This window comes from Anser cygnoides, chromosome 2 (assembly GCF_040182565.1).
Source record: "Anser cygnoides isolate HZ-2024a breed goose chromosome 2, Taihu_goose_T2T_genome, whole genome shotgun sequence".
Lineage (NCBI taxonomy): Eukaryota > Metazoa > Chordata > Aves > Anseriformes > Anatidae > Anser > Anser cygnoides.
In genome coordinates this window covers 14,062,770-14,134,858 of record NC_089874.1, presented here as the reverse complement: position 1 = coordinate 14,134,858, position 72,089 = coordinate 14,062,770, and the positions used below count along the sequence as shown (strand labels likewise).

At 36.7% G+C, this 72,089-nt stretch overlaps 1 long non-coding RNA gene across 1 annotated transcript; it reads left to right on the top strand.

Annotated features, from left to right (window-relative positions):
- The first annotated feature begins 16,006 nt into the window (after positions 1-16,006).
- Positions 16,007-57,537, top strand: LOC136790008 (uncharacterized). Its single transcript, XR_010829075.1, has 3 exons — positions 16,007-16,307; positions 56,646-56,747; positions 56,849-57,537. It is a non-coding gene; the product is annotated as an uncharacterized lncRNA (long non-coding RNA).
- The last annotated feature ends 14,552 nt before the right edge of the window (positions 57,538-72,089 follow it).

Here is a 72,089-nt window from a genome sequence, read left to right as displayed (position 1 = left end):
TCTTTATTACCTTGTGAAAGTCATTGTAACAGAATGTTACTGAGGCTAAGGGCTTAGCAGGATTCCAAGAAGATGTAGACTTATGGGAACATCTGCCGTAAAGTCAGCAAGGAAGGTTCATTTTTTAAGGAATTTGAGCTTCTCACTCTTCATGGTTTAAATGAAGCCATGGGGAGAAACTTTTCACTTTGTGATAACAATTATTTAATTGAAAGATCCACAATTTCTCTCAAAGGAATCTATGTTGCTCATTATGGTCTGACATGGGATGGTGCTCTCATGTTTCTATGGAACAAATCTGACATGGGGGTAACTGTTCACTGAGTGATCAGGCCAGTGTATCTTAAGAAGTTAACACCTCTCAGATGGGAGTTACTGACTTGTAGGCCATGTTCAGTAATTGAACTTTGTGTGCTCCTAGATCATCAAAAAGTGTTGTTTAAGAGAACCAATTTTCATGTTAGGTTTCAGCATACCTAAGGACAGAGCTAGTCTTCCCTGCAGTTTGCTTCACTCAGATGAATATTAGCAACTTTCCCACCCCAATCAAGAAATACAAAATTATTTGACCATCTCCACTTTCTTTCAAAACCATATTTTCTCCCAGTGGTTTACCAGTTTAAAAGTATTGACTCCTAACTGAATAATTCTATGTAAAAAAAAAAAAAAAAAAAAAAAACCACAGAAAAACGAGCATAGACTTGTTAATAATATATATATGCTCACAGATATGTATGTATGTATATTAAAGTCTGTGTTCATATATGTATGTGCATATATATATTTACATATATGCAGATATACACAAAAAATATATTTTCAAAAGTTAATTTCTCTCTAATTTCTTATGTGCTGTTAATAAATACTATGAATTTATATTGTATTTCAACATCGTCAATATGAAGTCACCATATAGTCCATTGACTTTATAAAGTAACACCTCTCATCATAGGGCTAGAACTGTCAAGTGTGGTTTTATAGAGCTAAGGTGTGCAACCCGAGTTCAGTAATCTTTTTTAAAAACGAGACTGTCCCAGAGGAAGCAATTCTTTCTCTTGCCGAATCAGCAGTGTCAAGAAAGAAATGTTTTCAGGTGACAGTTAAGTTGCCTGTCAGGTAGTTTATATTGAATGCCTGTCTTTTAATTTTTTATATCTCTAAGGTGAGTCTGGGAGGGAAAAACTAGGCTTTTGGTGTAATAATAATATATTAACCCCCCCTTTCCCATTTTGTAAATCTACACAAAAGTAATTACAGAATTTGTGCAGTCAATGATATTCAGAAAAAAAACCCAACATACTTATCAAGTCATAAATACACAGAAGGAGACTCCTGGTTTTGAGTTCACTTGTGGTTCAAGCACTTATTTCCTAGGTGGATGAAATTCAATGAGACCATTAAAAAAAATACAAACATTGCTATTAAACCAAACAAGCCTCGAGAAACAAAACACTTTAACATTTAATGTCTCTTACAATAGCGAAAACACATGACCAGAGTGCATATGTCTCCCTTCCAACAATGCAAGGAGGTCTCAAAGGATATTTAACATTCCCAGGAATATAAAATGAGAAAAGATGCCAAGTTTTCTGCCTGCTCTAAGAGGATATAACTTGACATGAGATAATGACAATGTGGTTAGATGGGAAGGAAAGTGCAAAGCAACAGGAAAATCTGCAAATTTAGGTAAATACATTAAACTTTCTTTGGGACTGAGAGGAGATCAGACAGAGCAAGGCCGCTGTTGAAGAGGGCAGGCTGGTGGCTCTTTGTGGAGAAGGAGCCTTATCCACCCGGCAGGGCTGTGTGACCTGTAGGCAACCCTGGTAGGGACACTGAGTGAAGGGAGGCCAAGGAGCTGAGGTGCCTGAGGAGCAGAGATGCCTAAGGAGCTGCAGTCTGGGGATGAGGAGGATTACCTGTAAGGAGGCTGGTGCCCTGCTGCCACTGCCCGCCTGGCTGACAAATGACCAGTGAGGGCTGGAAGGAGTCCTCTTGAGCCCAGCGTGTTGCCTTTCAACTCCACATAATCAAACATGGCCAGGATGATGCCTGGCACATGCTGTGAGGGGCCACAGTGGCTCAAGGACACTTCCCTCCTCCCCTACCCAGGCTCACAGTGTCCTGGTATGTTCTGGGCCAGGTGGCCTCGCTACCCCTTGCCCTGTGTGCCACGTTGCTGCTATGGCCATGGAAGTGCCTGGGCACTGCCAGGCTGGGGGCCAGGTGGGTGTGGGGATGCTTCCCCCCATTCTTCTCCAGCTGGGCTCCCTGCCACCCTGCTCATCCCTGGCATGGAGCTGCAGCCTCTGTCTCCTTACCTTCTGCTGCCTAAGGCAGGGCCTGGTACGTCAGGTCTGGTCTGCGCTGTTGTTTTTTTTTTTTGGTTTTGTCTTTGTTAATAGGTATGCACTATTTTATTATTATTATTTTTAATCAAGATTTGTATTTTGTCAATTTCAAGTATGCAGTATAGTGAATAATGGAGTGGCCATGCTACTTGCTAGTTTGAACACAGCTGGTTACTTTCTGCACGAGCACCCTAGAGCCTGAACTTTAACTGCCAAGAGCTACTTCAAATGCTTTCCAAAAGCCAAAAGCATCTGAGCATGACAGTACAGCTAAATTTATTTATTTATTTATTTATTTATTGTAAAACTCTGAACATCATCTCATTGTCGAATTTAGTAATTTGTAAATATAGAATGACCGCGTTTTGAGGATGTTGGTGGACCAAAACCAAAGAGAACTGTGATGGTTGCCCTCATCCCCAGTAGACTGGGTCCTTGTGGAGTCATGCTGGGTAATTCTGAAGTGAAACAAAAAATGAGCAGCACAACAGGTTAGAACTAGTGAAGTTCCTGGCCTTGCTTCCCATGAAATTTATGAGATAATAACTAGACAAAACAGGAGAAAGATTAGGACCTGGGAAAGGGGAAAAAAAGAAAAAGAAAAAGAAAAAAAAAGGCATTGGCACAAACCTCTGTGCTTTATCAAAACATGGGTCAACAAGGACTGAGGACATTCTCAGGCAATTTGTTCTCTGGCAAGGTTCAGGGTTTCTCAGGTGTAGGAATAAGAAAATTATGTTAGAGCTGAGTATAGACTAATCTGCATACAAATCTACAAGTGGTCAGGCACTTTGAGTCATAGAAAAATATTTTTTACTTTTTTTTTTTACTAACAATAACCCTTTTTACAGGTTTGTGATGTAGTACACAAAGTTTTACATCCTTTCGTCTTTGCTTACTTCTTTTAGTAATTTTGCGTGCTTTTTATTCAGACAAAGGCCACATTAGTGGAATGCATGACAATAGTCTGAGCTAAGTTTATCATGACAAAAGATGCATCAGTCTGAAATATTATCCAGCACTGCCTTGGAGGCAGTGAATAATTAGTTTAACCTGGCAGTGAACAGTGTAAACTTAACCACAGTGATAGTTAGTGTTATCATCTTATGTTTTTATAATGCAGTAAGGACACCAGGTTATCATGATTACAGCAGCAGGAGAGTTTGTAAAATGAGCTCATGTATAAATAGTTGCTCAAAAAACACTGTGAACATTTATGAGGCTCATTATTTATCATTAATTATTTAACTGCAGGTCCCCATGTGGGCAGTGAAATCCTGCTGATTTACTACTTATCAGGAATAAATTACCATTTGCAACTTGGGGTTTTCATGATTTTCCTTTTGTCATCATAAATAAACTTAACTAATAAGACTGTTTCCTTCTTCCTATTAAACTGACTGCTGGCATGAGACTTTTTGGCTAGTGACCTAATATGAGACAAAATATAGGATAAGTGAAAAGCTGTGTATTTTTATGAAGTCTCGGACTGTTTGCAATAGATCTGAGAACTCAGCAAGGGATCAGTATTTGCTTACATTTACAGGGTATTTGTACAGGACCAGATTTTTGAAACAGCTCAGCAGCCACAATTAAAGCCAGATTCTTTTTTTCTTTTTCTGAGAAGCAGTTTCAAATTTGCCAGCTAACTGAAGTTATTTTTGTACCTAAATGAGGACCAATAACTAAATCCCCATTTCGGCACCATTCTGATCCTCAAAATCCTGGCTCAGCTGCTGTCTAACCCTTTAGGTGTCTCAGTTGCTGCCAGCAAAGTCACTAAAGATGCCTGTATTTCCACTAGGGAGCACAAACAGAAGTAAACCATAATGTCCTGAGACAGCTTTCAGCCCTTATTCATGCTTCAGCCTCAGCAGGAACTGAAATCCAGATAGTCTTCAGTTCATCTGCTGGCAGGTTTCCTGACAAGGCATAACCTGATGGACTGTAGTACTCCACAGAGGTATGCCCCAGGCAGCTGGCCCCTAGAGATACGCAGATGATTTGCCCATTTACACGTGTGCATGCATGTGTGTGCATAGATATTTGGTTTATCCCAAAGCCCAGACGCTGATATACTGTGCAGCTAAGAATGCAGGTTTGCTTTGCTTAATTTGGCAAGGATGCTTCAGTACTCAGCTAAGGGCTGAATGCAGTCAGGACTAGCATGGTGGGGCCATTGTACCCTGTAAGCACACCTGTGTTGCAGCAGAAGTGCTGTTATGGCTGTTAACATATCTATACACCTGGATGCAAACCTCTGCTAAACGAGGAGGGTGTTCAAGCAACCAAAATCTCACCTTCTTGTATGTCCCTCTTAAGAATACCTCAGATGGGCTTCTCTAATGTGATATGATCACCTGTGGGAGGCTTTTCAATATAGGCAGTAGGCATATTTTCCTAAAAAGCACAAGAATATGTTTTATCTGATCCAAACAATATATTTAATATTGTGATTTTATCTACACTTATTTCCTTTTATATATGTGTGTTATACACATGATATACACAGTATACATACATTTTCACACATATATATACGTTACATATTTTTAACTTAATTATACATGCACAGGTGCACACTCATGTATATGCAATTATAATCAAAATGAGTTGTTATTTGACTCTATGTCATTCTGGTCCCTCAAATATGTACATCAAGCTTTTTTCCAGCCATGGGTGGAATACATTTTATATTCTATTCCAAACATTCATACAGGACTTCACAATTTATCTGTCAACTACTTTCTATCCTGATGTAATATTTGAAAAATTTAGGTCACGAACTAATCTCAAGAAATTTATCATGTCAACTAGAACTTAAGAAATTAAAGAGTAAAATATATTTTGAAGCTTTTACTCACATATACATTTAGAGAGGCATTTTTAAAAATTGATTAATTTTGTAAAAATCAAATTGAATCAAATTAAATCAAATATTCTCCAACTGACTCAGTACCACATCACAACACTAAGGAATGAAATACCAATTCTGCAAAAAAATATGTACCTACTTAGTGAGGATAATTTATAGGATATTTGCAAGTTATGTTGTTCAGAGCTTTTTTTTCTTCTTTTTTTTTTTTTCTTTTTTTTGGGGATTTATTTATGTTTAATCTAATTTAATTTTATATTTGTAGGAGGAAGTGGAAAGATTTAGGTAATTGCACTGAAAATGTCATGCTTAAGACTAATTATGTATATAAAATTGGATGCTGGTTTGGGGCTTCATAAAATATGTGTCCACATGTGTTAGTAGGCTCATCTTGAAAAATATAGTGAACGTTGGCAGTACTGTCTCAAAGGAAAAACATGTAGCCATGTTGTACTGGAAGACAAGACTTCTATAACAGCCTTTAATATAAGCATTTGTGTTAAAGTCTGTTGTTGAATCTATTTTCTTGCTGTTGATCAGAAAGTTTTGGGATTCCCTTTCTTCTGCTGAATTCAAAATGCATACACAGCTAAGAGCGAGCATAACCTATTATATACAGTATTCTACCCACTTGTAAATGCAGTCTTTTTAGCCTTTTCCATACTCACATGCATGCTGATGTGGGTACCTCTTTCTTATTACTTGTGAAAACACACACAGGCCATCCCTGTAGAGTTTCTCCTCCCACCACAGTCAAATTGATGTGAAATGTCTTGCAAGTGGGTTATTTAAATCCTGATATTCACTTCTTGCTTGTCAGGAATGCTGGGTATAAATCTCTTGGCACCTATCTTTCTACACTGCCCACTAACATTTTCTACTACTTCTGTCTTCAAGACTTCCTGGAGAGCTTAAACTGAAAGTACTAATTATTAATTTAGGGCTAGATTCTGGCTTCTACAGCCAGAGGCATGCTGGAGGGAATGCAAAGGGACTCAGATTTGTTATATATGTGTTCTTTACCACTGAGATTCTTGCACATACACTCCTTGGCTCACATTAGGAAACACTCATGGTTCTTTTTAACCAAACCTGTTGGTATCAGCTATGAGTTCAGACTAGAAATGAAAAGACAGACTGTTGAAGTTTGAAATGATTTTTTTTTTTTCAAATGCAAAAGTACATTTGTTTAGTTTGAACAGTGGATTGCATTCATCACATTTTTTCCCCATCACAGAGGGGATTTAGCTCTAGGAAACATACTTTTCCTCATTTTCAAGCCCAATAAGGCTCAGTGTTGTTATTTAAGTATAATAGATTAACTGAGGCATAAAGATGCAGTGACTTGCCTAAGGTCATGGAATAGATCAGTGGCAGAGCTGTGAATCAAGCACAAGGTCACTTAAATCCCTGCAAAATGACTTGCTCTTTAAAATTTTCTTCTTCCATCTTGTTAAGTATAAATAGTTTAGGCTTCCTGTGGCAGTCAGAAAGCCCTTAACTCTTGCTCATAATGTATTCCAAGATAAAGTATATTCACTGACCTGACTCTAACATGAAAACTTTCAGGCCAAACAGAAAGAGATTGCTTTGTTCAAAGCACTCCTTGAATTTACTGCAGTTTCACCATGGATTGACTTTTACATATTTTTTCCAAACCTTCTAATTTGTTAGGTACCAGTTCTTATTTCCACTGTCCTCAAGTTTCTTCCTCCAGTGGTGTACCTTCCTACTTTTCTGTGGTATTGATTACTCCTTCCATTGGCATTTTTTTCCTGTAAATGCCTCTTATCTTTTTCTCCAGCCACACTCTTCATGCATATAATGTTAAATCAGAGGCTCTGGTTTTGCACAGATCATTATGAATGGTGAGAAAATATCACAAAACAAACAAGCAAACAAACAACAACTAAAATAACTGTATAAAGAAGTCTTCTGGCTTTTACTATCTCCTCCTTTATATTTTTCTCAAGAGCACTCACAGAGATGGTGGCCTGCTCAAGACATGTCTGAGGGAATGAAGATGAAAAGATGAATGCTGTAGATTTTATAACAGCTAAAATGAAATATATATATACACTTCTTTGCGTTTTTCTGTATTCTTTTTCTCCCTGCCATATGAACAAACCGGGGACCTGATATCCGCATAGCACTCACTGATATATTTTAAGATAAGTATTAAAGAAAAAATTGGTTTATTTCAATGATGCATGAAGAAAGTGATCTTACTCAAAAGTTGATGCCATAAATTGGAACAGTATGTAAATGTGTAATCTTTTAACATAAAATGTATCCTCATGTGGTACAGAAGAAATTCCCAAAAGTCTAGTCTAAAGGATATTCATAGCTATAAATAAATGTAAGGTGGGCACCAGCAATGCCCACTCATCTCTCAGCCCCTGTCCCTGTGCGAGGCCACGCTGGGAGGTTAGGGATACAGAGCAAGGGTTTCTGTGTTACTTGAATGGAAGTGTATGTCTGGGGTGGAGGGATTAGCAGATAGAAGGAAGGAATTAGAAGAAAGGTTTGATTATATCTTCTGTTTGAGGAAGCACAGCTAATTTTCAATTTTGGTTTAGAATCTAAGGATGATTTTATTTGTGATGTGGTTTCTGACTGCTCCAGCAGAAACTTTGTGTGAAATACTTAGGTTTTGTTTTACTTTTGTCAACACAATATGGCATTTTATTTTCATGTATTATCAGGCATGTATTCATCTCTCCAGGACTAGTCTATTGTAATGTTTATATCTTAGACCACTTGGTAAATGAGAGCACTTCAGAATGTTGCTACCTGGAACTGATAATTATAGAAACAAAACAGTTTGTGTTTAGTGGTGTTGACTTGAAGCTACAAAGTCCTTAGTGTTTTGAAGCCTAGTTCTGAGACTACGTATCTCCTACTGAGAGAAAGCCACAGCTAAGGACAGCAAACCTGCTCAAGCTACCATCCCTCTGTTATTATTATAAGTGGATATTTTCACAGACATTTTTTTATTGGGAGTTATTGACTGTGGAAACTAGTGAATCACAGAATACATTTCCTTATGCGCTGGTGAAAAAAAGGATACCTATGAAAAAGAGCTGATTACTCTGTTTCTCCATGTGTAATTTGTGTATATACATAGAGAGTGCTGGCAAAGAACAGAAAGCATTTTTTCAGGTGCTTAATAACTCACAGAAATAACAAATTGGGGAAATTACTCACGTTAGTAAGTTTTTGCATGCTTGGCACCACATACTCAGCTATGCTTAAACCAAAAAAAAAAAAATTAAAATTTATATTACTCCTCTTGATGACATTACCAAGTTGGCCTTTATTCTCCGTCTTTCAGCCTGAGCCTCACAAAATTATTGACAATGAAACACTAGTACAACTATAATCTTTTTTTTTTTCCTTTTTTTTTTTTTCTGTTTATTTGTTTTGTACAAAAAGCTGCTAGAGACTGGAAGGTGTATTGAAATGTCTTTGCTTGCTGAATACAGTTTCCTGAAAATGCCCTATATAGTGGACAAAGGGAATGCAACTGGGCCACTCCACAGGTACTCCAAGACCCTTGTCTGAATCACAGATTAGATGTCAACATTGGGAAGGTTCTCTAGGTGTGGATACAGCCAACAGCAACCTTTACAAACCCCACATTCAAAAGTGTGTGGTTGTGCAAAATGTGCCTCATTATTTGGCATTTTGAAATAAGTTTTATTTTTCCTAAGATATATCAACAGAGCCAGTGATTCAGAACTCAAATAATCCGTATTTTAATATTCATGGGACTCCTGGCTGCCAACATTTTTTGAATTCTAGTGTTTAATATTCATTTTTCTTAATTCCCAATAGAGGGGGAGGTGAAAAAAAATGTTAAATCATTTTTGTCTATACTTCAGCTCACTTAGAACCACAGTTAAAACTAGTAGTCTATGAAGAGGGCTTCTTTGATACAGATGTTCAATTCCACCTGCATTTTAAGAAGAACTAATTCATCGACCAGATTATCATTGTATTGTAAAAGATACACAGTGTTTTCAGGGCCCATATTGAATCAAAAATATAGTTTGGGGAAACTAGTTATTTGAAAATCCAGGCTGAAATAGGAAAAAAAAATGATGAAAATAGTTCAGAGTATCAGCTTCCTCATTGCTTCTCACCAAACCACCAAATATTTAAACTGATTAGATCCCCCTCAAGTGAAGTGAAATCTTTTAAATCTTTTTTTTTTTTTCCCACAAAGCATATGAATGTTTGCCTTGATCTCAGACAAGTGTTCATTTTTGATTTAGCAATTTAACCACCAGTGTGAAAATAATCATTCACTCTCATGGCTTTAAAACCCCTTACTTTTGCAGACCGCTTTCTGAGGTTCTGTAGAATAGCCTTTTGCCTCATGTGGGATACCTCACAGCATAATAAACAAATAAAAAATTAATGTACAGAATTCACACTTCAGTTCCATTCCTAACAATAAAGTTCTCCAGATGTGAAATGGAGACAAGCCACTATTTGAACCAGAACTTCAATTTCTCATGCTGAGGGACTGACAAGTCTCTATGTCTGAAATCCCAGATGGTTTCTCCTGAGCTATGACTTGCACTAAGCTTAAACAAGAGGAAAGCAGAAAAAAAAAAAAAGTTTAAATTGTAGGTTTTTTTTTTTAACTCCCAGTGGAATACCTGTAATAGAAATAGCAACAATGACAAATTAGATTCTCCTAGTGCAATGTTGGGCATTGGCTGAACATATCCTCTAGAGATGCCAGTTACAGTATGGTATTCACATCATGTTACAGTGCAGAAAGAAATTGATAAATTTTCTTTAGAAACAAAGAAGTTATTTTCATACCTATATATGTATTTGATATATTTTGCTTAGACATCTTCATAGATATGTCCACAGTGGGGCTTAACTTGCAAAGGCCCCGTTATTGAAGATTCATTACTGCCTATATCTAGAACCTTCTTCCTGATCTCTTCTTATCATGCTTCTCTTCCTTGATATCCCTATTCACTACACATGTATTTGAGCTTACTTTCAAGCAAGCGCTTTATGCCAGTCAGTGAGATCCTCATGGGGGTAGGCCTCACTCTCTACCACAGAATCGTATTATCATTTAGGTTGGAAAAGACCCATAAGATCGTTAAGTCCAACCATCACCTAACACTACCAAGTCCACCAATAAACTATGACCCTAAGCACCACATCCACACATCTCTTAAATACCTCTAACTGTACCACTTCCCCAGGCAACCTGTTCCAATGCCTGACCACTCTTGCTATGAAGAAATTCTTCCTGACATCTAATCTAAACCTCCATTGACACGACTTGACTCCATTTCCTTGTGTCCTATCACTTGTCACCTGAGAAAAGGGACCAACACCCACCTCACTACAACCTCCTTTCAGTTAGCTGCAAAGAGTGAAGAGGTTTTTCCTCAACCTCCTTTTCTCAAGACTAAACAATGCCAGTTCCCTCAGTTGCTCCCCATATATGTCTTCTTTTCTAGTCCCTTCACTGTCTTTGTTGCTTTTTGCTGAACATGTTCCATAAACTCAATGTCCATCTTGTAGTGAGAGGCCCAAAACTGAACACACTACTTGAGGTGTAGTGTCCCTTTTGCTGAGTACAAAGGGATTATCACTTGCCTGGTTCTGCTGGCCGCACTATTTCTGATGCAGGCCAGGATGCCATTGGCCTTCTTGGCCACCTGCGCACACTGCTGGCTCATGTTCAGCCAGCTGCTGCCCCAGGTCCTTTTCTGCTGGGCAACTTTACAGCCACTCTTCCCCAAGCCTATATTGCTGCATTGGGTTGTTGTGAGCCAAGTGTAGTACCAGACTTCTTTAGTCCCTGCTTTGCTTTTTCTTCATTCTTGTTATCACATTTACTGATACACATTTACTTTTTAAGTAGCTCTTCTAAATGGTATCTAAGCTAAATTGTGAAGAATTATGCTGCTCTGAGGAGGGATTGATGGTGTTGCTGCACTTCTGATGGTTTAGTTGGTTTTCCTTTACTTTCAGCATTCTGTACTTTCCTAGGAGGAAGAGCATATCTTCCTGGGTTGGGTGGAGACTACCCCTTGCAGGTCCCCATATTAATTGGCTGTCATTTTAGAAATTTCACCTTTTGGTTTCTATCATGGTTTCTGTCATGGGGGAGAAACTGTTGCAAAGGGATTAGAGAAGTATTTATGTGGGATAGGAAGAGGGGGAGAATAAACAGGTTTCCTTATCTTACACAGAGCAGGTCAGGTGCAGCAAAGCAATAGCTTATAATTTCCAAAAGGAAGGTAGGGTAGGGTGTGCCTCGAAGCTCCAGAGCAATTTTATCTTGCCAAAGCATGGTACTCTCAGTTGTGCCTACAGAGCTTGATGGAGTCATGACATTCAAAGTTGCTGTGAGCAGGGAATCTGTCCCTGTTTGTTATGTTAAATGCTGTGCCCTCTGTATTCTTCTATAAATAATTGAGCAAGTTTTAAAAGTTTAATATTTTGTGAACCAGGAAAATAAAACTTATAAAAATACTTGCAAGAAACAAGGAGGAGTTTAGACTGCAAGTCTGCTCAGCTAAGATTTATGAAATGCGGTTAATAATACTGTGTCATGTGCAAACATGTAGTTGACTGACTGGCCTCCCTCGTCCTGAGTAATATTCTGTTTGTATCAGACACTACCGTTCTTGGGGGCCAGGGGGGAGTGCCTTTCTGCAGTTGGTGTGAAAAAATAAAACATGCCAAATAATTATGGTAACTATGCAAAGAGTTGTGGATGCAATGTAAAATTTCATATTAAATCAAAGTCAAAAGTACTTCTTGGCCTGGCCTGCTAATGCTTTCTGCAACCGTAAAATTTGGCTGCAATTGTGCAATACAATACTGGTGAGAAAATGCAAAGATTTTTACCATGCTCTTTTAAAAGACAAATCCTAAAGCTGGACAACCAATGTATATAAAGCAATGGCAATTTATTGTTCTAAGCACCAGAGAAAAACAAAAGTATAGGAAAAAAGGAAAAAAAATCAACTCCCAAACCCCTATGATTATGAAAAGGGGAGAACCATGTTTATGTAAATGGTGGAGAAATCCTAAAATGTTTCACCTGGCAAATCTCCCAAAAGAGGAGGGCCCAGAAACCATTTTTCCTTGTCTGCCTCTTGGCAGGAGGTTTTCTGGCTCTCATTTTGCACCGTGGAGATTATATTTCTTCATTTTAGTGGAGGCCACAAGGCAACCCTGCCGATAAAAACAAACAAATGCCAACCTCATCCTCTTGATGTACCCCACAAGGCACACACAAATTAAGAATCAGAGTAATGAGTTCAAGGTCCCCAAGGTCTCACTGACCTTTTTATTCCCCTTCTCTGGCCTCTACTATGGCTCAGCCAGCTGGAGTCCGTTTTCTCCCTTCCCTCACCCACTCACTTTGTAACACACAGAAAAGTTACCCAAAATGTACTTTTACATTTCTTCCTGAAGTCAGTGACCCCACAGAATGGACTTAAAAATATAGAAAGCTTGCCTGCTGTTCTTATTTATCTTTCCTAAACCTACGCACCTGCACATAAATGCCTACATGGTACTTTCTGGTTGACAGAGTGATCCTGAAGGACACGTGGATTTTCAGGAAGAGCTCAGAAGCTTCCAGCAGAAATGATCTGTGTTGTACTCCCTCTATCACGTCTACATGCTTTGCCTTCTTTGACTGTGTTATTTTCTCAGAAAATCTATGCAGTTGACATTAGTAACAAAAATAAATGTTTGTTTTGTTTTGTTTTCCTGATAAGAATCATTGGGTAAATTAAAGTTTATGCTTTACTGAACCATTTAAAGTTACAGAGGTCTTAGATATCTTGTTGTTGGTGTCATTGCTGTCTAAACACTGTCCCTCTTAGCAGTATGTATTTTGGCTTAAGCATGTGTGCTACCACTTTGAAGGAAAACATCTTTAAGATACATACTCTTGGTTCCAGAAGTGCTTCTCAACCTCCCGGCAGTACACTATGACATGATATTATGAAATCTCTCCTGCTTCAACAGTATATGACTTTATAGCAATATATGAGGCTGCTGTTTGATACTGGTTATAGAGGGGCATGTGAACCTTACATGAAATACTGTATCACTTAAATACAGTGTACCAAAGATAATGTAATTTTGTATAGCTAGGTATTTGTGGTATAAACATGCAACTGCTGAATATCCTCCCTGATTTACTCTGCAACTCTCACTTGCATAAGTAATGTTCGCTGATGTGAACAGTCTTCTGGAGCTATCAGGAACCTGACATAAAAATTCCCATAATGAGCTGATAATGACAGGCTTAGCACAACAAACTGAAGTAATTGGATCATCAGCATTTTGGTTTTATATTTCTTGGTTATTGATAAAGACTGATTAGCAGAGGAATGTGTTTTGAGTTAGTCACATGCACTCTGTGCAGAGACCAATATTTATTCTTTTTGGTGTATATACTGTGTCCCTTAATTGTCTACAGATGCACAATAGCCACATTTTAATTATTTTATAAAAATAGGAGGCTTTGAGGAAAAAAAGAAAAGGCCAAAGATGTCATAGTTCAAACAAACACTTCTGGCTGAGTCACTGTCTGTGTCTACATTTGCCTCTAATGTGGCCTAGTAAGAATGGATCTGTGAAGTAAATAGTGAGTGCAAATATCCATATCCACACGATGCATTTCACAGGGTTCCACATCATACCAATTTTAGTGTGAACTGGTGGACTGAATTCCCACTAGGTGTGCTTGCGCAACACACCTTTAGATTCAGTTTTATTCCCAAAGAATCCAGGTGGTTCTCACTGATATGAACCATTGCTCATAATTTTTAACCATTTGCTTCAAAACCACAGAAAACCACTCATCTGAAATAAAACAATAATTAGACACACTCACTAAGATGCATATTGCAGGGCAGCACAGAGTATGTTCACTCTACACATTTTTCCTGTGGTTTACCTTATGTTTAGATACTAATGAGCCTTGTGGCCCACATGTGTTTGGATTAGGCCAGCCTTATTTGCCATCTTTTTGCTGATATAGTCTGGTGCATGGAAGACCAGTGCAATCATTTCTCCAGTACAGAAATCTAACAGACTTGCTTCAGCCACAGGATGAAAGACAACCTAGCAGACACCCATGTCATCTAACAGGCAGCAATTAGCAGCAATAGCCTCTTAATGGTCATTTGATTGCATGTTTTGTGTGGTTCAATATTGTTCTTGTTTGGGAGAGAGCTCAGACACAGTGGGGGAATGGGTTACCTTCTGACATCTTACTCTCAGTCCAGCTCCTGGCTCCACACAGGACCAACCAAAAATCAGATCTGATAATGTTGTCCAAATACTTCTTGAACTCCAGCAGGCTCAGTGTTGTGACCACTGCCTTGGGGAGCCTGTTCCAGTGCCTGACCACTCTCTTGCTAAAGAACTTTTTCCCAACACCCAGCATGACTCTCCCCTGTCCCAGCTCCATGCCGTCCCCTCGGGTCCTGTCGCTGTCCCCAGAGAGCAGAGCTCAGCGCCTGCCCCTCCGCTCCCCTCGTGAGGGAGCTGCAGGCCGCCATGAGGCCTCCCCTCAGCCTGCTCCGCTCTGGACTGAACAAAGCCAGGGCTCTCAGCCGCTCCTCATACGTCTTCCCCTCCAGACCCTTCACCATCTTTGTTGCCCTCCTTTGGAGGCTCTCTAGTAGTTTTATATCCTTTTTATACTGTGGTGCCCCAAACTGCACACAGTACTTGAGGTGAGGCAGCACCAGTGCAAAGCAGACCTTCCCTCGACCAGCTAGTAATGCCATGCTTGATGCACCCCAGTACACGGTTGGCCCTTTTGGCTGCCACGGCACATTGGTGAGTCATATTCAACTTGCCATCAACGAAAATGCCCGGATCCCTTTCTGTGGGACTGCTCTCCAGCATTTTGTCCCCCAGTCTGTATGTATAGCAAGAGTTGCCCTTTCCCATATGTATACCTGGATCTTTTTACATAATCTCCCTCTACAGCTGATAAAATGCTCCCTAAATAATAAGTGTTATGGACTCAAACTGCAGAGTAGCTAAATAATTCAACATCCCACTAAGCATCTAAAGCTGTGTCTTATCACAAACTTACTGTGTATTGCTATTATGGAGATTTTTAAAGTGTCAGGTGTAGATAATTATTACAAGAAGCTGCAGAAGTTTTTGCAGCCTACTAAACAAAATTAGTGATTTTCTGATTAACTGGTTGCTGTTAATCAACTGGATAAAACTTCAGGGAGTCTTTAAGAGAAAGGTGGATTTGAGAGACTTTATATTAGAGATTAGAGAACTATAGTGCTACTTATATCTGTGATAATGAATGATGATCTGGCTTCTGAAACAGAAGAAAAAATAAGAAATTATATTTACTATATGATTACCTGAACTTTCCTATTATCTTAAAGATTTTGTAATTCTTTTCAAAATAGTTGTGTGAATTCCGATAATAATAGAAATGTTTAAGAACTGTTTAAAAGAGAGACTTCAGCCTACATGCATTATCATACGTCGCTCTTCAAATTACAGGCAGACTACCTCCAAAACTGCCTATTGAACACCAAACTTTCAGAAACATTGTATTTATTTAAAGTTCTTTGTGTGTGTGTGTGTGTGTGTGATTATAGGCAAGATATTTAAAAAAATACTGCAGAAAATTGCACAAAAGTTTGTTTTTGCACTTACTAAAAACTCTTAATTTTTTTTTTTTTTTACATTTTACATTTTTTCCTGATTTAAGAGAGTGTGTATTTTAACTGTTATTTTCAAGTCTATTTTATAAGCTGAATTCAAAGTATTCCCCTAAAACTACATATAGCAGGACATTGTTGTTTTCACAGAGCATTGTGTTGCAATATCGCAACGCATGTAGGATGAAATGCACCCCTCCCATCATAAATATTGATTATCAGAACATTTTGTTTTGAGATCGCCCCCAAAGACTGAAGCAATAAGATTTACGTCTGTATTTAGAGGGTGAGCTGTGTTGTATGGGGACTGCCCCTTTGTGGATGTTTGTACAAGGCCTCTGCTGGGGAGAGTTTGGTTTCCATAACGTAAGTCTATGCTTTAGATCTCTTTCCAGTGCCTCTATCACACCTCATGCATCACCTTTGCATCTCTGTGTTTAAATGTTGAGGCCAATTGATTATTCCACCTATCCCAGTAATTTCCCCAGCTCTGCTTTTCTTGGTGAGCAACTTGGTGATCGCACCTCTATAGATTGTGTTTGTAGACATGTTATGGAGGTCAAGGCACAGAAATAGGTCAGTGATTTATTACAGACTCCAATTCGAGCTTAGAAAAATCTCATTAGTACATTAATTTTCATTAGCAGGAGTGATTCAGAGAAGTGGTGAGTGGCGGGGCAGTTCGTGATGCATTTCGGGAATTACAGGATTCACTAAATGTTGCTGCTGCGTATCAAAAAGTGCCTGTAGCCAAAAGTCTTAGAATAAAAGGTAAAAAATGGCAAGAAGACAGTCAGAAAAGTTTTTTTTTTTTTCTCCTATTTTTTTTTTTTCTGTTGGGAAAAGATATTAAATCTTGTAGAAAAGTCAAAAGCTTACAAGTCAATAGTTAACTTTTGAGTCAGTCCAAACCCAGGGGGAAAGCCTGTGGACAGATCAGAAAATGTGGTCGCTGTGATCACTACAAACAGACAAGTGGTTTGGCCTTACCAGGTTCAGTGAGTCTAGTGTTGAAGACATACAAGTTAACTAACAAAGAACAATCAGTGTGAACTGGCCTTTTGCAATGTAAATAAAACAGCAGCAGCATCCATCTGGTTGTTATTCTGGAGGATAACATATGCAATTTGATATAATGGATCAACACAAAAGACCATGTTTACTTTTTAACTTCATAAGGAAAAAAGATGAAACTTGTGGCGAGCCTGGAAACATCCCAGTGCAATCAAGAACCTTGCTGATGCAGGTGTTCGGTTTCTTAAACAGGAGTGACAAAGGCAATTGTCTTTACAAAAGCATGATCAAAACTGTCCAGATAATGATCCAGATAAGGCTTTGTTGGCATCCTCAGTTGACTGTGTGTTGTGCTGTTTTCATTTTGGTTTTCAGTCTTCCCAGTGTGATCTGAATCACAGTCAGATGTTGGGAAAACATCTCTTCTCCAAGCATGTGAAGGATAAGAAGGTGATCAGGAATAGTCAGCATGGATTCACCAAGGAGAAACCATGTTGTGGTGGTTTTACTCGGGTGGGCGGCTGAGCTCCACCACAACCGCTCTCTCACTCCCCCTCCTCAAAGAGGAACGGGGAGAAAATATGATGAAAAATGCTCAAGAGTTGAGATAAGGATGAGGAGATCACACAGTAATTATCGTGACGGACAAAACAGACTCAGCGTAGGGAGATAGTGAGATTTATTACCTATTACTAACAAGCTAGAGAAGTGAGAAACAAAGGAAAGAAACCAAAAGCACCTTCCCCCCCATCCACCCTCTTCCACCTCCTCCCCCCGAGCGGCACAGGGGAACAGGGGAATAGGGGTTATGGTCAGTCTGTAGCGCTTCTTCTCTGCCGCTCCTTCTTGGTCACTCTCGTCCCCTGTGCTGTGGGGTCCCTCCCATGGGATGCGATCCTTGTTGAACTGATCCAACGTGGGCTGCCCACAGGCAGCAGTTCTTCAAGAACTGCTCCAGATATGGGTCCGTACCATGGGGTCCATCCCTCAGGAGCGAACTGCTCCAACCTGGATCCCCCACGGGCAGCATCCCGTGCCAGGTCACCTGCTCCTGCGTGGTCTCCTCTCCACAGGCTACAGGTCCGGCCCGGAATATGCTCCAACAGGGGTATTCCACAGTCCACAGTCTCCGTCGGTGCAGGTCCACCTGCTCCACCGTGGTCTCCTCCACGGGCTGCAGGGTGGAACCCTGCTCCACCGTGGTACTCCATGGGCTGCAGGGGGACAACCTGCTTCACCATGGTCCTCACCACAGGCCTCAGGGGACTTCTGCTCTGGCGCCTGGAGCACCTCTCCCTCTCCTTCTTCACTGACCTTGGTGCCTGCAAGGCTGTTTCTCACTCCTCTCACTCTCCCAGCTGCTGTGTGGTGCAGCATTTTTTTTTTTTTAACCTGTCTTAAATATGCTCTCACAGAGGCGCAAAACAACATCACTTATTGGCTCAGCTCTGGTCAGCAGTGGGGCCCTTACCAAACATGGGGCAGCTTCTAGATCCTTCTCACAGAAGCCACCCCTATGGCCCCCTGCTACCAAAACCTTGCCACGTAAGCCCACTACACATGTCTAACCAATCTGATATCTTTCTATGATGATATGACTAGCTGGGTGATGAGGGGAGGGCGGTAGAGGTGGTCTACCTTGACTTCAGCAAAGCTTTGACACTGTCTCCCATAACATTCTCATAGACAAGCTCAGGAAGTGTGGCCTCAATGAGTAGACAGTGAGGTGGATTGATAATTGGGTGGATGGCAGAGCTGAGAGGGTTGTGCTTAGAGGTGTGGAGTCTAGTTGTAGGACAGTAGTTAACGGTGTTCCCCAGGGGTCAATACTAGGTCCAATGTTGTTCAACTTATTCATCAACGACCTGGATGATGGAACAGAGTGCACTCTTAACAAGTTTGTTGATGACACAAAGCTTGGAGGAATGACTGATACCCCAGAGGGCTGTGCTGCCATTCGGAGGGACCTCAACAGGCTGGGGGTTGGGCCATGAGGAACCTCATGAAGTTCAACAAGGGCAAATGCAGGGTCCTGCACCTGGGGAGGAATAACCCCAAGCACCAGTACAGGCTGGGAGCTGACCTGCTGGAGAGCAGCTCTGCAGAGAGGGACCTGGGAGTCCTGGTGGACAGCAGGCTGACCGAGTCAGCAATGTGCCCTTGTGGCCAAGAAGGCCAGCAGTATCCTGGGGTGCATTTGGAAAAGTGCTACCAGCAGGTCAAAGTAGGTGATCATCCCCCTCTACTCAGCCCTGGTAAGGCCACAGCTGGAGTACTGTGTGCAGTTCTGGGCTCCCCAGTACACTGGGGCTAGTCCAGAGGAGGGCTATGAAGATGGTTAGAGGACTGGAGCACAAGGACAGGCTGAGAGACTTGGTCCTGTTTAGCCTGGAAAAGAGAAGACTGAGGGGAGATCTGATCAATGTGCATAAATATCTGAGGGGAGGATGTCGAGGGGTTGGAGCCAGTTTCTTTATAGTTGTGCTCAGAGAGAGGATGAGAGGCAATGGGCACAAACTGAAGCACAGGAAGTTCCAGCTGAATATGAGAGGACATTACTGTGAGGGTGACAGAGCACTTGAACAGGTTGCCCAGAGAGGTTGTGGAGTCTCCTTCTCTGGAGATATTCAAAACCTTCATGGATTCCATCCTGCGCAATGTGCTCTAGGTGATACTGCTCAATAGGGGGGGTTGGACTAGATTACTTCAGAAGTCTCTTCCAACCTTGGCCATTCTGTGATTCTGTGATTCTGTGATTCTGTGAAAAGCTGAATGGGATGTGAAAAGTGTTGGACAGCTATTCCACAGTAAAGTCATCTCCCATTCACGCCAGAGATCAGTTCTTTCTGCTACTGCAGGCTTTCTTTGCAAAAGCAAAAAACCCACCTTGACTCTTTGTGCCTCAGGTTCCTTCAAAGAAGCTCAAGGTCCTATTGGCTGTCTGCTCTACAAGGCAATTGACGGCATTAGATTGCATAGACTGCCAGTTGCTCAATGCTGTAGCAAAAAGGGCTTAAGATATAGACAGTACATCACTTCAGCAAGTTATTTTATGCTATAATTAAGAGAACCAGGAAGTAGATTTGTGGGTGTGGCTACAAGAGAAAACACTTCCCTTGACTGTGAAAGAAGCACATTTATTTTCATCCGTGGAGGATGTGATCCACAAAACTGGATCAGGGTTTTATGTGGTTCCCATGTAACAGGATTGGAGATCAAAACACATCTCCCATGCAAAGTAATTATGTTCTAGGGAAAGTCTGAGAGCATCCTATCAGTATTGCCTCATAGTATGAACTTCCACCCCTTGGCCAACAATGAACATTTGACTCCTGTCGCCTACCTCAAGGGTGGATACTCTAATTACTGAGTTACTGGGTGGGGTATGAAGGGAGGGTGAGACCATGTTTTATGTGGCTGATTGGGAAAGTCTGCTTGAGAATGCATCTCTGGTCAACCCACTAGGTTTGTGAGTTTACAAGATTTGGCAGGTGCACAGTGTTCAACAGCATTAGATTTGGCAGTGAACGTGTTCAGAAATAGAGTTCTAGGCAAAAAGAAAAGTGATGACAACATCAATGCCTTTGGACTTCAGCTCAAATTTTAGAAGTTAGGTTCTAGAGCAGGAGTTTTGACAAACTACTTTTGATGAAGTTTATGGGTTTAATCCATTGTTAACTGATAGTCCTCCTTATTTGATAATGTAGTATAGTATGAGTGTGTTAATAGTTAAAGATACATGTAACATATGCAATGGAAGTAATATGTACTATCAATATTATATATTATATATTATTACATATATTATATATATTGATACATGTATAGTTATGTCAGTCAGCTGCATTTAGATGCCACAAAAGGCAGAGATCTGAAGATGATAGCTGAGCACATCTGCTCAAATAATTTGACAAATTTAGATAAGCATAGTGAAAACAATCAAAACTATTTATATATGCCTCAGCTCATGGCTGCACCTTAAACAGCTAGCACATGGGGCAGCTGAACAACCTTTTGTTTCTGCCAAGCTGAACAACCTTTTGTTTCTGCCAACCAAAAGGTTGTCAAAAGTACAACCTTTTGTTTCTGCGAAGTAATCATTTGCTTTGAATTTAACAACTGAAGAGGCATTAATATGAACAGATGGAAATGTGATATTAATGGGTTACCAAAAATATTTGAACCAGAGAAAAGATTATCTTTCCAGTGAAGGAATGAGAGGTAATGATGGCTGAGCTACTTTTAAAGTCAGACACAGTGGATTATATTACAATAAAACTAATGTGCAAAGGACAGCAGATTGTTCTTCATAATGTATTTAGTTATTTACTGGGGTTTAGTTATTTATTATTATTTAATATTATTTAATATTAACTATTTATTATTTCGCAAACTAGCAAAGGAAATATTGGGCCATGCATATTTTCATGTAAAAAAATCAAAGCAGGAGACATATTTGACATTAATCAAAAAAAGATAAGTGGGTCTAGTACAGAGTAATGTTGTATAGCAGTCTGGATATAATGATCCCTTCTGGCCTTAGAAGAACTTGAATTTGCCATCTAGAGTATTTTATTTTTTCTTGTATTCCCTAATAAGCTAGAACTTCTCACTCTGTAGTGAAAAGGGAAAAAGCCTGAAGAAGCTGGCTTCTTTCAACATGAAATTAACCCACAGGCTTATTTTTGCAACTCCTGTATGAGATAATCCTTTTTAGCTACAGTTCCCAGAGACAGACTACTCTCTCATCTAATTGCTAGAGCATTTCCCCTAGAGATGCTGGTTCAGTCTCCCTGATACAAAATTGAAATTAAACTATTTTCACAGCACAAACAAGTATAGTACTCACTAAGCTAGAAATATAAAAGAGGAGAATCCTCCTTCCCTGTTTTTATGAGAGAAGACTGACCAGCCATACTATTCTTGGTGAAGCTAGGTCAAGTCTGGAAGTTATTCCTTCAACCCCAGGCAAAAATAGCTATTTTCTAAAGATCACTTTTTATAATAAATCTAAGAATATTATTATTTTTTTTAAATCAGGTTTTGTGAATCATATTTTTAGGGCAGATCTGCCTGGCCAGATAGGTATGGAGAAGCTCCCCATCCCAAGCTGGCCAGACATTTACTAGCTCTCTTTGGGGATATGAATATCTGTCTTAGAAACATATTCCTCAGAAAGATAGAAATGATGCACAGCTAGCATGATGTTCCTCCTCAGGTTGGGAAGAGGATTATTTTTTTTTTTCTGTCTGCATGCATTCATGTATGCATCTGCTTAGATATCCAACTCTCCTCATCCATCACATATGGAAAACCTGCGTTTGTTTCAGCATGGTAGATTTCATTTGGAGATAAATCTTCTAAAATTCAGATATTAGAATGTCCTCTATTGAATAGCTGGAAGCCTAATCAAGAATCAGGGTTAGCTATTCACTGAAGGACAAGGGGGCTACTTACTGTCCTCTGAGAACCAGGATTCTGTTGAGCAGTTGTGTTTGGGTCATAGATAAATGCTCTTCATACAATAATAATAGCAAGATATCTGCTACTTATTGCAAAATAAGATATATGGTCAGCACAGGCTGGGACTGCCTCAATAAAATTCCAGACTAGGATATATCAGAAAAGAGAAGAGGACAGATCTCAGCAAGATTCCTGTAACTCAGCCAGGTTTCATTAAATTCACGGGTAACTCCTAAGTGATCGATTTAGCCTATATTTTAAAAGAATTTCCTTACCAGCAGAAAGCATATAATGTCAAAATTTCTACAGGCAGTTTATGTGAAATTCTTTACAGCTGTGCAGCCGTGTCCAAACCATGTCCTTGCAAGGAGCCAAACAGTGCCATCCAAGGGAGTAGCCTGCCAACACAGGGTCTCCAGCTGGCCAGTGGAAAGGTCATCTTCTGATACTGCAGTCTATTGCTTTCCAGCTGAGGAACAGAAGGAAAAGCTAACGTTACTGATTATGATTCGCTATCAGTATTCACTTAATGGAATATGACTGTATGTTATCCTGGATTCTAGAGTGAACTTAAAAAAATTAATCCACACACACCTATATTTTCTTTCTCCTGGGATGTCCAAGCTAACTGACATTTTTCAAAAGTCATCTTTGAATCCTTTTCTTCTGAATTTAAGCTATCAAGTAAGGAAGGTAATCATGATATAAAATAATTTGCTATTCTGTGTTATTTCTCATAGAAGGAATATATTTCTTATATCATTATTCTTTGCCACATCACTCCAGGGTGTGTAGAATGAGAGAAAAAGCTTTAGTCTTGTAAAATGTTGATCAGTCTTTCCTCTGTGAAATACATAAAGCTATCCATTTGAATAAAGACTGCTTCTACGGTCTACTCCTGAAAGTGTATGTTCTCTATCTTCAGTTCACAGTTGGATTGCAGTGTAATGGCTACTTCTTCAATGAAAGGCTTTTTAGGACTGAAATTTATCTCAGTGCACAAAAGATGAGTTAGGACCCCTGAGTTTTGGAAAGAAAGAAACCATGTCACTTGCCTCCATTTTCCAGCTTCAAGTATGTATTTCTCAATGTTAATGTGTTCTAGGAAGCAGTGTTTCTTGCCTGAAAGTAAGTCTTTGCTCTGTTTCTAGGGTTACCAGAGGAATACATATATATAAGGAAGTATATAGATATAAACTATATATAGTATATATCTCTCTATATAGTGTAGTATAGTTTAGTATAGTATATAGATATATACTATATACTATACTATACTAGATATATTATATATAGAAATAAAACAAAAAAGAAAAGAAAAAAAAAACAAAAGCAAAAACAAAAACACCACCAACAAGCAAGCAAAGAGCACACAGCAGTACTTAAAAGTTTCCAGGTCTGTTTTGCAATACAGAACCCAAGGGTTTTTGATAGGATCTAAATTTGGCAAAATCAGCTTTCCCATCCCTCCCTAACTTTATTTTTCTGTCCTCTAACTATTTTTACTCCAAGTTTCCCTCTGCATCTGTCGATATAGGGAAAAGATCTATGGACAGGAGCCTGGGAATAGGATAAGAAAAGTAAAACTTCAGTAAAAATGAATCTTATTATGCTCACAGCAAAACCAGGGACATAACACTAGAAATTATTATATATTAATATAAATTTATGGGGACTATAGGACTATATAATCCATCAATTCATGTTAAGGAATAGATGGAGTATATTGTCTAATTCACAGATAAACCCAGAGACTGTGGTCTCATTGCCACTTCTTTACCACTTGTGATGTTGTGTTGCTGTGCATGAATTTCCTGATGAGGAAATGGCTCAGAATTTTATTCCAGGATGGAAGGAGTAAAGCTGACATACTTTCATGAAGGCAGGTATCTTCCTCAGGTAGCTTCAGCTACAAGAGTTAGGGATGGAAAGTTTTGTAGATGTCATTTGTAGACGCCCACCCATGAGATTCAATTCTAGTAAATAAATCTAAGCAAGGCAGTAACACCATTTGTTTTTAGTCACAAATACTGTGACTGTGTAAGTCACAAATGTAGGCTTTCAAATTCCCTATCACATCAATGGAAAGTTGTAAGAGGCAATTCAGTACAAACAGATATTTAAATCAGGTACCCAGAAAATGCCTAGTTCAAATACATGCTCTGTTGTAATTCCTGGGGGCATCCATCTCACTTCCATTAGCTTAAGGGAAAACTGGGGGTCTGAAGTTCTTAATTAAGGTATAAAATTGTAGTCAGTGTTAATAGTTAATGTCTTTTGCACCAGATGAATACTTTGTAGACATGGATTTTGCTGGGCAATAAGTCTTCCCAAAATACTGCAACATTCAGGCTACTATGTAGTAACTGTTGATTTCTTTAAAAAGGCTGCATTTTTATTATATATATATATTTATATTTTTTACCAAACATCATTATAAAACAGCATTGAAACAATACACCAACTCTCATGTTAGTTAAAAAAAGATGATGAAAATCAGAGTGGATGACCAGTTGCGTAATCTTTGTTCATTCAGCAGGACTGTACTTTGACTTGAATGTAAAATGTACAGAAATATGCACAAGGCCTTAGATTCTCTCATGTAGTTCTAAACGCAAATTAAGATTTAAGTCTTCTTTGTGTTGTGTCTTTCTATTTTATTGAAAGGTTACATTTTTCATTCATAATAAAATAGATGCTTTTTAGAATAAAGCTGGAGACGTACTTTGTCTCTTCTTAGCTGGATGATGATACTGTGTTTTCCACATTATTTCTAGCAACACTTGGAAACATTAATTGGAAAAAATACATGTATTTATTGTGCGAATTTGATTAACTACCTAAAATGTTTTTAGACTTCATAAGAAGTATTATCAACAAGATTTATCTTTATTCAAATGTTAAAAAATAGTTTCAGTTAGGATCATTTCATAATGTAGATTTATTTAAAAATTCTGACATTATGACTTTTTAAAAATCTCAGGATTTTTTTAACTCAAGGATGTGCAGGAAATCCATCACTACTTGATATTTCTATAGGATCCTTGCTTGACTGGAGTGAAGTCTCCAGCTGCTGTGAGATTTAATAACACCCTGGTTATGATATCATCAAATAGCAAAACCTCCTGGACAGCTGGAACAATTTTTACACTAATGCTGTAATTAGATACATAGAATTGTCTTGGTACAGAAAGTTACTTAAGGTTCAGACAAAATACAATGTGCAACTTACTAGCCAAAGGTCAAGGAACTTACTTCCAAATCCATCAGGCTGTTCTTTAGAACAGTTGTCTGGGAACGCCTGAGTTCTGGAGAGTTTTACTGAAGTGCTGGTATAGAAAGTCAAAACTGCAGTTTCCAACTGAAATTATTTTTGTTTTGTCATCATATTTATACCATAGGCCAGTGGTTCATTGTTTTTCTCCTAGATGGAAATCTTTACCTTGGTTTTGACCTATTTCATAACAGACACCTTAAGATAGTTTTCTTTTTTTTCTGAGAACAAATATAAATATTTCAGATGTAAGTGAAAACAGAAACATAAGATTGTGGCCAGAAAGATTAAAAGCACATCTACATATCTGGGATGATTATATCCATTTGATCTCCAAACTGGCTGATGGTTCTCTTCCTCCATATGCTCTGTATCAAGTGAGTACAGGATGGGGCCCTTGCAAATATGGCATGCTTATCAAAGACTGCCATTTAGCCAATTTGTCTCATTAGTTATTGAATTATTGATGGTTCTTCATATAGCTTTGATAAAAGTGTATGGATTCATACTGAGTAAAGGTGCCATTTGTAATGTAGACTCTTTCAAGACCAAAATGTTATACATAGCACTCTTATTGACAAAATTGAATTTGGCACACAGATAAAAGCTTGAATCAGAAGTCCTTGAATGATCTGAAAAACTGAAGCGGTAAAACTTCTCAATGTGGTACTTTTTTTTTTTTTTTTTTTTTTTTTTTTAAGGAATTAAATCTATATGTGTTTGATAAAACATCAGGATCTAAATCTGTTCTAAATACAGAAAAGAACTGCCTATGACATTAGCCTGAATTTTTAAGTACTATACTAATCAGAAAGGAAGCTATTCAAGCTCTTTAGGCACTGCAGTATTATTTTTACTTTGTCAATAGCTACTTGAATGAATGTGAAATAAGTTAAAGTGATTTGGCTGGGATTCAGTAATGCATGGGAAATACTTAAGATGCAGTCAAGAAGGCTGCAATCAAAATTAACCCAAGTAAAATAAATACCCTTCCCCCCAAGTGGCAGAAAATGTAGTAGAATAGTGAAAAATATCAGTGCAAAAGATTAACAGGGGGGCTTTGAATAACATAGGTTTATTTGTATACTGTATTGTACGCAGGCTCTATAATAAAGCCTAAAGTTTAGAAACTTTTAAAAATTGATCTTTTGTTTTTCTCTGCGTAGAGGAAAAACAACCCCACAAATTTAGAATCAATTTTCTGGAGATAGAATTGATAGTGGCTGATTTCATGGAAGACAAATAAAAGAACAACACTGAGAGATGTGATTAACACAGTTAAGTTCAGAAGTTGCTTAGGTATGTTTCTGAAGGACAGCACTGAGGAACAAAGTGAAATGACAATATTCATTCAGTATGCAAAACACAGAAACCTTTTGACAGATATCTTTTCTTCTACTTTGCATATAGCCTGGTGTATTTGTGACATTGGTCCTAATACACATGGTAATGTGTAACATGCGGGGTTCAAGGTGATTCATCAAATCTTCATCAATCAGCCTCCTAAATCCACTCTGTCTCCCACATTGTATCTCATCATTGAGATCATGACAGATTCCCAAGTAAGCCCTGCCTTATTTGTGCTTCCTAGGGCCAGGGAGACTGACTGGGAAGAGATGGTGCCCTTGGACATTACACAGAGAGTTTGTATACAGATACAAAGCTGGAGAGCCTGTGTGGCGAAGTTTGTGCCATAAAACCCAACTATCATGGTTTGATATCTGACAGCTGCAAAATATCCCAGCAGCTTTTTCCTCTCCCAACCTACCAGCTGTCCAACTGAAATTGAAATGATTTATGTTCCCCAAGGACTAACTGACTGACAGGCAATGCAGGAAGGAGTAGTAGGGCCCTGAAGTGGCTGTGGTATCTCTAAAGCTATGAGAAGGAACATTGTGGAGATCACAGGGATGCTCACTGTGCTGGGATCAGGGAGATTTCTCATACCCACACAGGCTGAGCTATGCATGGCCCTGGGTGGAAGAGGAGTGGGCTGTGATTTTTATTGAAATTAAAGAAGACATGCACTATCCCATAGGGTATATATTTCGCTGATTTGTAACCTAGATATACATGGTATAATGGATTATATATGTTCACCGTATAGCAAACAATCAGATATCTGTTTGACACAGTGTATGTGTATATTAATTTCAAGAGGGTAAAAATATAAACTTGCTGGAGTTTCTGATTTCCCTAGGTAATAAAGTTTTTTTGAGAATATTAGTTGACAGCTACACCCACTTGCAGTCATCAATTCTACAAGGGCTGGTACGGAAGTTTAAAATGCCAGTATTCATCTCTTTCTCTCCCCTAAGTCTTCATTATAATGTCTCTCGCTATTTTTTAATAACTTTCAGTCTACATTTTGGCAGATGTGACAGGCGGCTGCAACATTGATACCATCAGTACTGTTCATCCTACTTCTTCTCACAATGATTTTTAGCATATATTAATTAACAGAAATAGGAAAGGTGCAATCAATTTATTTAATGCAGTTAATTAAAAAAGAACTCACAAGCTACTATCAGATAAAATTTGGCTTGTACAATTACAATTCTAAGAATTTTAATGATTTTTTTTTTTAACCTAAGTGTGCTTCTCAAAGTTTTCTTTCATTAACCAAAGTATTTTAGGGCACATAGGAAGCAAGCTTGAACATATCTTCTAAAACTCAGGAAAACATAAAGACACTGAAAATGTAGGGCTTATGCTTTCAGTGTTCAATGTTCAGCAGAGGGAGGAGCAAGGAGAGAGGAAATGCTTTGAGTGCTTGTAAGAACCTTGTTACCTTTTTCTTATATTTGCTTACATATTGGTAGTCATTAGTAACATTTTAAAATATGATTTATAAGATATTCTTATGAAATGCTACTAACCAAATGCACAAATATGCCACGTGTTAATTAAGTCACATCATCTTAAATAATTGAGCTTAATACAGTTGGAGAGTTCACTAAGACTAGTAATGAAATCCTTAGCATAGTATTTAATTACCTTCTTGTGTGATCCAGCCAAAAAATAAAAAAAAAAATAAAAAAAAGGTCTTAATAAGTAATCTAAAGGTCAGGAGATTCAGCCCGTATAAGATGAAAGAGAGGTAGGCAGATCAAGAAATATAGTTAAAATGTAGAGGTAGTTTATTAAAATGAATGATTTAGCTTTTTGTGTGGTAGGGTTAGAAAGAAGAAAAGGTTTTCTAATGAAATCAGAGACCATTTGAGGGCTTTGCAGCTCACTTACAAATAAGCTGTGGTTGAGTAAAACTGTACTTCTATCCACATGAAAGGAAAAGGACCTTAGACCTTGTGTCAGAAATGCTGCTTGAGATTTTGTCTCATTTTTCTGTTGGGAATAACATACCCTAGATCCTATTAAAAACAACTCTTGTTTTGAAATGTGTTTATTTATTTATTTATTTATTTTTCAATGTTGCATGTTCAGAATTGAAATTACACATTCCAAAATTGGAAAAAAAAAACAACAAAAAAAAACACCAAAATGATTAAGCTGAAGATTAAGTAGAAGACATGAGCAGTAACAAATATTTTTCTAATTTTTTATTTTGATTCCTATGCTGAATTGGAATTTTCTCAAATTTAAGAAAAAAACCTTGAGTGGTTACTGCATTTTGCAGGGATGGCAGCTTCCAAGTTTTCTGCCCATTTACAAGACATTGCATTAATGCATCCTGGTTGATCACAGATCTTTGTCTCTCCAGTTGTGGAAGCTTTCCAATACTGTGAAAGCCCACAGATTTCTTATTGCCAATGAAGGATCAATGCCTTGGCTTCAAGAATTACCAATGGAGATTCTACACAATGTTATTAACTGGAGGATATCATTTTCCTGGAAGAAATATGTTCTGTACCATGCTTTGCATTCTGTTTGTTACCTCCTTACTACCATGATCTCTGTTTTGCTTATACCTAGGTCCAGTCCACTAGGGTTCAGCTCTAGGCACAGTGGGTAGCAAGGCTGAAGGACAATCATCATAGAAAAGCTGTGAATAAAGATAATCATCACAGAAAAGTTATGAATTTGCATGTCACTGTTATAAACAATCAAATCCAAGGAATATCTCTCTCTCTCTCCCCCTCTCTCCTTCATAATTCTCCATGCAGATTTGTATAAGGAAAAAATTCTGTAATTGAAATTATGCTTATGTCATCCTGAGGTGAAGAGAACAGGGAAATTTCTGTATTGTTCAGTCTCTGATATTATCTCCATCTGCCAATAGCTTGTTTCAAAACATGAAATAGATTTAAAAGTATCATAAAGGGAATTTCTATATACTAGTACAATATTTTATTGTAAACATTTTTCATATTAAAATCAGAAAGGAAAAATGACAACTGCTTTCTGGCACAACATAGAAACGTTCTTTAATTCATGCCAGTTACTTTTATCCAGTTTGCAATGACTGTCAGGATTATGGTTCAGGAAAGATTTCAGAAACAATCAACAGAATACAGAAAATGGATTTGAGTTCCCATAAAAAATGTATTGTCAAATTGTATAAGAGGAATTAGGAAAGAAATTGGTATAGTTTCTAGGTAAAAGTAAAAAAAAATTGTGGACAGTTGGGAAGATTGAATTAGTGCCTTAAGAATTCTGAAAAGCGAAAGGCAAGCAAGAAGATAGAGTTGAAGCAGAAATTATGAATTCAAAAGTGGTAGGAGAGGGGTAATAAAATCAGATGATAGAAGCTTTATCTCTAGGTTTTTACTTCTGAAATTACTACTGAAATGGATTGTTAAAATACATCAACATTTGTACTGGGTGGTGCTTATTTCTACTAACAGTACCTTTGGAATAGTTTGGTGTAACTACATGTGTGTAAATGGGTCCATGTGGGGACAGTATGTTTTCATGGATTTACTGTATGTCACAATGTGTGTACCAGTTGACCTGTACTGAAAAATAACAGAGCTAAGCTCGTTTATAACATCTGAGAACATAGTCCCTACATGCATTGTACAGTTGTGATGTCTGTAATAACACAGTATGCTTTAGACATGTTTTAGCTTAATAAACAAAGCTATGAAAGCACATACAAAAGTGTATCACCATCACAGGCTTGGAACTACTGAAGGACTGTTTTATTTCTTGCATCATAAATATCTCCTATATACTAAACTAATCCTTTTGGACTGATGCAGTGTGGAGAAATGAAAGGACCTTTTTGCACTTAGCCTAAAAACCTTAAATGACATCAAAATTACTGTATTGATGTTGAGTTTTCTGTTTTTAGAGTCAACAAGTGATTCTGTAATTTAAGCCATACATTTGTTTCTTAGTATTTATCCTGCTACTTTATTGCCTTTGGAAGGAATTTGGAAGTGTATGGTACATAATAGTCAATAAATCATAAAAGGAAAGAAGACAAGCATCTTTGTTCTTTAGCAAACATGGATGCTGTAAAATTATGGCATTTTTTAAAACCAAAAAAAAAAAAAAGAGAGAAAAATAATTGCAGTTTCAGGATCTGATAGTCAAACTGCAACGAGGTTAAAGAAGTGAAAAATTATCCAAGTATTACTACCGTAAACTGTTGATTTTAGAAACAAACCATAGCCAAATTCACAACAGACTTTTTTTTTCCATTTAACTCTTATCTTTATGTTACGTTATGTCACTGATGAAATACAGCAGCCCAAGCAACAGTCATCAGGAAAGCAACATTTTAATTGCAAGTAGATGCAAGTACGTTAAATCTAATCTCAAAAGAGCAAATATTTACCAAGAGTTTATGATCACAGATAGACTAATAGAATAAACAAAGTATACAGTATCTACTTGAATATATGTATGTATTTTTCTTTTTTCTTTTTTTTTTTTAAGTAAAAAAAAATATATATATATATACTACTGAACACAACTGCAGCACTGGCTCAATGAAATCCTTCATTGCTCTCCAATTCAGCAGTGTTAAGGACCACACACGTAAAAACGTATTCTCGTATTCTCATAAGAGAAAGGTTTGTAAAAGAACCTTCAGGATTTGAAGACTTTATGAGTCTTTGTAACATTTTAAATAAACCACATACATATTTTGAGCTTTATTTCATTAGACGTGATCTGTGGTTTGTTGTGTCTATATAGATGGTTATATGAATTTCATACTAGAAAAAGAATTATATGGTTCTTTTGTTCATTCAAATCAGAAACAAAATCAAATGAAAATTATCTGCTTTTCAAGTTTGTTGAAAATGATATGACAAAATGCTTAGCATTTTGAAGACAGATTTCTGTACGATCATATATCATATGCCAGATGTTAGGCAGTACCTAATTTCAGAGAAGATGGACTATAAAAACAGGCACAAAGAGGATTAAGTTGTATACTTTAAAAAGCTGGGCTTAACTATCTTGAATAATTGTAAAAGCAACACAAATTAGAATGACAGGAATTTCTCTTCCTGCATTTGAAGAACTTGGAATAGAGGAAATTCTGCTCTTCAGACAGCAGATACTGCATTTAATACTAATAATCATCACATAGGATAATTAAATACTTTGAAAAAGAAAAACTGTTTTATAGACCCTATTGGTTTACAGGATAATATTGACAATGTGCTATTAGCCTGTGAATTTAGGGACATGATAACTGCCGTGATGGAATTAAGTGCTTTATATAAATGCTGTAGGTCAATTCTTCCTCAAGGGTGGAAAATGACAATTAAAAAGTTACATCCGACTCTTCAGAAAAAAAATAAAAAATGATTTCATACCAACCTGCTAAAATGAAGACTATCACCATACTGAAATCATTCTAAGCCAAGATATTTGAGTAACTGGTTCCTATTGTGTTGTAAGAGAAATAACCTAAAATGCTAAATTACATGAAAAACAGTTTTTGGTAATTGATGTCAGCAAAATATTGCCCTAAATCCCAGAAATCCTTGAAATCTATTTATCTGAAATAGCCTCACTGACCTCAGCAAGATACTCAGAATAACTTTATTTATGTTTTTGTTTGTTTGTTTGTTTGTTTTTCTCTTTGATCCTTGTACATAAAGACCAATTGTAAATTAGAATAAGGGAGTTTGAGAAGGAAACTGGTATAATTTCCATTTTCTTTGCTCCATCAGCATGTCTATTGTTACTAACTTTGTTTTCCCATTGGACTGAAATTTTGCTTAATGTTAAAAAAAGATGAAATTCAGGTACAGTGAACAACAACTCTAACACCTTTCTTCATTCATCCACTCTCAACATAAAAGAGTTCAGTACTAATGTACATGCTGAGAAAACAGAAGTTTTAAAACTAAAACTCTTTTAAAGTAACAGCATCCTGGGGTGACTTTCCCTGTTCTTTGGATAGGTTATATGACGACTATGCTGAATTCTGCTCCTATCACTCAAAGGAGCACAAGACCTTTTAACTCCAACCTTTCCTGGCAATGCAAAATCCACTCCCTAAAATAGATAGGTGAGACAGAGGAATTTCCCAAACTCTGCTGCTCTGTCTTAACATAGCAGTGCTCCCTCTGGTATGATGCAGCTCCAGCCACCTCTCAAATACAGGCTAAGTAGGTACTGCACAATTAAACATGAAATCATTGTGTGATCCAGTGAAGGACAGTCTCCAGAGAGTTTGTCAGAGAATATGAGAGATCTACAGCACACCGAAAGCCCAATCCATGATGCCATTTCCACTTTGAAAAGAAATTGATGTTTAAGACAACCTCTTTCAAGCTTGGGTATACTTCAAAGGACATGCTCTGCCTCTTACATGTTCTCTAGTATTTTGCATGTCTTTCTAAAAGAGTCAAAAACACCTGCCAGTTTCTTCATGTGCTACCTCATCAGGTTACCTGTTCTTGCTGATGAAAAGTGGAGTAACCAGCTAAGTTTGTGGGGAGACAGAAGACAAAAACCCTTCTTGTAGTTCTGCATCTGTGGATAATGTGTCCTCTAGATCCCATTGTGCAAGACTCCAGGTTGTGCTTATAATCCCGAAAAAGATTTTAGCATAAGAAGTCAAAAATGAACATGTCAGGATCTCAGGTTTTGCTGTGGGGCAATATTTTCATGATGATGTTCTCACAGTCAGTCAACAAATTGTGTTATTACACAATACATAGTTATCGTAATTGAAGAGATTTGTTTTATTGCACAATCTGGTGACTATCCTGACTCAATGCCTGTGAGGGAGAGAGTTAATTTTTCATGTTGGCTGCTTCCTCAGTAAATTACTGTGAGCAACACTGTGATTTTGCTTCTGTCTGAATTACTGCTTACTACTTGTATAACCTCAAAATCCTGTCAATTCTTCTTTTACCTATTCCCAGATAAGATTCCTGTTCTCCCTCTTTCAAATTGTTGCAGCCTTCAGGAAAATGCCTTAAGTTGTCTGTGCAGCCAGCCTGACTTGTTGGTCAGCTGGCAAGAACAAACAAACAAATGCTAAATACACGTTGCTGACCTTAGGAGTTTTCAGCAAGCTTCATTACTGCTAAATCTTACTCTTCAGCCTCATTAGTCACTTCAGACACTTCAGGTCAAGGCAGTGAATCAGTGTAGCTGGCTCCAAGCTGGAGCGTCCTGCCGGCCAGCTGCCGTTGTGTGATTAACCAAAGGCACTGCCAGCACAGAGGCACCAGGCAGTCTACTGGTTTTGCAGACTAAGGGTGGCAGTGGTTGTAGCACTGAATCAGTCATCCTTCTCTGTCAAGTGGTGTCACTTAAACCACACAAACTCCCAGATGATGAAAAGCAGACTGTGCTATTTGAAGGCACGTCGCATTTGCTGCTACTCTTTACCTCCACCTACTGGAGCTTATTCCAAACATTCCCTGCTCCAACCTTTTCTCTGAGGACTGCAGTAAAAAAGCTATAGAAATGAAATGAAAAAAATTCTGGCTATGGTTATAACAATGCTGCAACTCGACATACATAGACTTGTGGATATGGGCAAAAATAATTTTAAAATGTTAAAATGCTACAGATTGACTTTTTCTTAATTAATAATTCAGCTTTCCCAATGGAGGGAGTTTTAATTTCTCTGTTTATGTTTGTGTTACAAAGTAACAGAAAATTATTAAAGTTTATAAAATGAAGAATCCAATTCAAAGCAAAGCATTCTGAAAATGCAAATATTTTTTGAGTTTGAGAGGGATTTATTTTTGAATTTGAGAGGGATTTAAATTTCTACTAGAACAGATTATGATTCAGCACTGTTAATTTGCCCTATAAAAGATAAAAGATAATTCTGATTTATGGATATTTGTTATTTTAGAAATAATACACATAAATAAGAGTTCTTTTTCCTTCAATATGTTAAGAAAAAATGAAATTTCCATCTGGTTACATTTAAATAGATCCTAGAACTTGAATAGATGGATAGCACAAAGTAGAGAAGTGTCAGAAACACTATTCAAAAACACAAAAGAGTAGGAGAAGGAGTTTAATTCATTAGTGGGGTTTCTTATATTTATGTATAGAACATTGTGTGAAGAAAAAGTAAATGGAAAGAATAAATTTTTCACGTACTTTGACAGACAGATATCTGTGGTTTATTTATCTCTTGTAGAAAAGTTATTTCCAGTGCATAGGCTCAGTGCTCTTGAATTTTCCATCTCCTCTTCTTATACATTTTTTAGGACACAGTTTTATCATTATAGTAAAGGTAGCTGTTATGAAACGTTATGGTCATAAAAGGAGAAATGATTTAGTATTCACAGATGTGATGAGGAGTAGCCTTTAATCCAGAGTTCATATTTACATTTTGTTCACTGACGTGCAATTAATACCAATAGGTTCAACCCTTCTTGCTGGCTGAGGAGGCCAGTGTTTCCCACTTCCTGGACAGAGATGCTAAGCACTAGGCTCTAATACAGAATCACTTCAGGCAAGGTAATATCTATTCTATGTTTTCAACTTGACTGGGTACTAGTGGCTAATACAGGAATTGCTCTGACTACACACAGAGGGTCTCTGATGAGTTGGTGTTTCCTTGTCCATTCTGCCAGCTGTTAGAGTATTTAGGGACAATGCAGATGGAATTATGAATAGTGACTTAGATTTCTTCAGAGTTAAAAACACATCGGCAGATTAAATATATGGATTTCAAAATTCTGGAAACATTGCAAAATAAGTATTCTGCATCACCTCTTTTAGTCATGCAATTACTATTGGTTATATATATTCTTAGTCCTATAGGATGAATTTGGCTCCGAAACTCTGAACAATGATTTTGTTTTGGGCTTTTAATGTTGTTATCTATTTGGTTTTTTGTTTTGGTTGGCTTGATAGGAAAGATGTTGTTCATGCTGAAATAAAAGAAGTTTGTCTAGAATCAATACTTATCTATGCCTGTATCTTAGCTAAGGAGCCACGGAAACCCAAGAATATGGAATCTGACTAGGAGATCAGGATTAACTGAGACATAATGAATATAGATTTTTAAATAAGAAAGAAGGTAAATTTTATGAACTTTTTCATCTTGTCAAAAAAAAAAGTGAAAAAAATGTTCATAGTTGGGCAGAATTAACAGGAAGTGGAAAAGATTCTTTTCTCTAGAGTGGCAATGTGGATTCACTCAGAGTCTAGGGTTCAGAAAGCTTATCAAAATTTATTGTCTCTGGATCTGAATCTGTAGTGAATTAAACTCTTTAGAGATCATGTTCAGCTAACGCAGAATAAATGATATCAATCAATCAAGTTTCTGTGATCAGAAAATACATTATACTATAGCACTCATGTATGAGTTATGTATTTTTCATAGCACATCATTCATACACTACAGAACATTTCATTTTGTTATGATGAATCATTTACAAAGAGAATCTGGAATGTAATGCTACAGAAATTGTATTAGTTTAAATGTATTCACATCTGTACAACGAATTGCAGTCTTCCCATAGCAGTGTTTAAATGTTTTAAATAAGATTTTCCATTAAAACTACTTCATTCTATATAAAATGCAATCCCAATTAAAAAAAATGGATAAACTAAATAATTTTCAATCAATGGATATTTATAATTTCTAATAAACCCAGATACTATAAGCTTCTTTCTATTTTATTGCACTTTTGGCATTGTGAAGTACATAAGTTGTTTACAAAACTATAACTGCTGAAGGAGTTCTAGGAGTATTCTTGGTTTAAACACAGCACTTCTGTTGTTTAGTCCTTATTAGAGGTGATTCTACAAAGTCAGACCTTCAATGTGTTAATTTTGTCAATAACTGAAAATGGGATCAACCAAATCTACACTTAGCTGACTAAAATCAGAGGATATATTGAGTTTCCTGAATTTAGGTTATTGAGATTTTATGGTGTCTTATGCCTGGCCTCCATCTGACACTCTGGATGTATTAGCATGTCCCTGATAGCCAGTGTCCTGCCTATAAACTCTGGTCAGATCTTTCAGATGATTTAGAGACTCTCAGATGGCACTATAGGTGCTCATGTTTAGTAGCCTCTGCAGGGTTTATTGTTAGGCTATCAACTAAGGATTCAGTTTAATATAGCTACATTTAGGGGATTATTTGTAATCTAAGCTCCCCATGGAGTCCACAGAGGTTACTCATTCAATTCAGTTGTCTAGAAATAGTCACCTAGTGTCAGTTTGAGATGCTTTAGGATATCTCACCTTGCTTCCATATTTTGTTCTAGAAGAAAGTGGGTTTTCTATGATTTCTATCCATTCATCCTACGTAGATATCTTAGATTCTACAGGGCACCTTGAACTGCAAATGAAATTTATGTTTCAGAAACCAGATCCAGCCCTTTGTCAATTCAGATGATGGAGTATGGAGAGCCACCCAGCTGATTGGATGTAGGAATCTGCATTGGGTTCTAAATAGCTCTCCAGATGCCTCTAGGTAGTAGGCACTTACATTCATCTGTCTTCAGCTGTGAGACGAGTCTTACCTGTTTTCTCATATTTTGTTTAGAGGTAATGGGAGATAAAGAGACAGTCGATACACATTTCATTTGTAGGGAACTTAGATGACTTCATTTTATGTAGCTAAAATTAGGTGGAATGAATCACACTAAAGATTTACAAAGAATAGAATATCAACTATGTTAGATTTCTGTTGTTATTTTGTTCTGTCAAGCAAGCAAGTGGGAAAGGAAGGCAGAAAGGGAGGAAGAGGAAGAGGAAGAGGAAGAGGAAGAGGAAGAGGAAGAGGAAGAGGGAGGAAGAGTAAGGGAAAGGAAAAGAGGGAAAGGAAAAGAGGGAAAGGGGAAAAGAAAGAGAAAGAGTAGAAGAGGAGGATGGGAGAAAGGAAGAGTAGGAAAGAAATAGGTAAAGAAAGAGGTAAGAGGAAAACAAAAGGAAAAAAAAAGTTGGACAGGAATAAGGAAAAGAAAGAATAGTAGGTGTTAAAGAGCAGGCTTCTGAATGTGCATACACTTGTGCACATTTATGTGCAAATAAGCATGTGTGTATGCGTGTTTGAGTGTTTGAAGCCATCATAAATGTAGAGAAGCATCTAGTGTTTACAAACAGAAATAAACAGTACCAAATCACTCAGGATATGTGAAAGCATTGACACTGTGTAAGTGTCCTGGAGCTATGTACTTTATCTCTGTAAAAAGCTCTTCATTGAACAAATGTTTTCTACTTCCACAAGGGACTAAAGATTACTAGCTGAGATCTACAACATTTATGTATTTGTCTATAATACGCTTAGCAGAAACAATTCAGTGACAGGAATAAGTCATACTCATTAATATTTTGTGTTAGTATGTTCATATTTCATTATAAATTATGTATATGGATATTGAGAAGAAAACAAAATTTGTTTAGGCAACTATGTAGATCTAGAAGTAACGAGAATACCTGAAATGTCTTGAACATGATAGATACTGACTAGAGTTTGCATTATTGGAATAGATATGGGAGTAACTTGGCTAAATATTAATCTAGAAAAGGCAGATGCAATAACAACTGGTAAAAGATAAAAGTCTGGAAGAACTGTTGTGTCCTCTCACTAGCAGAGGGAGGATGGAATTGTTATTTGTAAGTTTGAAAGCTGAGCTGTGGTTGCATGTCTTCTCAGTGATATTAGTGTGGGGAGAATTGCACATCCGTATTATGAAGACATATCCACAGCTTCTCACTGTGAAAGTGCTTAACATGGGAGGTGATTGTATTTAGGAGGTGATGGGAAATCTTGTCCAGAAAGGGAAACAGGAAGTTGTTTGTTTGTTTATTTTCGTTTTGGGTCATTTTATAAGTAGAGGTAAGAGCATTACTCCAGTACAATCTGTTTCATCACCACAGTTCAGGGTGTGGGGAGTTGCAACACATTCATTTCAAGTCAGAAAAATGGGAGCATTTGCCAATGGAGAAGTAACAAGTCACGTTCAAAGACAGTTCAAAAAGCACCCCTGACAAGTGTATTTTTCAGAGAAGTGTGGGAACACTGAGACCGTGAAAGATGAATTTTGATTATATGGACTAGCTTTTCCCTCTGCAAACGACAGAAGAAATCTCTGATGGACCTGTCACCAGAATCTAAATTTTTTTTTTATGCTGGACACATGAACACAGATAATATTAATTTGATACTGTGATCACCAATGCAGTAATATCAATACTGTTTTTCATAGTTACAAAGGCTTTGCAATTGGCAATATACAAAACACAACAAAACAGCAGAAACAGAAATAACAACCAATCACCACCTATGAATTAAAATTCAGGGATCTGAAAGAAAATAGATGTCATCTAGACATTTACTGATGTCAACCAGTCATGCCACTGGGACCACTACTTTAAGGTACTCTAGCAGCACACAACAATTTATCAGCCGAATAAAAAGAAAAGAAAAAATATAAAGAAAAAAAGGTAAAAATTACACTCTATAGGCATTTCAGGAGTAAAACAGTGTTTATTAATGTAATCATCAATAATTCTCATACTGGACCATAATGCCCAGTGACAAAGCTAGAGAGGTACCACTAATTGTATGGTGAAATTGCTCAAGGCAAAATAGAATAGAGGTAGGAAAAAGAAAATCATCAACTACAAATGGCAGAAAAGCTAAATTTTTGCACTCCAAGCTGTGATTTTTTTTTTTCCTAGAATAGTTACGCTCCCTAGAAAAAAAAGGCTCTCTGAGGATATAGGATATAGACACATTTGCTTCATAGATAACTTGGGGAAAAGAGTTTCTTAACCTCATCTCCTGTTAATGCACAAGTAAGTTGTTCTTACTTTACTGCTTATTCTGAAGAACAAGATTACTATGATATTCCAGCATCAACCTGATGCTCATATAATTTCTTTCCTTCTTTTTCCTTCTTTTTTTTTTTTTTTAAATATTTATTTATTTTCCCCACATATGTGGTTTGGAGAAAGAAGGGACTGAGGTTAGATGCAAACTGGGTCAGTATGTATCCTGAAGTACCTTATGGATTACATGTAGTTGCAATGTCCAGCATGTGATGGTGATGGAGAGAAAGACATACAGACACAACATATCCTCCAGGTATGTGAACACAGGTTTTAGGAAAGGCAGTCCCTGCTGTCCCTGCTGTGTACGGGTGGTATTGACACACTTTCTACTCTCCTGTAATCCAGACCATGTAGTTTTAGAAAAGAACTGAATTATGATATTTTAGGTCCTTATATGACAAATGGAAATGTCCTATACTTTATTACATTTTCTTTCTTTCTTTCTTTTCCCAATTATAGGCAATTATTCTTTTTGGTTACTAGATTTTTTTTTATTATTATTATTTTTGTGTCCCTTGATTTACTACAGTGCAATCTTGCTGTAGATATGAAGAGAGACAGGACCATGACAAAGGTAGGGAAGTAAGTGAAGGTGGTAACACTTGTTAGAGTACAGTTATAATTGAAAAAAAAAAAGAAGGAAAAGAAAAAGAAAAAAAGAAAAAGAAAAAGAAGAAAAAGAAGGAAAGAAAAAGAAAAAGAGAAAGAAAATAGAGAAAGAGAAAGAGAAAGAAAAAAAAAAGAAAAAGAAAAAGAAAAAGAAAAAGAAAAAGAAAAAGAAAAAGAAAAAGAAAAAGAAAAAGAAAAAGAAAAAGAAAAAGAAAAAGAAAAAGAAAAAGAAAAAGAAAAAGAAAAAGAAAAAGAAAAAAAAAAGAAAAAAAAGAAAAAGAAAAAGAAAAAGAAAAAGAAAAAGAAAAAGAAAAAGAAAAAGAAAAAAAAAAGAAAAAAAAGAAAAAGAAAAGAAACCTACAAAACATCTTTGAAACACTCTGAGAACTAAAATTTGTCTGTCTACTGATAATATGGAGCTCTATACAGATACTGATTTTATGGCAGAGTAAAATCTCTATCCCTCTCCCCCTCAGACTTTCCATGTTCCACAGGATACTTTTCTTCTCTTTTCCCTGGGCTGCAAGTACCTTACCATATCTGCTTCTTTCTCCTCTTTCTCTAATTACATCTCCTCTATTCCACAGTCACCAACTGTCTTTTCTATCAAAGAGGGCTTAATTGATACATACCTAACTAAACTCTGAGCCATTGGTCTCTGCTAGTATTTAGTTTTTAAAGTTATTTCAGACCTCAGAAAGGCCCCATGTGCTTGAAAGTGTGTCTAATTTCTCCAGCCACACCAGGTGGCAGAATAAAAAGTACTGTCTGCCTACAGACCTCATCTTACTTTGTTAGAAGCCTCCTATGGAGCACCGGTGTGAGTTCAGAATTCCCTCTGCTTGAACCTGAAGTGCTGGGGAGCAATTTTTTGACAAAGCATTATGACTCATTAGTGACTCAGAAACTGAGTTGGCTCAGGCATCCCCTGGGGGATTTATATCAAGGCATTCAATATGATTGGTTCACCTAGTACTAAAAGTAAGAAGTTCTTCAAGGTACCTGACAACCCTAAGACTGTCTTCTTAAATTGTCATCCCATATGACTCTGTTATGGCTCTCTTCTTGTTTGGTATTGTTGGTGTCCCCTGAAATGCCAGCTTCATCCCATTTTCAGAGTTGTTTTTAGGGTACAGAAGCTAAAAAGAATATACCCATTATCAGCAGTAAAATCTAAGGCCATGAGATAACTGTCACAAGTAAACTTTACTGTTCTTTGGATCCTAATATCTAATCTTTTAAGAAAAAGAATGGAAAATGATAAGGAATTTATACTAAAAAGTAAAACAAAACCAATTATTTTTGGTTTTCTTTTAAAAACTTCCTTAATATCATAACTTATTTAGGAAAATGCTTATTTAACAGAAAAACACAATAAAACAAAAACAAACAAAAAAACACAACACACATCTATAAACCAGAGGAATAGCTTTACTTTGCCTTTGGAATGATCCCTTTTTTCTTATTAGTAAAAAAGAAAAAAAAAAGTATATGTCTACTATGTGGAACAATATACATCGATTTCTACTTGGAGGAACAATTATTTCTCTAGAGGTTTAAACTAAATTTTTTGAGTTTCCACCGTCTTTAGACCACAACTACTGCAGACTATTTTCAGTTTCAGGGCTTCTTGTGAATCCTCTCAATGCTCACAAACTGACTAGCTTGTCAGTAGGACTCCACCATAAATCCAGTCTGGGTGTGTTCCTAAAGGAGACAGGAGAAGAAATACAGCTTTCAGGACTTGACAAAAGTAAAGAAACAAGATCACCATTTTGCAATTTCTTTCTCCCTATCAATTTTACTTTCTTAAAAAACTTTTTCAGGTGTGACAAGTAGTTTAAAGGGATTTACTTTTTGACAACAGTAACTGGACTTATAGCTAGATTCTTAAAATAGACATTAAACATTATCTGTACAATTATGTCTATTTTATGCATTTGCTTAAATGAACAAATATGAAAAACTTACAAAAGCCTCTGTAAGATTCTTTATAAAGGAAAGCTATTGAATGAGGATGAATCCTATGAAAGTACAGCTATATGGTTCCTGATGACATTTTAGCAATATAGAGGCACTCAATGTTTCCACCAGAGCCCAAGGTCAGATGGATCTAATTAAGACTAAAGCTATGGCAGAATGAGCTGAAAATGAGCATTGTTAAAATCATTGACAAAACTGGCACTAATTTCAACACAAGTTATCATCTGTCCATTTCATTGTTTATCTTCTGATTTTTATTTTTTAATATAGTTTAATTTAGAAAATGCTAATCTCATTTTACTGTACAAAAGTTTTATCTCACTCAAGCTACTCCAAGGTTGACTTTATTGTGGCAGTCTTTTTTAGTACACCACATTACCATACTAAGCTGTCTGGTTACTTTCAGGAGACTACCCGTGTTTCTCTTCACTGTGGCATTGCCCTAATTCCTTGCCAAAGATAAATTTATGAATTGATGTTTCAGATGCTCAACATTCCATTGAAATCAAACATTTTATTTCTTTACCACCTGTGAAAGTCAGACTATAAATATAATGTTGTCAAAGAAAATTAGGCTTAAGGAAGTTCAAGATAAAGAGAAAATACATACCATAAATTAACAAAGATTCAAACTGTCTTCTTTGTTGTCTGAGAGGTCTTAAAATATGGTGTTCCTCCATCTACTTGTGGCCTGTATTAGTGAACCAGTGAGGACCAAGGCAAGATCTTGAGCACTTTCTTGTTCCATAATGTTTAGTTATTCATATTTCCTTGGTGTGATTTTGGCTTTATTTTATCTGGTTTATTAGCACTATCCCAGACAATGCCTAGGTAACGATAAGGGGATAGTATTCCCTGAGGACAAACCAATGAGATCCTTCTGTTCTGGGCTCTGTCAAAGGTGGTGCTGACACATTTTCTTTGTGGACAACTATTGACCAAGAGGCTGGAGAACTCTCCTGACTAATTGAACTCTCCTGGCCTAATTGAGTGGGAGCTACTCTGTGATGGTGGCAATGCTCACTGCCACTTAAATAACCACCTGGCAGGAGGGGATTTATCCAGATATTTTAGGGGCCTTTGCAGCCAAAGAAAGTTCAACTGTAGATTTCCTGACTTCCAGGTGGCTGCCCAAACCACAAAGGGAAGGATTTGGAGAAACTGTGGTTTTGAAGTTTTTTTTTCTCTTGAGTCTTTTCTGTTGAATTCTGTTGAATACAGGCAGTCAAGACTAGAAATTGAAGGGCTACAGGACAGCAGGGAAAAGTAAGACTCCTGTCTGTTGGCTGAAGAAAGTCAAAAGTGTGCTCTGGGGATTATTTCATTCAGATAGTATTTTTTTGTTAGTTTTTTGTTTGTTTGTTTTGTTTTCCTGTGATAATTTTCTAATGGAAAATGAATATATAAACAACTCATGGAACCAGATTTAGAAGTATATAACTCTCCACCATAAGCCATTTCATGTTAGACTTTCTATTTGGTTCTTCTCAACTATTATTGAATAGGTTACACAGTGTCTTTTTTCCACTTCTCCTTGAAGCTTCCTAATAGCTTTGAAATGAATTCTGTAGAGTGCTGTTCTAACATAAAATGAAAAAGACAAAATAAAATATATGAAAAATACATGGCTTTTTGTTACTGAAATTCATATAACTGGCTATTAGATTTTATGCTAAGTTATTAACTTGATTATTTGCTGTGCATGTGGTGCCATCTTGCTTTCTGTGCACCTTACGTGTTATGTTGAAGTGTTGCCTCCCTGTAATACAAGTTACTTTTGTCATGGAAAATAAGATAAAGAGCAGTAAAAATAATATTGTGTTAAAAAATGTGCTGAAGATCTGCATAGTGAGAACTCCTAGGAGGATAGGGAGAAAAAAAATCACACACTTTCAGAGACTTGTGTAATGAAGTCTGCAGTTTTTGGCTCAGGTTTTATTTTTCAAACAAATCTGCAATAGCAATTTCCTTTCTGAATACTCTCCCAAAGCAATGTAATTATTGGCAGCATTTCAATATGAATTGAAAACTGAAGTTGAATTAATATTTTATTAATTTCTTGATACTTAAAATTAGAATCTGGAAGATTATCTGGTTATGGTAGCTGTAGAAAATATTACACATGTCTGAATTTTTGAGATCATATGATACATTGTCAGACATTGTAGTAACCTGTAGTTTTAAAATGCAGACAAGAACTGTGTAATTATTTTACAAGTGCTAGATGGTGGGAAAGTGTACTTAAATGATACAAAAAAAGATAATCGTCCATACAGATAGGTAAATGGCTAGAGAAGGGCAATTATTCACCCGGATTTGATTCATGTATGCAACTGCTCTCTATTCAAAACAATTCAGACTATAATATGTCAGCCAAACCACTGTATAAATGAATTGCCACACAATGCTTGAAATGTGCTTAACTTCTTTCTATGAAATGGAAATTCCTTTTTCTGAATTCTTATTTTGCTGTATGTATAACGTTCCTACATTTAATCAGCATACTTCAAAATTTATTACTTTCTCGTCACTAGTATAGATATTTTCCTGTTTTATGAGACTTTTGACGCTGATCAGACCGTCATATAGTGTAAGCTGAAAATATATTAACTAACTTCAGCTACAGCAAATAATAAAGAGTAAGAGAACCTGATGATACTGAAGAAGCTACATTAGTAGAATTGTTACTGTGTACTATTTATATTGCTGTAGTAAGTTGATGTTATATAGTGTTAAATTTTAATTCAGCAATAATTTCTCATTTTAGGTATGAATCTAAGATGACTTTCACATTTTTTAACTGAGAATTAAATCTTCTCCCATTCTGATATCTAGAGGGTATGAAGTTGTGAGGAAAAAATTACCTGATGTAGTTACCAAACTGCAAAATACTGTTGTGCTCACATGCCACAAACACACACACAAGGTATTTTTTCTGTTATTACTTTTATGCTTTGTTACCGCAGTGTAATCCATAGATTCTCTTACCTATATATATTGGGTACAGAAGGCTATATTTCAGTTTGCTTTCCTGCCACTGGCAAGGGAAGATGATAAATGTGAGATACTAAAGGTACTGTGAAATACTAAAGTTTGACGTATTCTAGTCCACAGAGAAAGGAGAAAGATGATCAACATGCAAGACCTAAGCATGGAAGTGTTTCTCCTTATTCCTGAAGTCTTTCTGCTAGATTCCACTGATATGGATTTATGAATTTCATTTTTCTTCCAATGCAAGAGAATTCATACAGTTGAACTTAGTTTTAGTATTCCCCTCTCTCCTTCCCACCTGCAATTTAAAACTTAAACATTTGTACAGTATTATCCATTTGTAACAAATGTCAGGCAAACTGGCAGTATCTTATACACTTGGTTGTGCTTTGCACATACACACTTTTCACTACATATTTTTCTCTCTTCAATGTAGAAAATTTCAAAAGTTCCCTCTTCAATGGACGAAATCTGAATTTTGCAGCGACAAACCAAGAGTAAACAGAAGCAAGAACTAGGCACAATTACTAGAATTTATTTATTCAATAGTTTTTTGAAGCCAGGCAATTAAAATAAATGCTTCAAAATTTTGATAAATATCAGGGATTCTTTGACAAAATTCACACACTAGAGTCTATTAGTAAAGATGATTATGATTAGTAAAGATGATTATGATTAAAGCAGATCTTACTAATGTTTACAAGTATCTTAAGTGTGGGAGACAGAGGGATTTGGCCAACCTCTTTTCAGTGGTTTATGGGGACAGGACAAGGGGCAATGGCCACAAAATGGAGCACAGGAAGTTCCTCACCAACATGCAAAAGTACTTCTTCATGGTAAGTGTGATGGAGCACTGGAACAGGCTGCCCAGGGAGGTCGTGGAGTCTCCTTCTCTGGAGATATTTAAGGCCCATCTGGATGCCTACCTGGGCAAGCTGCTGTAGTGGCTCTGTGATTCTGTATGATAACTATGTTTTGTCTGCCCAGCAAATTGAACAGAATGTATAGGCTGGCAATCTGAAGTAATAACTCTGTCTAACTCCTCGAGTTTCTGAGCAGTGAAGTTTTGCAAACAGTAAGTTCTGTCACTTAATTAGACTATTTTGCTTCTTACTCCTTCTTCCCTGTTGTAACATATTAAACCTTGGCAAGTAGAATTCAGATACCAGATTATGTAGATTGGGATCCTTAAATGTTTTCACTGGAGTAAAGGGAGAAAGAAAAGTCAGTTTTGCTGATAAGAAACCATGTTTCAGATGCCAGAGAAGATTAGGAAGTGACGAAGAGTGCTGGAAACGAAAATTATTTTAGTAGCATTATGGAAGTTTTGAAGAAAAGGTTAGGGAAAAAGCACATTAATTTTAAAAATAAAGCCTTCATTTCACAAGTTGTATAAGTTTATGGAGCTTTATGCTTTCTCATACTTTTGGCTTCATATACAAAATACAAATTGACTCTGGCTCCTGTGTAGTTTTAAGAGCCAGAAATTTTTTTCTGCTGTCATTCCCCATCAACTTCCAATAAAATATTAAGAAAATTAGACTCTTCACTATTACCATTTTTTTTCCCTGTGAGCTCTAAGTACAGCCAAATTGAATTAATACTTTTTTTCTTTTTTTTTTCCCCCTGCCACCTCTTGCATTCTTCCATGTTTGCTTAATATGCCTGCCCTTAAATATCATCCCTAAAAATTATAGTTGTGAATGAATTGCCAGAAGTGCAGGTCTTGCTATAAAAACTCGACTTTGAGCGATGTGCAGGGCTATTGAACTAGTCTCTACAATACTTTCAGTTATAGAGGACTTTTTTTTATTTTGGACTGGTGTAGAAAACATCTTTTGACTTTTTTTTTTTTTTCCAGAAAATGGTTAATACATTAATTTCTTTGAAAAGGAATAATTGTTATTATGTTTAGAAAAAGAAATAAATATATTCTTTTTGAAAAACAGGTTATATTTGCTTTCCTTCTATGTTTGGTCCAGACATCTGCATGTGAAGGTCCAGAAGTCAACTGCATATGTTAGGTAAAGCACAGATAGTGTCGTAGGCTCTTGGCTTTTAGGTTTCCTGATTAGGAATTCATAGAGGGGCACTAAAAGTGCTGTTATGTGTTCTGAGGCTGGGCCCTAGTGACACAGTGAGGCCATCAGTCAAATCATTTTTGCCTAGAACTTCAGCAAACATGAAAAAGAATTCTATTTGTTACTGCTACCTACTGATGCATTCACTTGCTGATAGAAAAATTACTTGTCACCATTGCTATTTAATCCAATAAATGTAGCTACCTTTAGCTAAATCAAAGGCCCTACGGGATCTTTAGATAAATTTGCTCCTTTGAAACAGAATGAAGTAAATCCTATTTTGTATGTTAATCAGCTCTTCCTACTATTGAAACACAGCACTTCCTAGCACTAGTAACTTATTGTCATCTGCCAGGAAAAACAAAACAAAACAAAATAAAAAAAATCACACAACAACAGCACAAAAACAATGCAAAATTCAAACAATGGCAGCAGCCATTGGAACGTAGCTAAAAATATACATTTATCAGCATATAAATAATTAGCCTACATGCAGATACAGTAGCAAAGGTGCTGACAAATCTCTGCCCCAGACAGTTAACAATTTGAAATGGACTCACATATCTGAAGTTTTGTGGTTGAGAATTCTTTCAGAAGTGTCAAATTTTCTTGGGAGAATTAAAGGACAATACTTTGAACTGATTTAGTTATTTCATTTTTACTGTAACACAAATAGTAAGTTGTCATGCTTTTAAACTGAAATTTATTCAGTTGGTTATAAGACTCTGTGGACATATTATGTGTTACTGTGTTTCAGCCAAAAGGTTTGTCTAACTCTGTATTCTATTTGGATAGTGTTTGCCTTGATAAGAATAAGGACAAAATAGAGACATATAATGTAATTCAACTATTTTCAATTCAAGTGACTTCCAGACACTAAGGTGGTTTGTATGCTTATAAACCTCAAAAAAATTCTTTTCTAGTCCAGTTTCTCTTTAAATGCACATAAACTTTCTATATTAAAGACCTTTGTTAATCCCAAATCTCACAGCATCCCCTGTGAGAAGGACCACCTTTCATTTGTGTAGAACATTGTTTATACGATAGCTTCTGGGTCTTCTGCCAGAAAAGACAGTGAATGATCTCATGATGGATAGACTCATGTCTATCCATCTCCATTCCACTCATGATTTTGTAGAGCTCTGTAATGTCATCTTATGCTACAACTGCTTATTCACTTTTACTGCCTTAAAAACTTCTGACCATCTTTTTTTTTTTTTTTGTGTTCTTCTCTGGACTTTTATTAGTTCTGATAGACTATTTCTTGAGATGCATATAGTGTTCAAGGTGTCCGCAAACAAGCCATTTTGTTTTGTTTTAATAATTTATAATATTTTATTTTCTTTTTCAGAGTACTGTATTGTTTTTGTTATGGCATAATTTATCATAAAGCCAAGATTTCACTCCTGGATTGTAATGATCTATTTACTAACAATAATTTTGTGTGTGCAGCTGCAACTGTTATTTTTATGTGTCTCACTTCACGTATATTTCCACTGAATTTCATCTCCCTTAGGTGCCCAGTCACTGAGTATTGCTATGCAGTTCTTCATAGTCTGCTCTCATTCTTGTTACCGTGAATAACTTTGTATCAATATTTTTTTAAATTATTATTATTATTTTTTCATTTTTCAGCTTGCGTCCTTTTCCAGATCTTTTAGGAATATGGTGAATAGCAGAGGTCCTGGCTTGGCTTCTGTAGGCACTTCTCTGTCAAACATGTCCAGTGTGAGAAATAATATTTTTAAAAACGTCTGTTTCCTACCTTTAAATCAATCTATTGTGTTTTTTGTTGTTACTGTTCGTTTGTTTGTTTTTGGCATTGTCTTGTTTTATTTTTTTTTCATTTTTCTATGAAAACATGCCCACACAGTGAAGAATGAGTGAAGAATGGAGTTGTGATGATTTCCCACATACAGCTCAATAGCTATTCCCACCTGAAACTTATTTTGTCCCCATCTTGTGGCTGAGAATCTTAAACATGAGCACACGCACACACACACAAAAAGGAAATTCTGATGATAACTTTGACTTTCCCCCCATTTTAAATTGTATCAAATTTAAGATGTTTTAATTCCTATTTGAACTCCCTGCTGTCCATTCCTCCAGGATTCTGTTCTCTCAGCAGCCCAGATTTATTGTGTAGATAATCCGTCAGCATGAATCCAGCTCCCACCTCTACAGATCTCCTCAACTGCCAATTGAAGTTGGGTTTGCTTAGCCGAAAAAATAACAGCAGGGCAAGGACGTCTTGTTTTACAACCACTTGGCCTTATCTGTATGTACTGGAAAAAATAGAAGGGTAGAGAAGAAAATCTGCCATTTTCTTCATCAATTATTGTACTGAATAGGAATTTCCAGATTAGTCTTTGTTCCACACTTTTTTTTCACACTTCCTTGCTACTAGCCTCACTTTCCTGCTATGTTGGGTCTTTCCATGTCTCCTTCTCAGCCCAGTTGCTTTCATTTTCTCAATACCATTGTCCTATTTACTTTCCTTTCTGCATTTCTATCATTGGAAACTCTTAAACCTTTGTTAAATTAAGCTAACAAACTGAATTTTTCCAAAGTTACTTTGCTCACTTCACTTCTATTCTTTTATGTTTCTTCTGTCTGTGTTTATAGATGTTAGCACCTTTGCAGCACAGTCTGTGTTTTTGCATGCTTTTGTGAAGTTTCTTTTGCTTTAAGGGATAGAGGTACCCAAGGACTCCACTATTACCAAGACTAATATAAGAAGTTATTATGTATGACCAAGTTGGCTGATATATTGATGTCTGGGGATTCAGAAAGGAAAAAAAGCCAATTTAAAGTTTTAATAAAGAGAAAATCAATTTTAAGATTCCAGAATGGATTAAAAGTGAAGGCTGGAAAATTAATTTACTTGAATTAAAGGTAGTTGTTGGGGAAAAAGAGGTATTTCTGAGACGAAACCTTTGTTTGCTTTTGACTAATGAGGTTCAAACTTCATTAAAATTTCATTACAGTTAGTTTTTAAACAGTGATTAGAAATTCCTTACTAAACAACAACAGCAAAAGCAAAAACAATCAAAAAAAATCAAGGTCAGAAAATATCACAATATCTGGAAAGGTGCTAAGTTTCTATCACATCCACTCACTGAAGTCAGTGGGAGTTGGCTAGAGTGAGTAGCAAGAAATAATTGACAACTGGATTCTTCTCACATAGAAACATAAACTGTCTTGAAATCAGTGACAACATGAGAACATTGCCCTTGACAGTGTTCATTTTGCAAATAAATGGGGTATTTGCTCCATAAATGAAGGATTCCATAAAGACTTCTTATGATCATAGACTGGCAGCTGAAAGATTTCTAAGTGATTAAATCACTTGTTACTTACATGTGAAGGGTTTAACATGTATATATACATATTTACATTCATATCTTGCATAGATCCTTATATGCTATACCAACGCAGGATAAGTGTATGTGTGTACACTCCATTCTATCTCTTTCATTATGATTCATGATAACTTGATGGCAAAAAAAAAAAACAAAAACAAAAAACACATTTAGTGATGAAAGTATATGAAAGAAAGAAAGAAAAAAAAACCACAACCAACCCCCCCAAAATCTCCCCTGGATTTTGTAAAGTCTGGCTTGCTCACTACATATAGAATTCACCACTTGTGAAGCCAAATTCCATTTGTTCGTCCAGCATTCCATATGTCTGCCCAAAATCTTACCTTAGATCTGGCATCCCTGACACAGTCACAGACACAGATCTGTGTCAGTGAATACCTCAGATATCTCAAACAGAGCTATGTGTCTGTATCTGAGAAGGTGAGGCAAGCCACAAGTTAATCTGGAAGAGCCACCACTATAATGGAGTTTAGCCTAAAGTAGACACTTATTCTTTAGGTATTGTTGACTGTAATGTGAGTTTAGACACCTGACATGTATGTAGACATGCACATGAAGTCACTGCATGACCAATCTCATCTTAAATACTTTCTTCTTTAAATCAATATAACTTTTTACTGTTCTGCCACACTTAAAAGGAATTTTCTTAGTGTATGATTGTAGTGCTGAAGACAGCAAGGTTAATAATGAACATCAACTGTAGTTGATCGCATATATATAATTCTACTTCTTTTCATTAAGAAAAATGTGAAGAAAAAGGAAAAGAATATTCTGACAAAATATAGTGTAATATTTACCTCAGTCTTTCTACATTAGATACTCAATTGAGGGTGGAATACCTGAGCAGTAAACAGTCTTGCAAGCTGACACCTAGTGCTGTCCCAGGCTGCCTTATTTCTCTGCACAAGTAGGACACATAAGTGGAGGATTCCTCCATGGACCGAATCAGTGGGAAACTGAATTCAATCAGGTACTTGGCATTTTTTTTTTCTTTGAAAATGAGAGGCTCATAAGTAGGATTTAAAGCATTCTACTGCTCACATATAGTCTTCCTTTTTGGCATCTGTTAACAATGGATTGTTACAATTGCAACTCCACCCATTATTAGAATAGAAATTTGTACTAACTGTTTTCCAGTTAGAACAAGGATTTCTCACTGACAGAAGAAACAATTGAATGCTTTCTTAGTGACAGGAAAAAAACAAACAAACAAACAAAAAAACCCCACACAACTGAATGCAACCTTTAATGGGACAGTATTTCCTTTCAGAGCACCATGGGATATGAGTGCCCTCTGTAGCTTTCGACTAATTGCACACAAAAGACTGCAGGAGATGGTAGCTGTTTAAAATTGTTGCTGGCATTGCAATAAGAGATGCTACTCTTAGTTGAATTGGAACATGTTATAATTCTGCTCGGGAAAGTGATGGTGCCAGTACAGATTTCAGAACATGTTGGGGTGGCAAGTACTAGCAATAAGAAGGCAAGCACAAACAGCAAATACATTAAAGAAATCTATTTCATATCAAATAGAGTTCCAAAAATACATTTTCTGAAATAGCTACAATTTTTTCCACCTTAGTTAAAAAATCAGTTCCTTTGACCTTACATTTAACAGATGTAACATTCTTGGCTATATTCAGCTTTGGTGAGAAATCAATATAGAGAATGATTTGTATCCTTTAATCATCTGTAAATAAATACTCAAAATTGTTGTCAAAATTTATACCTATAAAAGCAACATTCCAGAACAGTTATGTCAATGAAAACTTACATGTTCTCCAGCCTGCAGCATAAGTTCAGAAGGTTCTTCTATATCAAATGTTAAGTCAAAGGTCAAAATGCAGAATTGGGATAGCTTGGACCTGGACTTATAAATAAAGCATCAAATTAACTTTCATTTCTGACTGCTTTCTTTTGGAAATAAAGGAAGAAAAAGAAGAAAGAATGTAGTTTCCCTTTAGCCAATAACATTATGCTATTTTTTTTTCCAGATGTTCCTTCATCTGAATAACGTGAATTTCCCTCCTCTTCCTAAAAACCTTAGCAGGCCAGAAGCTGACCCTGTAGACAAATAGATGACTTAGGTGGACTATAATGGAAAGATAAATAATAAATATAGATCTTATTTCAGTAAATTTCTTGAACATACCAGTAAAATATTTTCTTTATCACAGGAACTCAGAAACTACCCACCAAAATTCTGTTTCTTGAGGGCCTTCTCAAATTCAGAACATCATTACTCTCTCATCAAAACTTTCATGCTTTCCTAATCATGCAGGAGAGCTAATTGACATTAATACAGGACACAAATGAAAAAAAAAAAAAAAAAAAGGAATAAGAAAAGATATTTAGAGGTAAGGAAAACCAGTTCCCACTCTGCTATAGAGGGAAAACAGGTCAGATGTGTCATCTCTGGATATCTCCTGTTCCTTGAACTCATTTAGCTGGTAAATCGGTCTAAATGTTCCATCTCAGACACAATCTTTCCTTCACAATATTTCTGTTCCAGAAGTTATTTCCTTCTTGCCACCTGCTGTAAACTCTTCAGAAGTTTAGTGTGCTCCTGGTCTCTAATCTGTTAGATTTCTTCGAAGTGACACTTTCAATAAACTCAGAAATTTCAATTAACATAATACAAGATGCCATTCCATAGTGTATTTTGACAATCTACTTCAAGGATTAGGAAAGAAAGTAGACTGCTGAACTTAGACCACTATACAAATAATAAAATAAAATCACTCTTTTCTCCATAGTTTACAAATGATGGTGATCTATTTCACTCTACTATATTAACACCACTGTAAGTTAAAATAATAAAAAAGTGGTCCCTTATTATTGTTATTATTTTTTTTCCACTGTGTGTGCTACTCTTTAAAATGTAAAGAAGTATTAAAACTGAACTTTTTGGCTGTGCATACTCTGAAGCAGGTTTGAAATCTTGAAGTGTTCCCCCTCTGCACCCTGTTCCAATGGCCAATATTCTGCACTGTGCCAGCATAAAATAACAGTAAAATGTGCCTCATTATTTCACCTTAAAAATAACACATACCTTTCAATAATGCTGCACAGATTTTCAATCTTCTTACTTTCCAGCTCCTGTTATGTAACAGTGACCTGAACAGTCAGACCCATGGATACTAGCCTATTCAATTACACATTTTCCATTACATCCAATTTCTAAACTGGGTGCTGCAGGCCTTACATACCTATCTTTTTAAAATTCGTGCATTAGTGTATGATGAATAGAGCTTTCTGTGCTGAGATGGATCCTTTAACTTCATATAAGTATTACTTGTTGTTTCTCCACAACAATTACTGAGGATAACACTTCTGAAACAAACAGACACGTTGTTATTTCTAAAATTCCTTTATGAAGTATGACACCTTAACTCTGCAGATGGCTTTGAAGGCTCCAGGCTGAACCTGCAAATGATCTTAAAATGCCAGCATTCTTTTCAGTAGGAACAGCTCAGATTGCTCTGTTCTGCAGGTCGCTTTCCTACTTCCATCCTTCTCACAAAAATCTGTGGGAACAGATACACCAGCTAGTTTTTTTTTAAAGTATGTTTTAAGTATGTTTTTAATCTGACCCTTGGCAATCCATACTGAGAAGGGAATTCTACAGCTGTTTAGCTCCATGCCAAGAACATCCTATGACAAATCTGCTCCCATTTCTATCCAGACTGGAGTAGAGTTAAGAAACAACAACTTTGTAAGTGTCAAAGAAGGAAAGAGAAAAATTACACTATGATAACACACATTATAAAATCAATGGGATTTTTACCGTTGGGTGTATCCTGTTAGGAGTGCCTTTGCTTCCTTCAGTTTCCATTAGAAACTGACCAAATGCATTCACTCCTTATGCTTGCAATATGTGGAAATAGAGTGTATACTATTCAAAACCTTTTATATGAAACTATGAAAATTTATATGAAACAACACAAATTATGTTTTGCCAAAAGATTTTGGATTTCGATAAAACAGTCTCATTGGTTTAAGAAAAAAAAAAGAGAATAATAATAATAATAATAAAAAAGGACTACTAGAAAGAGTTTTTGTTGTTGTTTTTACCTTGAAAATAACTTTTCCTTCAGAAAACTGTTTTAAATATTTTAAAAGTGTGTTCAGAATAAAATGGTGATGGATATCTGTGATGTTTCTTAAAAAAAATTGTTTCCTAAAAATAACTTAAATGTCTTTTTTTTTTTTTTCCCTCAATAGATGGAAAATCTGCTCTTATGCTGACTGTCATGATCTCAAACTTGATGTTCATGTATGCTTTTCTGTTATTAGATAGATTCTCAATTACCATTTTTTATTTATTTTTGAGTTTCCTCAACAATTAACAAACTTCTGTTTCTGGCATGGTGCAAAGACTCTCTAAGAAGACCCTATACAGAAATTTTCCAATCTAACATGTCTATTCTGTAGAAAAATAAAAACAGAGTTTCTAGCTCCATTATTTTGTGTCTCTCAGACTGCAGTGGCAAAACTTAAAAATCCCTATTGTTTGGACAAGTTATTATTGCTGAAGAAAGTAACTCTACAGTATAATCTACCTAAGAGTAACAAAAAATAACAACAAATATGAATGTATGTACATGTATATAATTAATATCTTTGCCAGTTTCACAAGGGTTGTATAACTGATATCTTTGCCAGTTTCACAAGAGTTGCTATGTGCAATTTCAAGCTAGGAGTAAGAACAAAATTTCCTTATGGACAAAGAGACATTTGCTCACAATCTAAAAATTTATAAAATAGATGCTTATATGGGATTGCTTCCTAGACAATGTGTCACTACTGAAACTAGAACACAATCCTGTGACTTTTGAAAATGCAATGCCCACAGTATAGTTTCTGTGGCAAAATTCAGGTATTATTTAATTTATATTGATTTGAGAGTTCACCTGTATTCTTCAAGAGCTTATGTACATTTTATTAATAAATAAATATATGTCATCAGGAAACAACTTTTCTCCTGAGACAAATCATGTTTTCAAGAGTACTTAGAGACAGAGAAAAAAAGGGGCAGAGTTTATTCTTCACATATCAACAGCCGACAAAAATATTTGTGCAAAGACAAGGCTGGTTAAAATCTACTCTTTAGAGCTTTGCAGAATATATTATGGCCTGCAGCATAATGGCTTCTGCTTTAGGTATTTCAAAATTTAGCACAATCTATTTCAGTGAGGCAGGAAAATGCTAATATTGGACACATATATACTGAATTAATTTCTCAAGGGACACGTCCAGAGTACCCAGGATTCATTCCCATTAGTCTTCAACTAATTAATGTAGTGTTATTTAAGAAAAGGTGGAAGGGATCATATTGATAAGTGTCAATAGTGTGCATTCAAAACATCTATTATTTCTCTTCTGTGTCCTTGGAATCCTGAAAAAAAAATCAAAACAACAACAAAAAATCCATCAATCACTTATAGTTAATTGTTAAGTAGAAGACAATTAAAAAAAAAAAAAAAAGGAGAGAGAGAAAAAAAACACATCTCCTTTGTTCCTATTTTATCTGTATTCCCTTCCCCCAACCTCAATCTATCAGAAGCATATAGAGAAGAAGGAAATACTTTTTTTAATCTATTAATTGCAACACTGTTTCTTCAGGAGTCAGATCATTGTATAATCCATTTGGATGTTAGAAGAATTATTATTATTATTAAGTAGTACTTTTTGTGTCTAATTGCAGTATGCTGTCAAAAGCCTGGCTTGCACTGAGCATCCTTCTTTTTTCACTGGCTTCAATGTATAAAACATTGCAAAATTAGGACATCCAGGAACATTAAAATGTGTAAGTGCTCTAAATATTTCTATAAACTCAGATCTATGAAAAAAAAGAAAGTTTTCTTGAGACCTAACATCTATATTTGCTGTATTTTTTTTTTTCCCAAGGTTAAAGAATCTCCTTTTGTCCTTCAGTCTGGCCGTGGAAACTTGTAATGTTTTTTGTTTAATTAAGTGACAGAATAAATTGACCAAGGAGATCAGGAAGTGTTTTGATCCAGGTTATTGGAATGGAAACTATACTCAGCTTTCCCAGTAACTTATAAGCCAGCATCTTTCTCCATTAGATCTGACAACTACAATTTGCTCTGGACCTCCTGATGTAGCTTGTCACTACCAACAGGCCAATATGTACATGGCCAGGGGTTACAACATACTGATTCATTAGGCTACAACCATGAATCTGCCACTTCAGAGAAAAGGCCCATCCATCTTCCTACATTTAGCTGTCATTCCTACCATGAATGTAATGCTGTTACTGAGACAGCCAAGTCCATTGCTCATGCCAGATGTTGTTAAGAATTCAATCCATCCTATCTGTGAACACTAGTCCCTTCAAACAACAAGATGTTGAGTGAATTACATATTGAGTGGTGAGTTTTTTGGCATTTAATTATCCAGCTGAAAGGAACATGCTTAATTGTTACCGCAGTTATTGGTTAGCAACTAAATGGAGGAATTTTATGAAGCAACAGTAGAGCATTGGCAGCTGAATAAACGTTTCACAGAACTGCAATGGCTTTGACAAAACATCTTTATTTCTTTACTAAGCACAAATGCCTCTCTTGTTGGGTAAAATGAACAGGTTTTATTTATTTTTTTTGTTTGTTTTTTAAATAAGGAAACATACTATTATTTCAGTAAGGCAAATAATTCATGTTGGTCAACCTCCTGCTAACCAGTTTTGGCCCTTCAAGCAGGAACATTTCCAGTATGTACAGGGGTAGCAGCACAGTGCTCGTTATTCATACATTCTCAGATATTCATGCCCGAGTAGCCAGGGAAACGTCTATTGGGACTGCTGTGTTCAGCAAGGGGGGTATGTAATCCACTTGGAAAAAATCTGTCCTACAGAACTCCAGGGACATAGGACACTGTCACATCCCATCTCCTTAGGTCTGCAGGGCAGCAGTACCCAAGTCCATCACTTCATGTACCACATTGAAGCAGGTCTCTGAAGCTGAAATGGAATTGAGTCACGTCTTTTCATGAGGCTGATTAAAAAGGTCCACATTACAGAAATAGTACATTGCTTCTGTACTTGGCAGAAGGTGAAGAAAGAAATATGAATATACATGATATTTTCAGACCAGCTACTAAATATCATATACATGATATTTATACATGATATTTTCAGACCAGCTACTAACGCTGTGTGCTCCTCATGAATGTTCTATCTTGTAATATGCCTAGCTACCTTCCAACAATAAAACTTTGAGGATATTAAAACAGGGCTTGGGACTTTATTAATTTATGTGAATTAAGCTATGTGAAGCTTCATTCTTATTTGTAAAGACAAGAAAACAAAATAAGAAGCTGAAAAGACAACAGTTTATTCCCCTAGATTTTAACTGGGATATGATCAGACATGATCAGTGTGACAAACAGAATAAAGCTGACATTTTCTAACAGTAAACATGGACACTACCCTTTTTTATTTTTGTATCTGACTTCACGATATAGTCTGGAATCTAGGAAGTAGTCATCCCATTCATTCACTAACAAGCAAGTGATGCTGGGTTTATTTACCAACTTTACTTTATTGCCAGCTAGAAAATAATGATTTGTGATCTTTATATCCCTTTGACGAGGTTAGTTTGCCCAACATTTTTGAACTGACTGAATTTAAAAGAGAAAAACAAATGCCTGGACTGACTATCACTGGAGGTTTTTTGAAAGTACTTGAACTAAAGCTATACTAAATTTAGTGATAATTTAGAATAGTTCATAAAATCTTAGTTAGAAGAGGTCTGAGCAGCTTGTGCAAGAGTCTTTTCTTCCCTTCCCTTCCCTTCCCTTCCCTTCCCTTCCCTTCCCTTCCCTTCCCTTCCCTTCCCTTCCCTTCCCTTCCCTTCCCTTCCCTTCCCTTCCCTTCCCTTCCCTTCCCTTCCCTTCCCTTCCCTTCCCTTCCCTTCCCTTCCCTTCCCTTCCCTTCCCTTCCCTTCCCTTCCCTTCCCTTCCCTTCCCTTCCCTTCCCTTCCCTTCCCTTCCCTTCCCTTCCCTTCCCTTCCCTTCCCTTCCCTTCCCTTCCCTTCCCTTCCCTTCCCTTCCCTTCCCTTCCCTTCCCTTCCCTTCCCTTCCCTTCCCTTCCCCCTTCCCTTCCCTTCCCTTCCCTTCCCTTCCCTTCCCTTCCCTTCCCTTCCCTTCCCTTCCCTTCCCTTCCCTTCCCTTCCCTTCCCTTCCCTTCCCTTCCCTTCCCTTCCCTTCCCTTCCCATTATATATTATATTATATTACATTATATTATATTATATTATATTATATTATATTATATTATATTATATTATATTATATTATATTATATTATATTATATTATATTATATTGATAATTACTTACAAAGACAATATCTGATAACTTCATCTGGTTTAAGAGAATATGTTTTTTTTTCATCTGCTCTTATCTGGTGAGACTAGTGGCCTTCAGAGCTGAAGGATCCCAGTTAGCAGCAATATTTAGCTCCACTAGATTGGCATGGTTGCACATTAAGACCTAGACTTAAATCATTTCACAGATTCCAATGGATGTCACTCACACCAGCACAGGGAACACTCTTCTTTCTTCTACCTTAACATCTCTTTCAGAATCTTGATATAAATAAGAACATTGCAGTCAGCCCTGTCTACTACTCTTCTCCTAATTCCTCCCATCTCAAAGCCACAGTGATGATCACTTGAGGCTGGCCACATCTACAGGGTCTGGTTGCTAGATGTTACTTTTCTCCAGCTTGATAAATACTAAAACACTTGACGACTAACTCACAGGTCCCCTGCTAAATATTAAGGACTAATCTGTTGACAGCCTGGTACCTGAAAAAAGTGTGGGAACAGGTATTAATATAGTTAACCATTTAGGGTTAATGATCCATTTATACAGTGCCTTCTACAAGACCTGATCTTGCAAGTTGGAAAGAAGTCTTAACCTTTTTTTGCATTAATGAGGTTTAGACCCATCAAGTGCTGAGCCATGACAGTTCTGTACTTTACACAATTCAGCCTGTAGTGCTAATCTTTGTTTTTAAAAACCCATAACAAGTATTAATAACAGCTTAGAAGAATTTTTTTATGATGTATAACCACAACACCTTAATGAGGTGTATACAACCATCTCAATGGATTCCTCGGTGTATAAAGTATAGCAATAATATGTATGATCTGTCCTGGAACTTGGCTTTACTGGGGCAAATATTTGAATATACAAATATTCATACATGTGATATTTAAAGTAAGGACAGAGTCACAGAAAGATAGTTTATGTCCCAATTGTATATCTAAGAAGTACCATTAATAAGTGATTTCCAATTTTCAGAGGTATTGTTGAAAAATTAGCAGTCTCACGTTTTTTGGAATACCAGAATCATCTCTTGGTTTTCACTATATATTTCATATTCTCCTCAGTTCTCGTTATGCAGGGTGAATATTGCAAACAAAGAGTTTTACTGAACATTTCTTCACTTTTGTCTTAAACTTTCAAATGCAAAACTTTTAACTTAGATCTATTTTCTGTCTTGTACCATGCATAAATAATTTTCCTAGCAAGCAGAAATCTAATCAAGTCACTTCAATTTCATATAGCAAGTACTGACAAAAATGTCCCACAAGCAAATAAACAAAAAAAAACTCCTAAACAAATAGAATAGGAGAGTTATACAAGAAAATCGGGTAATAAGCCATAGATAAAATCTACGCATGATTTACAAAAAACATCACAGAATCATAAAATAGTTTGGATTGGAAGCGATCATTAAGGATCATCTAACTTCAAGCCCCTTGCCATGGCAGGTATACCTCCCACTAGACCAGGTTGCTCACAGCTACATCCAATCTGGCCTTGAACAATTTCAGGGATGGGGCATCCACAGATTCTCTGGACAGCCTGTTCCAGTGTTCCACCATCCTCATAGTAAATAATTTCTTCCTTATACCTAATCTAACTCTACCTTCTTTTAGTTTAAAGCCATTACCCCTTGTCCTATCACTACGGTCCCTACTAATGAGTCCCTCTTCAGCTTTCCTGTTGTTCCCTTTAGGTATTGGAAGACTGTAGTGACTTCTCCATGATCTTCCTCTTTTCTAGGCTGAACAACTGCAGCTTCCTCATCCTGTCTTCATAGCAGAGGTGTTCCAGACCTCTGATCATCCTTGTGGCCCTTCTCTGGACTCACTCCAACAGTTCCATGACCTTATGTTGGTGGCCCCAGAGCTGAATGCAGTACTTCAGGTGGGGTCTCATGAAAACTGAATAGAGGAGGAGAATCACCTCTCTTGACCTGCTGGCCATGCTGCTTTTGATGCAGCCCGTGATATGGTTGGCTTTCTGGGCTGCAAGTGCACATTGCTGGGTCAAGTTGAGCTTCTCATCAAGCAATACCCCCAAGTCTTTCTCATCAGAGCTGCTGATATCACTGAAGGGAGAAGGGGAGTCATGAAGCTGTGAATAGATTTAGGAATGCAAATCCTATTAGTTTTCATAGGGACTCAATATCCTAAATGTCCAATGTGCTTTCATTATTATCCCATCCATTACATTATTTACAAATTATTCACCCTATTCTGAGTAAATGCTTCTCCCAGATATTAGTGTAAATTAACTAATGCTAGTGTCACTTGAAATTCGCCTTAAAGGCATGAGATTTAAATTTTAAAATAAGATAACTGATGGATCAGCAATTCAATTATTAGCAACACAATTTTTTATTGCAGAGGAATTTTCTATAACCTTCATTAAAAACAAAACAAAACAAAAGAGATGGATCTGGTCAGCACTGGATGGTATTGAAGATAAATGTCAAGGCAAGATTTTTTAGAAAAATACAGATTCATATGTTTACTCCAGGTGATCTTATTCATTGTAAGACTAGTCCCATTGCATGACTTTCAGCGGCTTGTGACTAGTGCTGCAAGTCTGTCTGCCTTTCTTCCTTCAAAGTGCCTAATTACAATCAGGACGCTCACCATGGAACATTTTGGTCTAGGATGCAGCTTTACAGAAACTGTAACAGAGGCAACATTTTTGCAACTTGCTGTGATCCAACTTTTTGTCCTCCAGTCAAATTTTGAATAACTATAAAGGGGTTACAGGCAGCTAACTCAAATATAGATGTCTACAGCATAGACCAGTGCAGTGTAGGCTTTGCATTAGGTAAGGTGGATTTCATCCTATTCATTCAGCCTTCAATGGTTTTGGCTGCAAAGATGTGGTTAGTAAGTTCCTGTGCTTCATTATCTGGCTAGCAAAATATATATATATATATATATATATATAAATAAATAAATAAATTCCACCTTTAACAGTTCTTGAAGAAAAAGGCACTGAGAAATATATCCTGTCACACTTGTAGTTTACGCAAATGAATGATTTCTGAGGGACCTGTGAAGTACGTTGGCCTCCTTAAAACCAACATGGAAATATCAATTATATCTGAAAAATAACTACAGACTGCCCGTTGATGGATATTTAAATGCAATTTTTCCCTTTAGGATCACAAGACAGCCCTAATCCAGCAGACCTCCAAGTCATGTCTTGAACATTGGTCATTCAACAGGTTTAATAAAATTCTTACATTTTTGGAGGATTAAGTTTGTGGGCTGGCACAAATCTCTGAGGTGAATGGGAGGTAAATTGGCTTAGAAGGAGTACAGTTGTTCTTTAAGCATAAGCAGCATTGTTGTGCATATTATGTGTACTGAATAATTTTACTCTTCTTCTCCAAGTACTTGGGGCTTATACTACATGGGACTGTGGTTTACTAAAAGAACTATGTCCCTTGCGACAGCTGCTGGGATAAATAGCATAGAGCAGATATATTTTGTGAAAGACCAGCTCATCATAAATCATTTCTCCTGGCCATCTAACAGGTCTGTGTGCAACTAGTGAAAAATGTATATTTAATCAAACATTTAAATTGGGACCTCAAATCATATCATGATTGGAATGTATCTGTGCAGTAAATCTGTTTTAGATATTTAATTTTTTATTATTGGATATATTTTTTTTTATTGTAAAGTGCAGGAACTGAGGTTCTGGCTATTAGTTATAAATAGGTCAGTGCATGAAGACAAATAAGAAAATTGGGTGATTAACTTCAAACTGATAGTTATGAGTTAAGGTGGGAAAACTGGATTTGTATAGTCCATTAATAATACTACTTGGTGTTAACCATGATGTCAGGTTTATACTAAGCCACTTGTCACTTCATTAAGGCTGCAGTAGGAATCTAGCTATGGTTTTCCATAGCCTGACAGCAGTGTGGCAATTAAAACATGCTTGTGGTGGAAAAGACCTGTATTCGCTTTTTACTATACAGTTCATATTGGCAAGAAATTGTTGAAGAAAGAGCAGGAGGGTGGGCGGGTAGCAAGTGAGACTGAGGGCATAAAGGAAAGAAACCTTTCAGAGAATTTGCAAGGAGTGAGAAAATGTATTCAAATATATTCAAGGTAGCAGTGGCTAAATGGCTACAGCCCAGACGACAGGACTGCTAGTGGTTCCCTTGGAAACATCCTTCTATTCAGAGAAGTAGAAGAATGTAACTGGCTTTTAGGTCATGCAGACCATCTTTCCACTAACACAGAAATATAGCTGAAAAACATAAACTAATCAATATCAGCTAAAAATTTAAATAAATCCCACTTAAATCCCATAATCTGTAGTCCTAGGAAGAAGGTTTGTTCTGTCCCCCTACCTGGAGTAGTATTTAACATACAATTAGAACATTAAGGCTATTTTGGTTTAGGTCCTCTTATCTCTTATTTGGATATGTGGGGGGTCCAGACTAATACAGGCTAAGAAGCTCTCTCTATTTTCCTCTAATCTGTGAATTGTACAAAATGGTTCTTTTTTTTTTGGTTCTTTTTTTTTTTCTTTTCCATTTTTTTTCCCCTAGCTATCATCTGTATGGTTTAAATATAAATAATAGAGAAACTTAAAATATGTCTCAGATGACACGTCTCTGAATTTGGCCCAGTATTAAAAAAAGAAAGTTATAACATGTTTCCAGAGAAAATTAGAAGTTGAGAAAGCAGAAAAAACCTTGCATTAGTTGGGGAAGATATGCTTTGCGAGATCGTTCAGCTTTCTCTATAAATGAAATTCATTTTTGAAGGAAGTATTATTCGGTGAACAGGATATTTATTGAAAATGAATTATATCCTATTCATTTCAAAATTATCAATAACTAGATGGTTTAAATAAATAATATGTATATACGTGGAATAGTCAGTGTGGTTAATTTAGTTTTATTGTTTCTGAAATAAAACATTCAAGGTTGTCAGGCTGGATTTATAGACACTCACAAAACTACAGAAAAAGAAACTTCCTAGCTGAGAGATCATAGGATCCCCCCTCTAAGATCTGCAGTAGGGTAAAAAAAAAAAAAAAAAAAAGGATTTGAATCTCTCATATCCCAGAAACATAGGAAAAAAATTTCTAAATGGATGAGGTACCTGAGGAATAGGTTAAATTAGCCACAATGGAATTCTTTGTGGATGCGGCTGGGCAGCTGCTGCAGCTGCCTGAACTAGGTCAAGCACCTTCCACATTGCTGCTGGCTGCAATCTTGTTCTCCAGCTCCTGTAGTGTCACTGTATTTTTTTCATTTTGTAGGTTTATGCCTTACTGAAGCTGTGTAAACTGATGGAGGATTGTTTTCCTCTCTAATACATGACTTCTGTGAGCTTATACAACACATTTATATTTGTCTTCCTAATAACTTTTCTCATCTTTGAATTATCATCCAATCAGACCTCACTTCTGATAGAGGACTCTTTTGCTACATGTATTTATGTATCTATAAGCAGGTGGTTCACTGAGAACAGGAAACACCTGTTCTTCCCTCTTAGTGTGATGGCTTTGATTTTTTCTTGCCTGAGTGTACTGACTTGAGTGATTATTTAGCTCAGCTCAGCAAAGCTATCTACTGATACAAAACACATCCATAGCATACTGTAAAGGAGAAGATAAAATTCCAAATATAGCATCTCTTTCACCAGTTTCTTCACCCCATAACCCCTTGATAACCACTACATTTCAGATCTGGATATTTTTTTCAATAGCAGTGAATGATGTGTGGACAACAAAATACAACACTAATAAAATAAGTGATAGAATAGCCAGTGTCTTTCATGGAGCCAGAATTTTCATTTTGTAGATATTTAAGCAGGCAAAGATTTATCAAAGCTAAACACACTTGTGGTTGAACAATATGGTTGATACAGAATACTTTCTACTATTCTTCAGGAAAAAAGTAATGGTTTCATTAGCATTTCAAAAACATCAAGACAATGAAGAAGCAGCTCAGAAATGATGAGTAAAGGTAAATATCATACCTGGAAGAGAAGAAGGTCACGTGTCTGTCTCAGGTTTGATTGAAGAGCTGAAGCAGAGGAGGTTTATGCTATTGCATCGCTTGCTATAGTCGGATGATGTGAAGGCTTGGTGGCCATGCTGGCTTAAAACTTCCTAGCCCATCTTCTCTTCAGCTACTCATTCCCAGTCTTTATCTCAGTTCACAGTCTGCTTGGCTGCTTCAATGCAACTGTTTGTGGCACCACTTTGTGTACTGAATAAATGATCTGATCTGAGATTGCTTTCTGAGGGACAGAGTATGGAGAGAAGAAAAGCAACCAGGGAGAGGAATAATTAAATCTATCTGTCCTCTAAAACAAAACTACATTCTGACACAAAAGCAGTATTCTATAAACACATGATGAGTTAAAAAACATATAAATAAATAGAGAGGGGAGAGAGAGAGAGAGAGAAAGAGAGAGAGAATGAAGTTGTAGGACTGTAGAGCTGAATAATGGTCATGGTCTAGATAGGTTCTTCCAGTACTGGCAAAAAGAAAGGTCAAATGTGTTGCCATTTAAGGTTGAGATGGTTTCAAGTTGAAAAAAGAGAAGATTTTAATACTGCACCAGTAAAAAGAGAACAGATTTTCTTTTTCTCAGGCTGTGACTTACTATAAGCATTTGTAGATTCTTGCTGGGTGAAATCTTAAATTCCATCTAAATGAAACATTCATCTACTTGACAGTTTGTGGTGAATAGCAGCTTCTGTTTTCTGTCAGTATGAATTATGCATGTTTGGAAAAAAGCTTCCAAATTTCAATTAGTGAATCTTAATTTTCTTTCTTAGACCAGATGGACTTTGTTAACAAAAGGATTGTATCTATATATAATGGAACCTCAAATTGTTTTAATCAATTTCAATTGAGATAAATATTTGAAGCATTAAACCTGTCTCCACTATTTTTTTTTTTAACAAAGTCAATTCTGGATATCAACAGCGCACTGCTCAGTTTATTACTTTGTTTATCCAATTAGAAAGCAGAATCCCCATGCACTAATTGGCAAGTACATAAAAGAATCTACATGTTGCTTAAGCAGCAGAGAGGCAAGGAAGTTTAATTAAGTTGTAACAGGCAATTTGTAACTAATTATATTTGGTGTTAGATAGTGCTGGTTTACTGGCATAGAGGGGGGAAAATTCTTGTACAGATTATTGCAAGTCCCAAAATTGTTAAAACATTTTTCCTACACCCATGCCATAAAAATTTTAGTTCTGAATATTTTATGTTTTTTTTGGAGTCAATGACTTTAAAATACTTAAGTACCACACTCTAGGTTTACACACAGATTCTATTCTATTCAACAAGTCTTTTTTTTTTTTTCTATTTTTTTTTTCCTCAGAATAAACACTTTAAATTATGTAGTAAGTTCAGTTTCAGGATGTTGATTTGTCTCAATAACTTCAGCAGTTTTCTCTTTGCTAGTGAAATAATACTTAACAAATATATATGAAGTTATGAGTAATTTAACCTGTATACCTAGAAATTTAGTTAAAACATGGAATTTTTATTTATTTATTTTCCAGAATTCATATGACAGTCTTTCAGGTACATATTCAGAACCAAGAAGTATTTATTTTGTTTGGATATGTACTTTTAACAAATATATTGGCAGTACTTTGATTATAAATCTAATCTAACTCTTTAACTCTTAAAGTAAGTTATTAGCTCCTCATTCATTGTCAATAAATATATGCTGCTTTTGTTAACAAGTGGAAATGAGTGTTTCCATGACAGTGTTTCTGTGAATATGTACAAACGAACTGATAAACATTTACTAAATTAGCTTAGTAAAATTGCACCGTTAACGTTTGCTCAAAGAAGGGTACTAATTCTCATGTTCACTGGTGTCCTGAGCAAGATGAGTTAGGGAATTCAATAGAGCTCCATGAGTTCCCAATACACAATCAATGTATGAAGGACATGAATGTCAAATTAGATAATAACAAATAATAATGAATTGAATAATAATTGAATAATAATGATTACAGATATATCTCTAAAAGTAACCTCTCAAGAAATATTTTCAGACCTACGGCCAGTTGCTTAAACTGTAACTGTGTTATCTAGTGTCTATAAATACACTCATGACATTAAAAAGATTCCTTCACACCCTTAAGTCCTGCTGAAGAATATGCAGTAGAAGAAGAGGGATGTTCATATCGACAAGTCCGAGGACTTTTAGGCTTAATGGAGAAAGTTACATTTATAGGTGATTCAAAGAATTGAAGAGGGAATCCCAATTGCCGCCTAATAAAGGTATTCTCAATAGCCTCTTGAAAATACCCATCTTTCTTCAGAGTATAGTGAGCCTAATCACTGAGGTCAGGCTTCTAAAGATAAGGGGTGTGATTTCTTCCACCTATTTCTAATAACTACACACTGTGGCAAATACTATAGAAAACAGGTGACAGAAAGCTTTCTCTGACTGCACAGCAGATCATTATTTCTCATCAGAAGAATGGAAAAAACAGAACAAAATACTTTTCTATAAAATTTGTGAGTCTGTATAGTATATATCTTATATATATGCATACAGGATATATAACACTACATACAGACACTAATAAGTGCATTTTGCCTCTCATTTTTTCATGGCAGTATGGATCAGCTTGGCTTCTTAATGGGTTTGTCACCCAGACTAGTATAATATTTTTGTCTACAGTGAAAAAAAAAATCCCTAATCTCTTTTGAAGACTAATAACATCTGTTACAGTTTTGGATTATATGGAAAGACATTAATGGATGCCCAGCATGAATTCCAGTTAAGTATCAGTTTGTGTAAACAGAAATGTGACAAAAATAAAAGTAACACCAGCAGCAACACATCTGTTTAAAGAGCTAATGCAAACTACAAGTACTTTTGGACAGTAATTTAAGCTATTTTTCAACATTTCCTGTTTGACACATAACCATATAAGATACGTCAGAAGCTTTATTCAGTTGAGGTGATGTATACCAGCTCGTTCTTTTGGGAGAACAAAGCCACGAGGCACAATCTTTCAAGGTCTGAAGGGCAGTGAAAGACTTGGTATGGACTGTTAATTGTGATACATTGCTTCTCTCCTCTGAAACACGTTCTGAATGCCTTACAGTATTAACAGTCCTTTTGTTTGCTAGTCATACATCACTTCGAAAATAAAAAATCATCCAAAATCGGAGATGATGAATACTTCTCATCTTGCACTGGAATGTCAAACGATAAGCCACTTCTAAGTCTGCTGGTGTGATAGAAACAATTTTATCTTGCACAGTCATGATATGTACAACAGAGTCAAAAATAAGTGTAGTTGTGTTGGTGGCCAGGCATTCACTCAATTGTTTATTAATTAGGTTTGCTGGCTTAGGCATAGTCCTGTGAAAATATAGCTCTACTTTTTATACACTCTTCAGAGTTACGCATTGGAACATGGGCACTTGTTGAACTGAAGTTCTCATTCAGTTTGGATTGACAGGAAGGACAGACAGAAAACCTCCTCTGTGTTTGCTGTGCAGATGATTTGTGCAAGTGCAATAGGTGTCTAGAGTTCCTGTGCAAATCAAGTATATTGTATATATTCAGTAAAACTTCAGTGTCCTGCAAGTGACTGACAGGATATTAAAGGTATGGTGCACCTGAATGGCAGCTTGCACTTAAAGGATCTTTGAGAATTAAGACTGTCAGGCAACTGTAACCAGTCCATCAGCTTCAGGTTAATTAAAACAGCAAAGAGCTATTCAAGAAGAATAACAACAAAAGAAGTTGTAGAATTTACAGCTTTTATAAATCTGTGTACTTCACAGTCAGTGAACAAACCCCATCAAATTCAATTTGCTTTTAACAGAAACACAAACCTCTCGTTTCTTAGCTGCTTGTTTTACCACTGTGTATTCATTGCTGCGTTATTTTCTCTGCAACACCACATTCTTTCATGCTCCACCTAATGCATTATTTATATAACATTATATGCTCTGGAGATTTTCTAAAATTTGGACCAAGTCTTGATAAAAATACATAGTTCTTCTTGGGACAGGTAATGGACCTTCTTCTCACCAGTTCTTAGCCTTGTAGGACTGATCTATTCTACACTGACAGTCATTGACAAAGTTCCTGGCAGCCAAGAGGGCAAATTCCATTCTGGGGTACATTAAACATAGAATTGCCAGCCAGTCAAGAGAGGAGATTCTCCTAAAATATTTAGCATTGGTGCAGCCTCTCCTTGAATATTGTGTACAGTTCTTGGCTCCACAATATAAAAAATGATGTTAAGGTCCTTGACAGCATTCAGAAAAGCAAACAAAGCTGCTAAAAGGGCTGGAAGGCATGTCTTATGAGGAGAAACTTGGGTTGTCTAGTCTGGAGAAAAGAAAGCTAAGAGGTAACCTCTGCTCCCTACACCTTCATGACGAGGGAAAGCACAGAGAGAGGTGTTGGTCTCTTCTTCCTGGTAACTGATGACAGAATGTGTAGCACAAAGTTGTGACCGAGGAGGTTCAGACTGGACATTAGGAAAATTTTATTTGCTGTGAGGTTGATCAAACTCTGGAACAGGCTTCCTAGCAAGGTGTTTGAAGCTTCATGCCTGTCAGTGTTTAAGAGGCATTTGGATAATGGCCTCATTAATATGCTGTAACTTTTGGTTAGCCCTGGAGAGGTCAGGCAGTTGGACTTGAAGATCTTTGAAGGTCCCTTCCAATTGAACTATTCTATTGTGTTCTGTTCCTTATTATGTCCATGGTAATAAAACCAAGGCTAGTGTTTTTGATTTCGAGGGTGCACATAGCAATAATGGATGTCTTCATAGAATCATAGAATAGTTTATGTTGGAAGTGATCATTAAGGATCATCTAGCTCCAATTCTCCAGCCACGGGCAGGGACACCTTACACCAGACCACGTTGCTCAAAGCCGTATCCAACCTGGCCTTGAACACTTCCAGGGATGGGGCATCCACAGCTTCTTTGGACAACCTGATCCAGTGTCTTACCATTCTTGTAGTAAAGAATTTATCTTATATATTATATCTTATATCTAGCCAAATTCTACCCTCTTTTAGTTTAAAGCCCCTTGTCCTATCACTACACGCCCTAATAATGAGGCCCTCCCTATATTTTCTGTAGTTCCCTTTATGTATTGAAAGGCTGCTATAAGGGCTCCCCAGAACCTTATCTTCCCTAGATTGAACAACCCCAGCTCTCTCAGCCTGTCTTCATAAGAGAAGTGCTCCAGCCCTCTGATCATCTTCATGGCCCTCCTCTGGATGTTTTCTAACAGGTCCAATACTTTCTTCTACTGGGGACCTCAGAGCTGAATGCATTATTCAAGGAGGGGTCTCACAGGAGCAGAGTAGGGGGAAAAATTACCTCCCTTGACCCATTTTCTACACCTGTTTTGATGCAGTTGAGGATACAGTTGGCCTTCTGGGCTGCAAGTGCATGTTGCTGGTCCCTATTCAGTTTTTCAGCCACCAACGTCTCCGAGCCCAGCTTCATAGAGCTGCTCTGTATTCACTCATTGCCCAGCCTATCATTCATGTTTGGGATTTCCCCAGCCCAGGTGCAGGACCTTGCATTTATCCCTGTTGATCCTCATGAGGTTCACACAGACCCACCTCTTAAGCCTGCCCAAGTCCCTCTGGATGGAATCCTTTCCCTCCAGCAAGGTGACCGCATCACATAGCTTGGTGTCATCTGCAAATCTTATTAATTTAAGAACATGATCCTGTTGATAAAGCACTACATTGAAATTTCAGACAGACCTTTCTTTTCTTGGCCAGCACTTGGGCGTGCTGTGTGACAGCATCCAATGACTTCACTTACCAAAGATTTTCTTCCTCCTCGCCTTTCCCTCATACATTTAACTATCAGCTCAGGACACAGACTCTTTTAGATGGAATACTTTGTATAAGTCTTAATACATGTCTGGGCTTGATTAAAGTTTCTAGATACTACCACAATGTAAACAAATAATACAAGGAAAAGTTAAGATTGAAGTGATTATAGTTTATAAACCCATTTCTGTGAATAAATGTTGCCAGGATCAACATGAGGTAGCAGTGCCAAATCCATCAAAGTACTGACATTAATTAGAAGCAGATTTTCCCCTTAATTTCTTGAAAGAGAGAACCATGGCTTATAACACATTTTGTATCAAATGTACATTATATCTATTTTCTTTATGAAATCATCAGATAAGCACAAGATGTGAGCAAAGTTGAAAAAATACATTGAATGTATGTAAATTACATTGAATACATTGATTGAATAAAATAATAAGATCAGAGATGGAACTTCTGATCAAGCCCTGGCCTCTTGGAAATATAAAAATCATACTAGTACAGAATTTAAGATTAGCCAGTAGCTTGGGGTATTGGTAATGTTAAATACTACGAATCCTGTTAAAAGTTAGCAGTCATTTGAATTTTCAGATAGGCTAAACTGCAAAGGGAATTACCCATTTATTTCATCCAAGATTAAACTAAACAGGAATTCATATTTATTGAAGTTCATCTTCAATATGGGAAATGACAGAGAAAAAAAAAAATGGTGTGCCAGAGGTTACTGTGCTTTTGTGAGAGTGCTTATCTGCTCATATTGGCTCCTTGGGAAGGAAATGACTATCAAAGGACAAGAATGGTTTAACAACAAGAATAAAGAGAGCTATTTAAAATGTTATAGAATATTTTTATTTAAAACTCATTAAATTTGACTACATTAACAGAGAATATAATCTTGCCTTAACATCAGGGACCACTTTGCAGCATCTGTCACACAAAGAGTCTCACACAGAGCAGTATGGATTATCAA